This window comes from Gobius niger, assembly GCF_951799975.1.
Source record: "Gobius niger genome assembly, chromosome: 1".
NCBI classification, from domain to species: Eukaryota; Metazoa; Chordata; class Actinopteri; order Gobiiformes; family Gobiidae; genus Gobius; species Gobius niger.
This window is the reverse complement of record NC_136852.1, coordinates 62,511,538-62,572,485: the sequence shown is the minus strand read 5'-3', so window position 1 is coordinate 62,572,485 and position 60,948 is coordinate 62,511,538. Positions and strand designations below refer to the sequence as shown.

Here is a 60,948-nt window from a genome sequence, read left to right as displayed (position 1 = left end):
AATCCTAAACAAAGCCGCTTGGGATTTTGTTGCAATTATTTATCACATGACCAGCACATCCACATGTATATCCCTTCATTGTGCTTGTAAGCCAACACTAGCTATTTCCAACTTCTCCCTCTCTTCCGCCAAGAACACATATGCAGCGCGTGATGGACTCCGTAGCACAAAGTTTCCACTGTTTTTGCCATGAAAGGAGCTCTTGTCCCTGTTCCTGAAGAAGCCAAACCAACAGTGCCTGGTTTCCTCAGGCTCTTTGAAACGCTGCCGTGACCGAACTGCTCTGCAGGGCTTCGCACCGCACATCACAGTCTCAGAGAAGACATAAATATGAATCAGCGTTCTTCTTAATCTCTGAGGAGAATAAACAGCCCAGACATATCCTTTAGTGTTGGTTCAGGCCTGGCCTGAAAGGAAAAGGACATGCTGTGGCCACCCTAGGGAGCCCAGTTACCAATGCAAAGTGATTTCATTCAAAAGCCTTCATTCACTATATTTTATTTTATTCCAAAGAGGTAAATGAAGAGACACCAGTTTAATACACATATAAAAATATAGTTGCAAACCCACAAAATACTACATATTTCATACAGTTGTTTGTTGTTTCAGCTTTCAGGCCCAACACGGGCCAGTCGGACACTGATTAAAACTTGAAGATGAGTTTGTATCCATTTGCTTGGACAGTGGCATTAAAATGTACAATCTTTGGAGTTTTTACAAGACAGAATAACAAACAGGAAGAACAATGAGGTTACACATTCCCTGTGCAGCTAATAATGCCATATAATTCCACTCTGCGTCATGCAGTTAGTGTTGGACAAACAATAACATCAACAGAGGACAATTACAAAGCCCATGTAAACTTACAGGAGAATGCTTGCAATTTGCTTGTACAGACAAAAAAAAGCAAAAACACCATGAAAGCCAGTTCAATGACACAAAATAAAAGGAAAAGAAAGATCACATAAGCACAGCTTACAAACAGAACGACAAAATTACACAATGTACACCGACAGAAAAGAGACAAATCATTGTACCTTGAGACAAAATGGAAAAAATAGTTGGCATTCAAAAATTGGCCTTAGGAGCTACTTTCAAAATAGCTGTTCAAAACAGTCAATTATCCATTCATACAATCCACAAATTTCCAAACCATTTAATTAAACATGACAATAAATCCAAGGCAACGATAGTCTCTTTAACAGAACCCATCCACAGCTGTCTTTTCAAACACTCCAAGCATGGTACCATTAAGTTTTTAAAAGAAACTTGTGTTAAACTGTTGAATGCCACTAAAAGATGTTTGTCAAAGATATAGCTGCTGTGTTTATAGACCACGCTTCATCAAAGCCGGGGGGATAAGGTGATGGGTAAAGTTGAATGTAGTAGCTTTAAATTGATGTTTGCTTTAGTGGTTTCACTGACTGAATAAAGCATACAGTAAAAGTGCATTGTGATGATTTGGTTTTGCGAGAGGTTTTCAATCTCTCCATTTCCTGAAGATCAAAGGGCTTGTTTGGGATCCAGCAAACCATGAATGGCAAGATGAAAAATCCTACAAGCCTATCTTTAACACTGAGAAGCCTCAAAACAAACATGATGCTCTGAGGTGAATTCAGAAGGCTTACAACAACAATTTTGCCACAGAGGTAGCAGAACCAGTCCGCTGTGTCAAATATTTACAAAAAAAAATTTGACTATAAGAAAATATGAAAAGTTAATCTCTATTTGAATGTTTTAGTACCGATAAAAAATGAATCAATCCAAAATATTGCTGGCGAAAGACAAAGACAGGTATAAAACAGCGGTGGTCATACAAACCATAATAAACTCTGAGCTTGATATGCTGCTTGGCTTACAGTCGTGCCGTGTCCATCATGACGTGCAACTGATTATAGGATGGTTCCTGTAACTTGAAACAATTCTACTGAAATACAAGTGTTGTAGAACTTACCAGTACACATTTTTATTGAAAGCATTTTCTTTTTAGACTGAACTAGAAGTCGCCCACACTCCACATAGGCTTAGATTCCTAGTGTGAAAAGTTGTGCCGTTCAGCTTAGTCAAATCTCTGTACAGTCCTTAGCAAACTTGGTTCAGGAACTCACTTCACAATCTGTGGTGGCATAATCGCAGTCTTTTGCTGTGGAGTTTTAGCTTCCGAGGTTTCCAGAGTACCATCTTTGCCCTTCTTCCTGGGAGGTTTTTTTATGGGGGTCTTCTTCGGTGTGGAGTCCGACGCCGAGTCCCCTGCCTTGGAGCCGTTCAAGTCCTGCTTCTCCGGGCTCTTGGGTTCAGGGGCCTCACTGTCGGCTGTGATGGGAGCTACCATCTTCTGCAGGCTACTGGTGGTGGGCAGCAGAGGCTTGGAGCCCTGCTGGCCCGAGCCGGTGGAGGATGTTCTCTTGGCCTTTTGTGGAGGAGTGGGCTTCTCCCGGGTTCCCTTAGGAGTTGACAGCCCATTAGTCTTGTTTAGGCCTGTGCCTTCATTTCTGTTGATGCTCTGTGTTTTCTCTTTGAGTTGAGCAGCCAAGAGCGTTGCTGCCTCAGAGTTCATGTGAGGATGGATGACTTTGGGAGGCTCTTTGGGGGTCTCCTTCTGAATTTCTGCGCTTTTCTTCTCCGATGAGGAAATGTGGAAATAGCTAATTTTCTTAAGTGCGTTCTGGACCACACCATTGATGTGCTCCATGTGGCTGGGGCTGCTGGATTCGTCCCCCGATTTCTTGGCCCGCAAAGGTTTGTGTTTGCTTGGCGAGCCATTTGCATCGACCTCCTTAGTCTCTGCCCTTTTCTGTTCTCTGTTCTTTTCTTTCATCTTCTGCCGCTCCTCGCTTTTACCTGAGCCGTCGCTGGAGCTCCTCCCTTTCTTTTCCTTTGGTACCGAAAGTGATTTAGTCTGCCCCCGCTCTTCTGGCTGAGGAGACCCTGTGGAATTTCCGTGAATCCAGGATACTTTGGGTTTGGTGGATGGGTCCGGGGGGCGGGGTTTGGTTTTCCCGGGGGAAGGGGGTGGTTTTCCGTTGCGCTTGGCCTCGGGTGTGGGAGTGCTCTCTGCGTCTTTGCCACTGCCCTCGTCATCTTTCGACTGCTTGGATCCACGGGCAATGCGGGCGTACAGCACGGCGGCGGTGGACTCAGAGCCACTGGTCGAGCCATCGCTGGACTCACAGGCCTTTAGTGGCTGCTGCTCATACCCCTCTGGCTTGGTGATGCTGATGTCCTTCAGGGAGGTGTACTCGCCTGCATCCTCTTCATTGTCAGCAGTGGACTTCTCTGTCGGGGTACTCGGACTGCACTTTTCCTTGCTGTCATTCACGGAGTCTGTAGATGGATGAAAAGGACAGCTGTTATCCTTAAATTGTAGATTTCGGCATACTTTTATACAATATTAACCACATGCATATTTAACTCAGCAATTGACAAATAAACAAGGCATTTGCTTAACACTGAACATTCTCCAACATAAAATCTAACTGAGTGTTTCTTTCACTAGGAAAATGACAAAAAAGGAACAAAAAAGAAAATGAGTATGGTTGGATAGTTCAATGCTACATCTAATGGAGGAGTTAACACCCAGTTTGAAATAAATCGGTTTATCTCAATGTAATGCTTATACTGGGCTGAAAAAAGTTTTTAAAAAATAACTATAATTTTACTGACATTTTCCCTTCCCTTATTACACATACAACATGTAGTTTGTTCTCAAACACTCTGTAACTCAAAATATTAACATCTAAAAGAGTGTTAGCAGATACTTTTATAGTAATGTTATTGGAAACAGATATCTGGACAGAGTGAGCTGATTAGTAAACACATACTTCTTGAAAACTGGGGCAGATCCAATGGCACAGATGCTATCACAGCATACAGACGTGTTTTAAAGCCTTAAAGTTTACAGTAAGAATGTTGGCAGCAGCTCTTGTATCTTTGTCCTTGATCTATTCAGGCAGATAATACGATGCTAAAGAGAGCATCAACACTCACACAGAAATCCACAGCATCTTAAGAAGATCTGAAGTTTAGTCACAGTTTGGATTTGTCAGATGTTGACAGATGCGTTCATTTCCTGTTTATGCTCAAAGCAATCCTTGATGCCACTTGATAAAACATGACACTGTAAAACTTGATAAGTTAACTCAACTGAAATTAATTTGGTAAAAATGATTTGAAGATTTTTTATTCTATGGATTACTCACATATTTATTTAAGATTGTTAGCTTGCATAAATCTTTGCTGTATATTTTTTGCCATGGCTATGCTATGCCCGAGGGGCCCTGAAGAATATTTGGACAAATATGACGTCACACAACAGATATCCGAAAAAAAAAAAAAAAAAAGAACGGAAATATTGTCCCCCAGTTAAGTCTGTATGCCACAGGCCAAAGCTGACTAAGCCCCAGGCCAAAACTGGTGAAAATAAAATAAAAAATAAAGCCTGCCACCAGGCAGCCACATTATTTTAGAAATACTAAAATTATATTAATTAGCTGTATTTTATTATGTGATTAGATTATGTATACTTTTGGTCAAATTTTATGATAAATAGACAGGTTTATAATTGACTATAGAAAAAGTTAAAATAAAATCTCTGTCCTTACAGAGATTACAAAAAACAAAAAAACATCCTCTATCCTAATTTCATGTTAACTCATTTGAAAGTTCTTTTGAACACTATAACAACACAATTGTGGAGTAGACTCACCATTACCTCTCACACCACATACCTGAATGTCATTTGCAGAAGAGCGTCAGTTAAGACGCTGTTATGCTCCTGTATGCCATGACTCACCTTCATGGGGCACACAGTAGACGGGCCCCTCGTCGCCGCTCTCGAAGGAGGAGAAGGACTCTTGGGACGACCAGGAGGAGGGTGAGTTTTGCTCGGCGGCAGCTGACGAGGGCGGCTCAATGAAGCTGCAGTTGAAGGTGTTCTCTGGGTCGTGGTGGGCTACTGAGAACAGAAAACAAACGCACAGGCCCAGGGGTCAGTCAGAGGCTACTGGACCAGGTTACAAGAACAACAGTCTGCTCCCACTCACCACCGCTGCGGAGCCAGTTGGTTTAAGTGAGTCTGCAGAAATTGTGGTTTTGTTGAGATGCACTGGTTTGAAAAGTGGAGTTTAGTTCATTTTAAAGTTTAATCCTAAGTGAAAGCGTTTTTTCCCCCTCACTTCAAGGAAACTCATCTAATACTGATCATTCATCATGTTGAGTTATAGATGTTTCTTCATCTCCTTGTTTGTATTTATTATAGGAGATGAGTCAGAGTGCTCACTGTATATTAGCAGAGTGAATTATTATTATTTGTTTTATTTGATATGGAGATACAACTGCATTGGCCAAACCAGATACATATACATTGTTCTTTGTGTTATAGCAAAACTGCTAATTTGCAACACTTGTCCATAGGAATGCAATGGAAGTGAAATAGAAATAAATTTACAAATCAGGTACTCTTCAGACTGACGGGCCAGGTTACTTTGAAGACAATCTGAAAGGGAGCTGGGGCACTCTGAATTTGTAATATATATATATATATATATATATATATATATATATATATATATATATATATATATATATATATATATATATATATATATATATATATATACTGTATATATATATATTTTTTTTTACAGTATCCACAACACATTTCGACTAATGGGAGCCTTCATCCGATGAAGGTACATCAGAATAAGTTATTAGTGTCAATATACTGTAGTAAGACTTTCCAGTAACAAGGCTGGTGTACTTTGTACTTTGCTCTCATCTAGATTAATAACAACTGAGTCAAACTACTCCAAGGAAGGTGACGGTGTAGCTTTTCAAGTACCACCTGATCAAAACCATCTAAACTAGGGCCAAACTAACCCAAAAGAAGACAAAAACCTGAAATGAAACTAAATAAATGAAACAGACTAGAACAGCAGAAGCAGGCTGCGTGCCACAGTTTGAAGGACGCTGGTTTAAGGTCAGCTCAGATGCTGGAAAAAAAAGTTTACTGCGCCTTTATGTAAGAAGGTTAAGGGAGCTATGGCTAAATTAACCAAATAAAATTCGCTGGGAAATAATTTGAAGGTTTACTTTTAGCTCAATTCTTATTTTCATAATCAAATAATTAGTCCATGGAGAGAGTTTATAATGATTATACTGTATTTCTGCTGAGGTAATTATAACTAATTAATGATCAAGGTGGAGGCCGAGATACCAAGAAAAGTGACAACAGGCCAGAATACAGAGCAATAATGAGCAGGGGCAGAGAAAAGGAAAGAAAGCCAGCCTTGCTGGAGGAGTGACACATGTTCTTTTACCACAATCTTGATTCAAGCAGAAAATTTGCAAATTTGGTAATCTGTAAGTGCGGACTCCATGTTCATTCATTTCTACAGAAGGTTACAATCCTAATACACAATTTCACAATCAGACACCAATGACACACAGACATGGTTAATTGGTTTTCAAGTAGCCAAAATCCTACGTGTTAACGTTGCTTCTAGACAACAGTTCATGTCTGCAGGATAATCATGCAAAGGGTGAAATTACAGTGAAATGGTTCTAAATGAAGCAGGTCATTACTTGTTTTGAAACCTGATTGAAATGTCTCCATAGTCAAAATTATGCTGATTAGAATACCACTACAGTTAATCTAGTGGAAACTGCAGCAATTGCACTATAGGGCAGCAAAGATATGAGATGCATATGTGGAAATGGGTAATAAAATAAATGCAATAAAACAAAATACAATACTACATAATTTCTCTTTTATCTGACAGACAGGACTTGGTTCTGCTGACCTGAGGCCAGCTGTGGTGAGTGTGGGACCTCTGTGGTTGACCCTTCCCTCCCTGGTTTGGAACAATGCACGTTTGGGCGTTACCTTGACCCAAAGGACTTCATCACATGCTTTTGTTTATACGGTCAAGAAGGAATGTCGTATAGTTTTCAAACACCAATGGGGGGAAAAAAGCTAATTTACTACAGTTTTAACAGTAACTGCGATAGATACAAGACGTAACAGTGTGTTTTTAAAGCTAATGTTTAGTACTGTATGTGTTGCTATTATATGCACACACAAAAAATGTCTGGCCTAATCTAATGTTTAGACTGTTATTTCCTCTAGCCATTCATCTTCCTCGTGCCAAGTCACTTCCTGAATAACCGTTGCTTCTAAATTTACAAGACGATCAAAAATGTAGGTCAAAAAGCTTGTGCAGATGGTTTTAGACATTCTGCGTTTAGTGAATTCAAATTGCGGTATATAGCCAGTAAACGATAAACTGCCCTTGCTGCCCTTTTTTGTATACAACTATCAAAGTAACACAAAAGGTAGTTTATACAGTTTTAAGGCCCACCTTCAACCTATGATGAGAAGTTACTGACTTAAAGAACAGCATATCTTCACAGAGATCTACTGATTTAGGTGTTGATCTTACTTAAAACAAAACTAAAACAAATTCAAATCAAAATAACAAATAAAAACTATATGATTGGGGACAGGTAGTTACTGCAATCAGTTCCGCGACTCACCTTTGGGTCCCGCACTGCTTACTACAACTACAGAGCACTTACATCACTTCCATCCTCAACGTTCCATACAAAATGCAAACATTGTTGACACTCATTTGACTTCTGTTGCCAAGCTGTGACATCATCGTGAATGGACAATTATTTAGACTGTGCATTATCCTTTGAAAACAATAAAATATCATGTCTTACTGGGGTCTTATTTTATACAAACCCTTGTAACCTTGTTGTTTAAAAAGCTCTGAAATGTGTTTATGATTATTATATTAGTTTAGCATTATAAAAATTGCATAATATTAAAATGCAAATTCTGATTAAAAAAGCAAAACAAAACAAAAAGTTGCCGGGTTAATGGCTGACTAACATACACACACACACAGGAATCTTTCTCTCACTAAGCCCAGCCGTACAGCAAAAACACAATCAAGTATTTTAAGCGCTGTTGAGGGGATTTCCAACTAAAGACAACCGAAGATTACAGGGACAACACTTGACTGTTTTTGTGTTATTGTATCTGTAGGCAGGCACTACTCTATATCATGAGGCAATGCAGAAAAGCTTGACCGAACAAAGCATTTTCCTTTGTATTTGAAATTGTGTGTATGTTTTGACCACCACGAAAAAAAAGTTTCCATTCTTTTAAGTAAGAAGCGAGGAATGTGAAATAGCCGACCTATGCGAGGCCTCCGTGCCGAGTATGTCAACAAGCTAACACATGGGCATTTGGTGACATGGCATGTACATAGTGCTGAACAACTGCTGCCCTTGATATCTGCTCCCTGGGCTCTGACTGCGGGGCCTGTTTGGAGGCTCGCGCACAAAAGGGTATTATTTGACACACTCAAGCTGCAAAGCCACCCCAGCACAGTTGCTCAGTTGGGGGGATGCTTTTTACAGACCCACACATGAGCTGATGTATAGAGTATTGGAGCTACTGTGTGTTGAATGGGAAAAAACGTTTTGATCTGCAGGGGAAAAGTATAATTTGCTAGCAATCCCTTTTTTTTTTAAAGAGGAAATGCAACGGAAAAGTGCTTATCAAGTTAAATTTAAAATAGGCACATTCAAAAATATCCATGACGAGAAAATGATCCCATGCCCTGCTTATACACTATGTTAAGAATTATTATGCAAATTGTATTTCAGTGCCATAAAGGTAAAAACAGCAATTTCAGACAGACCTCTGTGATACTAATGAAAAAGGACGTTCACCATTACTAAGCAGACCACTATTTTCAAGCAATATGGGAAAGAAAAAGGATCTCTGCTGCTGAAAAGTGTGAGATGGCACAATGAGGACGGTTTCTGCCAGACAAATACATCAGATTAAGAGAACAGCTGCAACAAAGCATAATAATTCTTAACATAGTGTAATAGCATCGACAGTGACTTAAAACAGACACAAGTTCAGGCCTCATAGAGATACTACCTTCCAAATACAACCATGTTCTTGATTGAGTAAGCACAATCCAAACGCACTGCTTTATTCCTTGTAAATTGAAAAGATTAAGACAACAATCAGTATTAGCAAGTGTGGCCAACTTATTGATCCAAGGACCACATTTCGTATCCACACTTTCCACAGGGGCTGGTTAGGGTTGTCAAACAAATACACACTACATATACGTAGGCTTTATTTGCCTAAACCAGGGGTAAGCAAGTATGTTTGGGAACTTAAACATCGCCAAAACACCGACGGGGTAAAGTAAAGTTTATTTGAGCTGTTTGTGTAAAAATAAATAAACTTGTGCCATATACAATTATTAATCAAGGCACACAGAAAAGCTCAAAAGGAGTAAGCTGAAGAATACCCCATTCTCATTTTTTTTTTTGTTACAGACATTGGCTAAAGCTGTACAAATTAAATACACATCTTGGCAAGGTTATGTCTGCATATACCATAGAACATAAGTTGCATGTACAAAAGGAAAACAGACGACAGAAAATTGACACAAAAGAGAACAAAGCAAAACATAGCTAGCAAAAAAAAAGTCTAGCAGAGCCAAAGAACAAGCATTTTGGTATTCAGTTACAGTTCTTCAACTTCTTCAGCATAGTTTCTAAATACCTTTTCTTTGTGCATTTGTTTAAAGTTATTCAGTGAGCTACAGCAGTTCAAATCCTCCTCGAGTTCATTCCATAGATCAACCTCGCAGCGAGTGATGAACATGTCTTTATGGGCGTTTGTTTTGCACTGAATAATTGACAGTTCTTTAGCAGGTATTGGTCGATGATCAGTGGAATAATATATCTCAAAATCATCTTTGGGGCCAGGCGTTCTGTGCTGGAGGGCCAAATTTGGACCCTTGGGCCTGACTTTGCCTGCCCCTTGCCTAAACCAATGTTTCTCAAACAGTGGTATAGGAACCACTGGTGATCATTGGTCTGCTTCGGTTTCTTTGATTCCTTCAGAGGTTATTTTATTTTTGTCTTTTTATAGACAATGTCGTGTGAGTGTCGTGTGAGTTTGTGATTAATCTCAAAACTGATGTGTTGAAGGTGTTGAAGAACTGAAGGTGTTGAAATGCTTTGCAGGCCAGACTAAAGAGCTAAAAATCTAAACGCATGTGGCAACCGGGCCTTAGCTTAAAGCTTGGAAACTGACATGAATACCTGCTTACTGACTGCAAATGATAGTCATCTTCTAAGACTTACCATCTGGCAAAAAAAAACAAGACAAAAAAAGTTCTTTAAAGTTTACCTATAAACTGCACAAGATGTATGATTATTGTAACTTCCAAAAGGGTCTACATCTCTCATTCTGGCTGTTTTCTCGGTGTTTTAGCAGGCAGAGCACGGCGGCGCAACGCACTGCAGAGTGGAGCAGCAAACACATTAGTAATCCACAATCCAGACAAGCTTTCATTGGATAAATAAAAATGAAAACGCAGGTGTTGCTATTGCACTGATCCACGGGGATGCATTTGGACACAGCGGATGCAAGAAATATCAGACATAAGTGCGCGGGGCGTGTGGTGAATTTGCTGAGAATGGAATGCTAAGTGACTGAAGTGCCAAAAGGGGAATAGCTAGACCTCGGGCACAAACATCGAGTAGATTCGGTCTCCTCTGCATCGCGTCTCTTCAGTCAAAAGCGTTGCCTCTGCCTCATGTAGATAAATCATAGTTCTGACACACGCTGGGGTAAAATTGACCACTTCCTGTTTCCAGCACCACTGGGCCCCCTCAGGAATGCAAGTGAGGAGACCAACTCAGAGACTGTAAATGTTGACAGTACACGCTTCTGTGGCCTACAAACTAAATACAACAAAACCCAGAAGTGGTAAAAGGGTCATACACAATGCGATAATTGAGCCAGATGCTTTTTGATCCTCACGTACGCAATACTTTGTGGTTGATCTTGAAGCCACATACTGTACTGATATGAAAACGAGCACGCTCTCACTTTCTGAAACATTTCTGATGGTACAGCAAAGAAATAAGCAAATTATCGCAAACAAAGGCCACTCTGTGTTGCCTATTTACCATGCCTTTATGGAAACCAGTGCTAGCTTTGACAAAAATCTGTGGGGTAAGTGAGGAAACACATGCTGGTCTGACATAAAAATGAAAGCAAGTCAGCATATTTGAACCTCTTACACAACTGTTTAAGGCCCCCACCCCCCCATGCAGGGCACGTAAAAGTGCAAAGCCCCTTTAACCTCTTAACCCCCAGCTGAACCAAGCGTATTTTCTCCAGCTTGGCTTTATCCAAATCTAATTAAAATAGTGATGAAAACGAGGATGAAGACACAATAAGAAAGTGACAAAAAAGCGTGGCGAAAACACGTCAAAAAAGCACTGAAAAAAGCAACGAAAAAGTGCCAAAACAGCGGGGGGAAAAATGCCAGAAAAGCAGCAAAAATGCAACAAAAACGCAGTGAAAACACGACCAAAAAGCAACGATAAAAGCAATGAAAAAGCAACAAAAAACGACCAAAAAGAGGCTGACGCGACAAAAATGCTTCAAAAACGTGACAATGAAGTTACAATCATTTTTTTTCTTCAAATGAGGCATTACACTGTTGCTCTCATGTCGAGAAACTTTCCGATTTGGATAAAGCCAAACTGGAGAAAAATGCGCTTGGTTCAGGTGGGGGTTGAGAGGTTAAACTGCAAATGCTGGTCTGTTTCAAATCGAAAGGGAATATGAACATTGAGATCACACCTAGAGCAGGATTGGCCAGTTCAGGGGTGTATTATTGACAATGATAACAAAAGAGTCATAAGAAAGAACACAATTGAAAGACCTTTTCCAGTGTCCATGTTTACATTGCCGCTAATAACAAAAGAATAACACATACAAGCTATTGCTGGTAGCTTCAGTGTTCTTTAATTCTCTTGACAAAAAAATGTCCCAAAGTTTTAAGTACTATCCCAGTTTCTAATTTTATCAGACTATGGACCACGAGACCTCCGCATGGACCAGCACGGCTGCTGTGTTCATCCTAACAGTGCACCCTTTGATAAGGCGTCACTCAGCAGCACCCGGCCCCCGACTGCCACTCACTTTCTTTTAATAACACGACCTCCTCCCGCAGCCCCTGAGAAATCTTCGAGGGTAAGAAGAAGCAGAGGATGATGGAAAATTAAAAAAAAAAGAAGAAGATATGGTTGTAATAATATGAACGCATGATATTTTGGGGTGCCAAGAATAACAAGGGACTGCAAAACCAGAACATTCCTTTCAAATGAAACCTCATTTGAGGTTTATACGTGTGTGGCAGCCACCACATAGGACTCAACCCAGTTCACCATCGAAGGTACTCCCACTGTACAATACTTCTACATCGTTTCTGATGTTGTGTTAAGAATACCAGGTATCTACCCTTTGTGGTTGGAAGTAAGGGACTTATCATCCAAGATCACCTTTTTCTGGAGTAGTAATGCCTTCATTCACAGTTTTTTGATATGTAATTGAAAGAATCTAAAGTGTTCTTTAAAAAATAGATGTGTATTTTATATACACTTAAACATGTTTAAATATCAGCTGAAAAGTGTCAGTATCTTTGAAATGCTGTGATAAATATTCAACATACAGTACTTCAAGAAATGTTTGCAAGTAGTACCTGGATAAAAACTAAAACAACAACAAGTGGCCGTGTTAGTAGTAATATGTATATATAGGCTATTCTGTGCACGTGTGTGTGTGTGTGTTTGTTTGTGTGTTCTTGTACTTATGACATTGTGAGGACAAGTTTGAGTTATAACCCAACAGAGTGAGGACATTTTTGTAAAACGAGGACATTTTGGGTGGTCCTCACTGATTTGAAGGACTGTTTGAGGGTCAATATGCGGTTTTAGGGTTAGGGTTAGAATTGAATTAAGATTAGGGTTAGGGTTAGGATTATGGTCAGGGTTAGGGATTTAGGGTTACGGTTTAGGGTGTGGGTAATACATTATGTCTATGAGTGTCCTCACTAGGATTGTGTGTGTGTAAAATATACATTGTCTCTCAGTGACATTTTAATATTACTTTATAATTTATACTTTTACTTTACTACTACTTCTATTATACTATTTTTAAGTGACAGTACTTATTTCACCTCTGGAAAAACAGGTCAATATTATACCACCCAATATAGGATGGTGAGACATCGCATTAGAGCAGTGTACCAATAACAGCTATTGAGGTCGCCTCCTAATGATAGAGCAGAGCCCATTGCCTTGTACAGCGATGATTACACAAAACACAGCCCCCTCTGGCAGCGCTGCAGTGGGATATGAGACAGAGTTTGGAGGCTTACCGACAACTTTGGGCAGTTTCTGTCGCCTCAGTGGAATACGGGGGAGTTTTGTGCTGATGCGGTTGAATCGTCCGCTCAGGATCCGCTTGGCTTTTTTGCTGTTGGTAGAGTTGTCTTGGTTAGCGAAAAGGGATGACGGCATGGAAACACAAATGAATCATTCAACTGGCTCGTTAAAACTGGGCCTAAGCCTCTTTTTTGAGAGCTTACAGGCTCCTGCTACTGTTGTGTCAATATACGTATGAAAGCACTGAAAATACAAATGGGTGCAAATTCTCAGTTGCAGTAGGATTTAACTGTCGTCGACTGTGCTGGGCCTATTGAATTAAGGATGTTTCGCTTTTATGTTCAGAGACTGTCAAAAGTAGCAAAATACCACTTTGGTTTAAAAGAGAAATGAACGTTTAAGCTTAAAATAAGAGTGTTTCAATCTGAATCTGAATTAAGATAAAAAAAAAAAAGGAAAAACAAAATTGCATTAAAAAAAACACTAGTCCTAACCAACAAAAAATCCTCATAAAATCTCTTTATTCAAGGAATTTTGAGTGATTTATCTAATTTGCACTGCTCTCAATCATTGTGTTGTTTTTGAACAGTTCTGTCTCTAATTCTCTTTGCTGCCCATTATACAGAAAGGTACCGCCTTTATGCTCAATTACGTAGATACAGTGCATGCAGATTAAAAAACAAAACAAAAAAAAACATATTTTTTTACTATCAGACTTCAACAAAATAACACTGAAATTAGCAGAGGCGTATGAACATTTTCTGAACCCATATATTTCCCCATTATTTGGGTAACCTCTAGTTGGGAACTATGGAGTCTTCCTCTGTGGGAAGCCTAGCATTTACGCAAGCAGCCATCACTCACTTGTGGTCATCCTTGTGTTGACAGAGGCAACAGCAGCACAGCACCGAGAGGAGCACAATGAGTAAGAAGCCGACCAGCGTGCCCGCAGCGATCACGCCCATGCGCTGGTTAGGTTCTGAAACATTAGACAATGCCCATTATGGATGTGCCAAGTTGGTGAAGAGAAAAAGAAATCTAAGCCATTAGTATGAACACAAGTAATGCATTGTCTTTATAGTAGACCATTGGAATGATATTGCGACAATGGAAAAAATAACTTTAATAACTGTATTGGCTGGCGTGATTATTTCAAAATTGCATTAGTCATCTCATCTGTAAAGCACGTACGCAACTCTTTGCTAACCCAGTATTAATTGCACTGTCACAACTTCTCACCACTTATTTTTTTTTCACTTCTTCAACCACATTTACCCCAAAGTGATTTATACGTTCTCCAGCCACAAACATCAAAGTTACACTCGGCACCACAACTAATAACTGCTTTGTTGCAAACTCTATTCTAAGTGTGGCCAGCATTATTGGAGAGAAACATTTGGACAGTTCTCTTTAAACATGCTTGACTGGCACCTATAATGCAGCAGCACACAACACATTTATAGTATATGCAGTGGTAGTTATTAAACAAATCCCATAGTACTATTGCAGTACACATCACAGTGCAATACGTATTGTGATTCTAACGGGAGGTGTACTAAAACCTGTTGACTGTTGTTGTTCGCTCTGAATAGGAGCAAAGGACCATGGTCTCACTGTGCATTTCCACAAAGCCTGGGATTCAAAATATTGCAGTTCACACTATTATCGTGAGATTGTTGATGTTGTTATTTTTCCTCCCTGAACAAAAACTACACAAGCACAACATGAATACACTTTAGAATGGATTTCTGCATCTGACTTTGCTGCTTTTACCGCCAGCCGTATGAGCTGACCTTACTAACCTTTCAAAACAACAAAATCCTCACTGCAAATTTACTGTTGCCATTCTTCTCAAAGCAATATATATATTTTTTATTCCTCCTGCTTTTTCTTGCCCTTCTGCCATCCTGGTCTGTAATTCCTCTTCCTTCCTCTGACTCTGACTGGACAGGAAGACAGCCAACAAACACAGCCATAAAAAGGACATTGGTTACCGGTATGCATCTGGAAATACTATCAAAGCCTTGTTAACTCCACTGCTTACACACTGAACTGAAACAATATTTGCGTGCTAAGTTCCCAGTAGTGGCAGCTGTCTTTCAGGTACAGTTTAGGCCAGTTTATAGGAGTTAAATGACTTATTTAGTCCAGCGCTAGTTTCTCACGTTACTGCCAGACTTGTAAAAGTTGCCTTTACTTACGGAGATAGCAGGCGCCGGACACTGGATCACAGTTCTTCACATGGCAAGAGCACGTTTGGTTGCAGTTGACTCCGTACTGGCCCGGCTTACACGTCATATTGCAGCTTGCCAAGAGAAGAAATAAGACAAAATTGTGTTACTTATTCCAATTAATGTTTTCTTATTGTTGATTTAAAATGGCTGCAAAGTCAGTTTATTTCATCTTGTTCAGAGCACCAGTATTATTGGTTCTCAAACTGTGATCACTTATGCTTTAGTACTTCATTAACTGTTGAAAAAGTTTACACCTAGTTTAGACAAAATCTGTACTTGGTTGTTAAAGTGTAGACCTTTTGCCTCTCATCCAAAAAGGTTTGTCAACACATAAGTACAAGGGCAAAATGTCCGTAACACTAAAACTACCATGTACAGATGACAGGTTGCCATACCCTCTATAATAAAATGAATTGAAAATAACTAAATTTTGTTGAGGGCATATATTATTGGCTACTATTACACTATCGGTTATTATTATGTCATCAATTCATACAAATATTAAACTGGAACATTTATTAGTGACAAGGTTATATGTAGGGCTGGACAATATAGCAAAAATGAAGCACGTTTTTTTTTCCGTCATGTTGATCGATCTCAATTTTCAATTCGATTTCATTATTTCGTGGTAAACATTAATCAATGTAGCTGATCCATGAACTTAGACAGACCTTTTATACGAACCTCAGCTCAAACAAAAACAAATGCTTTCTTCCAGTATCAGTAAACACACAAAACACATTGTCTCATCCAAGCTCTAAAAACAGGAGAAACAGAAATGATTCTTAAGTTTCGATTCATTGTCAGCCCTAGTTATATGCCTCTCCAAATAAGGCTTGTTGACACTATTAACATTACATTGACCTCCCCTCATCTTATTAAACACTGCAGGACAAGAATGTTATTTCAAAATGAACAACATTCGGTTACTGGACTATGACTAAATACAACATCTGTTTTTTAATTTAACCAGGAAAGTCCCACTGAGATTAAGAATCTAATTTTCAGGGTCTTGGCCCCAGAGGGGAACCTACTGTACATGTTTTTAGTGGTAGGGGAAACCGTACCCGGGGGAAACCTACATAGACACAGGGAGAACATGCAAAACTCCAAACAGGCCCCGTCCAGGTGAGAATCGAAACCCAGGACAGTACCACCGCGCTGCCCATTCTTATGTATCAAACTGGATGTTGTTGGGTGACTTACTATGTTCCATAAAAGCCAGCATCACAGAGGCATTCTCCGGTGACAATATGACACATGCCATTATAGCAGTGACTACAATTGTTCTCGCAGTTTTCGCCATAAGTGCCGTTGGGACAACGCACCTCACACCTATCATAGACAAGTGCAGTCAGTGATTATTGTCATTGTCAGGTCAAGCAGCATGACTCATGGCTATTGTAAACAGCACAGTAGCTACGTACATCTGAAGTGTGGTAAAATTACAGGACACCAAAGACGACAAGTGCACAACAAACATGTCTTTTACATGCCTATTATACTGGGAGCCTGACGTTTGCGTGCCATGGGCTTCTTACCTGTCTCCGATCCAACCCGGGTTACAGTGGGAGCACTTGCCATGTATAGGATCACAGTGATGACCGTCTTTACAGGTGGGGCACACCTCTTGGCAGTTTTCCCCAAAGAAACCTTTAGAGCAGAGCTGATCACAGCGCGTGCCATTCCAGCCTCTGTCACACGTGATGCAGCGGCCTTCTGTCACTTTACACGGCTGCTGCCCTTTGCAGTGCCCACACCTGTTTACAAAAACACATGATCAATGTGGTTCATTCTGAAAAACATGATTAGCTTTTACATTTTTTCCTCTTCTGTACCTGTTCCTGCAGTTCTGGCCATAGAAACCGGCCGGACATGGCTCTCTGCAGAACTTGCCTCTGTATCCTGGTGTGCAGGTACATGAGCCATCGGCCGGGTTGCACTTGCCGTGAATGCATTGGCAGTAGCGTTCACATCTGGGCCCCCACAGTCGATCGCGGCACTGGCAGCGCCCGGTGAACTGGTCACATGGGGAGTTGTTACAGTTGCACTGGGCTGCACAGTTGCGTCCCATCCAGCCGGGGTTACAGAGGCAGCGTCCCGTCATAGAATCACACACTGAGTTGATGCTGCAGTAGCAGTTATTGTTGCACTGTGGGCCCCAGGCACCAGGGTGACATGTGCATTTGCCAGTGTCCTGGTCACACTTGCCCTTTTGGCAGAGGCAGGCATGCTCACAGTTAGGACCCCAGCGGTTGTGATTGCAGGTGCACTCTCCAGTCAAGTCATCGCACTGGCCATTGGGATAGCAGTGACACTTCCCCTTACAGTCAGGACCCCAGAACTGTGCAGGGCACTCTATTTATAAGAGACACAGTTGTTATAGAAAAATAGGCTACTAGTTATTTGAATCGTAACAGATAAAAGATACTTACTAGTATCACAGCTTGCTCCAAAATATCCATGTCGGCAGCGGCATTCATTCGGCCTAACACATATTTCATTTTCCTTGCAGGTGAAGTTTCCCTCACAGAGAGCTGAGGGATCAAAATACACAAAACATTTAAAATCATCTACTATTTGACCATCTATTCTTTGTGTTTGTGATACATACGCGTGGGGCACTCATCCCCAAGCTGCCCCCAACCACTGCAGCACACCACTGATGACCTGCGCACACAGTTTTAGATAAAGCATCACTAAAAAGAACTAACTTTGGAGCATTCGCTAAACCAGCAGCTCTTTGATATCAACATGTTATCAATGTAACTGATAAAGAATGTCTGCAATTTAGCTCAACATTACATTGTCAAGCATGTGCGCAGTTTATCTGATTTAGGATGATGTGTTGTCTGAACGCTCTTAACCTCACTCCCTGAGTGAGAATTTTCTACAGAGCATTGCAGCCAAGTTTTGGCTATGTCAGGAACAGACGAATGTTTCTCTTCTTCCTCCCATGCCTGTGACCTCTGTGGGGCCTCTGCAACACGTCAGCTTCCCCAAAGTGTTTGAAGATGGTGCTGTGCTTCAGGTCAGCCAGCACAGATCAACACTGTGTATCATCCCAGCCAAAAAAGGCACGTGCTACACATTCATATAAACCCGGTACAAATGAACCTTAGAGACAGCTTAAAAATCCTAATTAAAAATAAAGACAATAGTCTATCCGCTATGACTCCCGACTTGTCTCAAGACAAACATGGTTAGAATTATGTGATCTTCTTTTGCAAAAGTATGGCTACAGTTAATCCAGTCATAGGAAAGTTATACAACTTAGTATTGGAGTATTTATAGTATTTATACGGATCACATGTTAAGCCAATCAGTTGCGGTTTTGCTGATAATTTGCTCTCAAGCTAAGGCAGTCTATGAGAATAAAAACGTATTATTACAGTCTTTTCAAATTGAAACATAGGTGAGCATCTGCCTTACCCAAATGCATTATCCATCAGTTAATAACTCTTTTTACAAACCCCGACATGACCCAATTGCGCCCTCTATAGAGTAACGCAAGGATCATGTTCCCATCCAGATGCACACATCTGTAAATCTGGTTATTGCTCTTGGAGACAAAACAGATATTTGACACAGCCCGTCAATATCTATACTACGAACAGACCTAGTGTGAATAATGCAGCACATGCACACAGTAGAAGTTTAGTTTAGTGGTTGTGTAACAGGGGCCCATTCTTAATTCCATCAAAACTGTTACAAGTAGCAGGGCCAGCTCGACAAGAATGTGATCCTCATTCAAGCTCTTATTGCCCTGGCTTTCTACCTAAACAGCCGATAACAAATCATGCTTGTTTGAATGAGACTGTTTATTACTTAGTTCAAATCGTTCTTACCCGAATGTTTTGCATACATTCTTGCCTTTAGGGTTGAGTTCTTGGCTGAATGTGGAGCAAACGTATAGACAAACCACAGCCACAACAGCTAAATAGTTTTTCACATCCATTGTACAAGCAGCAGCATCCTTCTGGTGCCTCGCTTACTCCTCACTTTCCTCGCTCCCAAAGGATGAACTTAATACCAAGGAAGCACTGCGTTTCTTTTGTAATCCTTTTCGCAAAGTAAACAAAGTATCCTACGTCCATAAAATCTTCCAAAAAAAAAAAAAAAACCTGCGTCACCGGTGCGAGAAAGTTTCAACAAAAACTTTCTTGTGAGCCCCTGATAAACGTTGCTCCTCGGCGCCGTCAATCCTCAGCAAAGTAAGAGGTCATCCTGCGAAACTGATGCTCTGCGCATAACGGAACAAAAGAAAATACTTTCCAAATGAAACGTCTTCGCGCTGAGAGAAAAAAAAACGCAAACAGCTGCAAATGTTGTCCAAACGTTAGGGGAACATCTTGCCCTAGTCCTTTCCTCTGTTCAAAGTGAGAACTTGGTTACTCCATAACTTTTGTCCTCTGCTGCGCTCTCAGGAGTGGCAGGAGGGAAATTCCTGATTTGTTACTCTATCTTTGGCTCTGTTCGCCATGCGTGCGCCACCAATTTACACAGGCCTGCGCAACAGGGTCCGCTCAACTGGCTTTGCCTACTTTCTGTGTGGACAAAGCATAAGAGACAGTCAACAAGTTAGCCTATGTCCCATCGACATGCAGCAATTATTTCAGAATTGTATTGCCTGAAATCCCAAAGTAGTCACAAAAATGTTACAGGATTGCAGGTTAAGCATCAACCCAGGCCCACAAATGTTACAACTGTAATTTGAGATTAATATGGCTTTATGTATTCGCATGTAGAGTGTTCCTGCGCGAGTGGGGGGTGGAGAGTGAGCTGCAGAATCACATGACAATGGCTCCCTCATCTGTTAATACGTACGAAGTGAGGATGGCATGACGAAGACGCTTTTTTTTTTTTTTTTTTGTTACACTTTTGACGAGTTACTTTTCTGCTACTATATTTTAATTGTTTGAATTATTGCATGGCTGCTCCACTTTTAAAATCAAACACAACAAAACATTAGCCGATAGCCTATACAAACTCAGTCCACTTGATAGCTATTGCCTCAAAATAACATGGTCAACTATTCCAGTCCAACTTTAGACTATTTTATGGCACATTTTAGTGCTGCGCAAGAAATCGGCATTATTATTGGCATAATGTGATTGACATGCTTTATCGTGACTAAATAGCCTAACTCAAACGAGAACATTAGGCCTACGTACACAGTTAACCAACCGACAAATAGCCTCGAACAAAAATAACAATACGTTTGTGTAATTTCCGCCCGGTCCCGCCCAATTCACATGTAGAGTAGGACGCTGTGGGTGGAACCGCACGGGGCGTAAACACACCTGCGCTCACGGGCATTTGTTATGAGAGTGCGTCACTCACAGCGCGCTCTCAGACAGTCAACGGCGGATGCGACAGTGGCTTTGCATTTTGAACTTCGTTGCTGACAGGCTGTTACCCCAGTGTCATGTTGCTCTATTTTAAGTGTGTTTACTTTGCTTGACAGGGAACTCAACACACGTATGTTTCATGTCCGGGCACTGCCATCCCTGACTCGGACAGGGGTCGCACCGTTTCTCTCTCATGGAAGAGCCCGGTCCACTTCCTCGATCTCGGACGCACGGACAGAACACGCACCAACGGTCAGCGGCCGCAGCAGCACTGAGCATGACCCGGACTGTCCCGGACAGTTGGGTCAAGAAGGCGGCCACAGCTCTCCTTCCAGCCGCGCTAATGAGATCTCCGTAGACTTTGAACAGACCCAGGAGGCTTATAAGAGCAAAGACTCGTTAGAATTGCTCAGAAGTTTGGTGGTTTTCAAACTCTGCTCCTATGACTTCCTGGTCGACAAGAATAAAGAGGTAATGAGCTCCTACTCCAGCCTGCTGTGTGTGTGCATCACATTGAATGTCCACGTTAATAGCAGGTGGAAAAAAACTTATTTTACCTAGCTACGGGTGTTCCTATTATTTAGCATCAAATATTCAAGAACACAAAATCCTGCCAAGATGTTGTGTTGCAGCCTTTCATGAGGTACACTATTACATGAGTTAGAATGCCTCAGGCTCACGTGGAACAGTCACATCTCATGTTACAACCAGTTTTCCAACACGTGGGAGAAGCCTTGAATAACTACACAGAACACTGTACAACATCACAGGGCTAATAGTTCTTTATATCTACATCATTTCATTGTGCATGTATTATGAGAAGCTGGTGATTTTTCTATTTCCCATTTCAAACATTTTCCCCCCATTTTTAGTCCCATCACAATATTTTTGCAGTTACCCCATAGTAGCAACCTCCAAAATATCAAACATGCCCAGACTTCGCCTTGGTGCTTGTTAGGAACATGAAAGTGTAAGTTAACTCTTTATTCACTGGTTATGAACTTGTTTCTCTTCAGCTTTCCGCTCTGGGTCAGAAGGTCTTGGGGCGGACTGTCTTTAACAAGGTGATGAAGATGACCTTCTATGGGCAGTTTGTGGCCGGTGAGGACCATGTGGCCATCAAACCACTCATCCGGAAGAATCAGGCCTATGGTGTGGGCTCAGTTCTGGACTACAGTGTGGAGGAGGACATCAGCGAGGAGGAAACCCAGCAACAAGAGTACGGAAATTGTATATTGCCAACATGTTTATACAAATCACATGAGTAATACATGCCAGCAATGTTGTGCACATGTAACAGTGTTGTTGTTAAACTAATAGTTTGTTGCTTTCACACTCATTTCCCAAATTCAAACACACTTTGAGGTTTAGCAGCTCAAATTACCAGTGGACTGGACTCTGCTCTGACCAGGACACTGGAAAGACTGGAAATAATTTTACCCTTGTGTGGAATCCAGTGACTGGGGGCCCATGGCCAAGGTGATCTGTTATAGAACCACAAACCTTATGTAACATAGTCTCTCGGCAGCAGCACGATTATTACATAAAGACTCATGCTTTTTTGGTTAAATGGTGTTTTTTTCCCGACATTTTAAACCATTAGCCATTTTCTATTACTCACCAGGATGTTTTCAAATGAGGAAGGTAGACAGCGCTTGTTATTGATGTACGACTAAGCAGTAGAAGCAGCAACCCTTACCACACAGTAGCCACTGTAGCTGCTGCTGCTGCACTGGCAGCAGTACTATTTAGTGGATAGTATGTATGGTAGTAGTTGTTGTGGTACCGGGTTTTGTTAAAGCAGTACTAAATAACTCATACCCCTAGAGGTCATGAGTGCCACTGCAGGTGTAGTAGCATGTTGCGTTTTTGTACTCATGAATTGCCCGTGAGAGTAAATACTACGCTGACAAAAAAGACATCCAATTACACAATTGAGATAATTTTGCTCACTCAAACCTGGCTGTAAATACTGTTTAAGTGGCGCTAGCCCACAGTTAGCTTTGCCCGCTAGCCTGCTTCTTCTTCGTGATTCCATTAGTGTGTATTGGTGGCTCTGACACAGAGGCAGTGAAGTTGCAATTGTGGTTTTCTGGCCAGACACCAGGGGGAGACCCCGCAATTATCCCATTAACACTTGTATTACCCCCTTATTAAGGCAAACAAGTTACTTAGTACTGCTTTAAGCGAGAGAAATAACACAGTGGAATTATCTATAGCATTTTGGAATCATATGTATCATTTACATAAGGTCTTACACTTCAATCGGCATATGCAACTTTAGACAACTTTAAACATACACTTTCACATACAAGATATACTTACATTCAGTATGTTTATTGCCACATTCATGCATAATATGTGCAACCTTGTTTGATTTTCATCATCAGATGTACACAAACAATTCAATCCTGTGCAGGTCTGAATCTCTCTGGGTAAACTATTCCAGTGACATATGGCTACAGACGAGAAAGCTCATGTGATGATTGTGGTCCTACATTTGGGACGTTGCATTGTCCATGCTTGTTCTTTTGAACTGTATGTATCTCAAATATATGACTTAAAAGTCAAAATTCTCAGTTGTATGACAATAGCGCTTACCTATTGAAGTAAACATGAAGTAAACAACTATTGCCAGTTTTTCTTAGAGCTAACGCCAGCTGACCTTTCTTATGTCATGCACTTTCCTGGGATTTGCAAAGGTCAAATAGAGAGAATAAACAAAGCCGCTAGTCTTAAGCATCAGTGTTTGAATCTTTCTTACCTGAGAGTGACAGCTGGCTTTAATGCCACCATAGTCAGACAGAACTGTTGGTTCATTGTCTTTATCGCATCCGGCACAGCTATAAAACCGAGTTGATATCTGTACTTTTTGGGGATGTTTTGATAGTTTCGCTTGGTATATGTTTTTATCTGCAGTCATAACAAGATATCGCTGCTGAGCTTTGATATACCTTGTCAGGGCCCCTTGGTTGGAAACATCAAAAGAGCTATCAACCTGGCAAAGCTTTTGTATGGCAAACATATATACACCTTCAAACCATGAGGCAGGAGGACAAGGCACATTAAACTAGCTTGATCTCCGATGGCGGGGCTTGACAGGGACTCCAATGATCTGTCAAGATAGCAACAACACAAGTCAAGTGCTTCGAGCAGAAGGAGATATAAGGACGAGCAAAGGCTTGATGCTGATAGTGTTTGGCCAGTTTTGCGACTTCACAAACTCCCTTTGTCATAGGGCTGCACAATACACTGTCAAATTATAGTTATTACAATACTATGATGCAATATCCATCACGGCAAGCCTATCGCAGGGGGACACATGAGAAGCACATGGCAATTGAGCAAAAAGCTCAGTTTTAGTCATACAAAGCTGTCTTTTAGCCTTGTTTTAATGGCTGGGCTTATGTTTTTCAAAGCATGAACAGGCTATTCTAGAATATGAATATTCTTTAGTGTTTTGTATTTGTTAACAAAACTCTTAGCTAAGTGACTGCAGTATAACAACTTCTGCCGGCAGGTCTGCAAGTGCAAAAAAGACCTTTGGTTCTCGAACTTGCTTGTGCACTGAATTCCGACAATACATACTCATTAAATAGTACCTTCTAATTAACTTTATGTATATTATTTGCCTTCTTTCTCTTTCAGACCATGCGTATCTGCCGCATACCCGAGCAGTCTAGGTAAGCCGCCTTATTTTGTTCTCATTCTTTTAGGTGGAATGATGTAATTAGTAGTAATCACAATGCAAAATGTGTGTGTACCCCTAGGCACTGATCACGGAGAGAAACAATATAAAGTGGACAGTGGATTCACTGGCGAAGTGACCACAGCACCAACTTACTTCCATGCAGATGAGGCCAAATGTGACCACCACATGGAGACATTCATCAAGTGTATTAAGGCATCTGGTAGGTAAAGTCAGTGTGGAAATAGGGCAAAAGGCTTTTGAATAATTTAAACATGTCTGACTGCCCAGGCCGAAGTAGAGTCTTCTGTTTACAACACGCAGCATGTTTTTCTTCAGTTTAGATATTGAATTTTTAATGCTAAGTGTGTCTGCACTTGAGGTGGAACGTCCATGGATGGATTTTCAGCAATCAAAATGACCGCGCTAGGGAGACCTCAGTTTCTGGTAGGCACTCTGAACTGATTTGGACTTTCTTATGAAGAGTGTGGACTTGGCTGACTGTGATGTTGTTGTTTTTTTACTCGTTCTAAAGCTGGAGCTGTCAGAGGTTTTAGTAAAGTGGCGCAGATTCTTTGATTTCCTGGCCTTGCAGCAGGGGAAAGTTGTTGGACAGGTGTCAGAGCAGAGGGTAGAGCTAACACAACTGCAGGTAAGTACAAGAAATGGAGCTCAGCAGTTCCACCCACTGCAAAAGAGGTCCATTTGCATTCTTTTTTTCCCATAGACTTGAAAAACATGATACCGCACAAGGCGAAGAAAAGTCAAAATGTGGTGTAATGTTATCAACTTTACAGATACAGTCGTTTGTGTTTAGTATTCATCATTATTGGACAACCATAATTTTACATAGAGATCGAGGAGGATTGTTGATAGTGGAAAGGATCACTGAGCTCCATACAGCCATTTGCTTTTGAACAGAAAGCATTTACAGTTGGACATTGTACATCGACAGGAATCCCTGACCAAACTAGGTGCAACCGGGGACTATCTCGGCTGGTTTACAGAAAATAACAAGGGATCCTCCGGGTGAGAAAATTCCGGCTATGCCGCACAACCACCGTATTTTCCTTAAGCTCAGAAAGGAATGCCGTATCACCTCTTTCTCTTGACAGAAGCATTGATGTACTGGACTGGAACAGCCTTTTAGATGATAAAGACAAGTGTGCTGACTTGCTGGTGGTGCCGAACGTTGAGGTAAGTGCACATTTATCAAGGAGTCATTATTCAAATATGCACAATTTGGTCAGAACGTCTAGGAAACTAGAGGTTAAAGATTTGTCATTCCAGCCTCACACTAACCAGTTGCTCATGTTGCAAGCGTTTTGAGGCAAAAACGAATATCCATACTTTGAGAAGCATTAACATCTGAGAGAAGAGTCTGAGAGAATGTGAACGGCTAAATTAATATCAATGTATTATAGGACACAGTACCTGTAGTAATCTAAGCCAGGGAAAGCCAGGCACTGATCTAGGGGTTCTCAAGATGATTTTCAGATGTAAAATCCAAGTAAACACTGTGGGGTCAAATAGCCTAACATCTAATAATAAAAAAAATAAAAAAAAAAAGTTCATTTGGTTTTCTAGTGTCTTCTTTTAAATCAGACTAGTATGTTTTTAGTACTTGAAAAAAGGAACATAAACCAGACTGGGAGAAGGAAACTGCGAAGGAGTGCACAAGAGCAACAAAACAAAAAGCTGAGCAAGAACAAATCAAATCCGATATATTCGATCATTGCACTTTATGGACTGGGATAGAGCTGAAATCATCGGGACAAAGGGCAACAAACACCAGCTCTGGATTGATATTGGGAAACGTGCACCCAGGATAGTAAACCGGGATGAGGGGGATTTTTTTTGCTTTCGCACCTGGGGCACTGTATTGAAGTCGGACTGCAGACACCGCTGTCATCCTACCTCCACTGATAATGAAACAGCGCCAAACCTTGTGTAAATTAGCTGACAAAGACGTGTCACAGCAACACCATGTGACCAACTCTGGGGAAGACTGCAGCAAGTGAGCAGTCGAAACTGTCAGGTACGGGGGGAAAAACACACTGGTCTGGTTTAAAAGGATATTGTAAATGTAGGTCAACTGACAAAATAAACAATTGAAGTAACTAAACTAAAATGTCAATGTTTGGCTGCTTGGGGAGTCCTTGTGTGCTCGCATGACATATGTTTGGGAACCACTAATTTAAACTATAAACTATAGTCTATAGACCAAGGGTGCCCAAACTTTTTCCCTCCGCGGGCCAAAATGAAAAAGTGCCAGTGGGTCAAATACGCCGCGTGAAACACATATAACTGCAAATAATAATAGCTACTTTTTTTTTTAGGTACATATTTGAATTTGAGTCTATCTACGCAAATACCATGCTACATTAAAACAAATGTTAACTATGGCAAAAATCCTAGTTTTAGTGGAACAAAATCAACAATTGTAGCAATATAGTGAAAAACGTAAACAACACCTACTCATTCATTTAACTCAAAAAAATGCCACATTTGATCATTTTTAAAGTGTCAGTTCTGCATACATTCTTTTATAAGCACATTTTTAACATGTACCTTTGTTGATGTCAACAACCTATACAATAAAAGTTGGAAAACTGGGAAAGTTGGTGCTACAACGCTCTGTGATTGATAAACACCAAGACACCACAACAGTGTTTCCTTAACTTTGCGAAAAGGGGTGAAACAGCGCCCCCAATTTAACGCTGGTGGCCCAAAAGTGTACTGCTTCCATATTTACCATTGAGAATGAATGGGAGAGAGTTGGTATTAACCAGATGCAATGCAAAAGTAGGTCACCCTCTGGCGGGCCAACGAAATTGTGGGCCACATTTTGGGCACCCCTGCTATAGACCAAATATCACCTTGCAAATATGCCCAGGGCAGGCAAATCAATCAGAAATGCTAGTCCAGTTTAGGTCTGAAATGATCTATATTGCAGTGTACTAGGTGTAAAACATGTTTAAACCAGAGCAAACACACCCAACCTAAATGCATTACTAAAGCATAGATCAAAACATCTCTGCTTAAAATGAATAATGTCTAGAATTGTAGATGAGCCTGAGCACCACCTAAAGAAGCCTATGTTTGAGAACTGTTGATAAAATATCTTGTACTCTTTGCAATGTGCTTACCAGTTCCAGCCACTTTCCACCCCTCATACGTACATATATTTCCTCCTATAAAATATGCATAACCATCAGTGTTTCATTGTGCAGCTGGGTAAGCTGGAGCCTCTACTGAAGGACTTCTCAGATGAAGATGAAAAACAAATGCAGCGGATATTGCAGCGTATGGATGTACTAGCCAAGGTTTGCAATTTATTTAAACTGATAGCCCTGCTACAAACACATGATTTAGCCCCCTCTGCATTTGTTGCTTATCTCCTTGGAACAAACACTAATAGTTAATGTTTTGCATCATTTACGATACAAAATGTTTTTGTTTTTTTTGCTGTTGCTGCATTTTCAATGAAGCTAATTGCAATCTGTCTTCATTACACTCATCCCTTATGCAGTCCACATAAGTATAAAAAGATATGTCTCCCAGAGAATAGACATGCTGAAATATAAAAAGACTGCTGGCTGTGCTGCTAATGACGTTCATAATTAGCACCGTGACACATGCTCCACATTGTTAAAAGTCTCATGACACATGCTATATGGAAGTAATTCTGTACTTTTATTGGATTGTGTTCAGTTCATCCGTTCCCTTGACTCTCGTCTTTGCAGCATGCTGTGGAGAACAGGGTGCGCTTGATGGTGGATGCAGAGCAGACCTACTTACAGCCTGCTATCAGCCAACTTGCGCTGGAAATGCAACGAGTCTATAACAAAGAGAAGCCTGTCATCTTCAACACTTACCAATGCTACCTCAAGGTCAGAATTTACAGCACATCTGCAGCATCAAGTATGAAAATTATATATGATTTTTAATTGAAAGCTTACTATGTAGCATTTTGAAATTAACATTACCGTGGCTAGTGGTTTTCTGATTTGAACTGATTTCACTAGCCAAAACTAAAATGTATATTTAAAAGTGAGTATGTGTGGGCCTATTTCAACATCACTCTGCGTATGCCTAATGTTAACATCATGGATTAACATAGAAAATCTGATAAGAAATCAACCAAAAAATAGAATCCTAGAAGCTTGGGCCTGCTTGAATTAAAACAGTATTAAGTAACTTGTTTACTTTAATAAATCCTTTCCGTAGTCCCACTGGGGGTAATACAAGTGTTGATGGGATGATTGGGGGGGTCTTTCATCTCCCCCTGGTGTCTCTGGCCAGAAAACCACACTTGCAGCTTTCCTGCACCGGGTCGGAGCACCAATGCACACTAATGGAATCACAAAGAAGAAGCTAACAGGCTAACAGCAAAGCTAACGGCAAAGCTAGCTGCGGGCTAGCGCCACTTAAACAGTATTTACAGCAGAGTTTGAGTGAAAAAAAAATTCTCCATTGTGTCATTGTACAATATACCTCTCTCCTTTTGTCTTTTCTGTCAGCGTAGTAAATTTTACTCTCACAGACAATTAAAGAGTAAAAAAACATAATATGCTACGACACCTGCAGTGGCGCTTATGTCCTCTTGGGTCATGAGTTTCTTAGTACTGCTTTAAATGCATTGTACATATGCAGCATGCTGTGGTAGGGCTATAGTAAGTTTATTGGTTATAAGATGATCAGGAACAGTGTAACATAGAATTGAGGAGTGCTGCCTGAAGAGCTTTAGTCTGTGTGTTACATGATGTCAGAAAGTCAAAAATCCTGAATAAATATCCAGAGCTTTTGATATTTTACTGAAGTTATAAAATAGCTAATAAAAAAGTCTTCTGATCTAAATACTTAGTTAAGCTTCATATTTAGTTAAGTTTCTGCGTTGTGGGGGGTACACAAATCCAATGGCCACTAAACATCATCTTATATTGATGATAGAGAAACCACAGAAATTATATGAAACCCATGAAATGGACAGGTCATACCGTGCTATACTTTAATATAAAGGCATGGCTTTGTCATTCATTTGCATGGGGATAAACACAAGTACGCATCTATAGGAACAGGCTCAGATAGCTTACGACTTTTCCGTGATTTTTTTATGATCCAAATGCTTTATTGCATATTGTTGGTGTCTGGTTTGTTATTGCTGCCATATTTGTTTATTTGAGTTTTAGCAGCTGGTCTTGACAAAGCAACCTGAATGAATCTCAACTGTTTGCAGTGTGGCTTTAGTGGTGTACTATTCAAGTTGCATTCAAGATCGGCCGTTGTTACCAGTGCTCCCTGTATGTTCGCTGCAGGAAGCCTTTGACAATGTGAGCATGGATGTAGCGCTATCATGTCGGGAGGGCTGGCATTTTGCTGCAAAGCTGGTGCGTGGAGCCTACATGTATCAGGAGAGAGAGAGGGCAGAGGAGCTGGGATATGAGGATCCAATTAACCCTGACTATGAGTCTACCAACAGCATGTACCACAGGTAAGAGAATGTACGCTTTGATGCACAGGGTTTGGACATTAAAGGACATGAAAGATTTGCATAGTGAATCTCAAAAAGGCACATGCAGTACCCTCATTAAACCAAAAAAAGAGAGAATTGGATTAAAAAGAAACTGACCTTTCCGTCTAAGCACTTAATCCAGTGCGTACCGCTGCCCACATGTCATTGTCCAAGTACAAGTGGTCTAATTTCAGGGGTGCACAGTGCTACAATATTTCGACCTTATTCAAAGCAGCATGCAGAATTGTCCCTGCAGAGAACAAGATTGTAGGTGAGGCACAGGATAAAAGCAGGGGCCACTTTCACAAGGCTTTCAATGTGTTTTCGAGGTAAACAGTACAAGGCTTGGATGTTTAATGTGCCGCATGAGCCCAGATTGTGTGGTAAGGTACAGGGCATTATTATTTAAAGCCCACACTTTCCGTGTCACACTGTGGCACACAACACCATGCATTTTATATGACACATTCTGTTTAGTTACATCACGTTATATAATGCAGTACACACTCTATAATGCAATATACCCTAGATATGGTTGAGATGGATATCCAAGACTAAAGATTATGTTTGTCATAATCCTAATACAGTACAGCAAACAAACCATAGCTCATATAGTAAATCAAGTGAATATATTTCTCAATATTTATGATGATTTATAATTTAAGTATCAATGATAAACGCCTCCAATTAAGAATAATCCTGACGTTCTTGAGCCAGTGTAGTCTACCATTGTCAAACTTTGAAGAACAGTGGTGTCAGAATGTTAATGTTGACGTTATTAGTGAAATAGGTACTAACCATGTGTTAGCAATACTGCAGCCCTAAGTAGAACTGTGTAACTTCTAATAAAGCGAGACAAAGTAGGCCAAAATATCGTTGAGCTTTTTCGCTAGTGTCAGTGAAGTAAAAAATCGACCAAACTCACCCTTTGCGATGCTCATTTTATAATTGCCTCGTCCTTCACACGTGTATTCATTCACAAAAAAATGTACATGTTTGGTGTAGCACAAAAGACAGTGATGGTCATTTCCACTCTGTGGCTAAAGATCGGAGAAACAATACCTCCACTCAAGTCAACAGACTCCAAACTTTCTAGTCTTGTATTTTTCAGAAGGATTTACAAATATCCAATTCTTAGTCTGATTTATTGCTTTGAACCACAAGAAACAAGGTGACATTTTTACATATTCTTTTTAAGATACCCAAAATCCCGTCTGATTTTTTTGTGTAACTAAGTGTCACTGACAGTGGCTCGCCTTAAATAAATCTGGAACCAAATACCCAAAATGTAATTTTCCATTCACTCTCAATACCTGTTGTGATCTGAGACAGCGTTAATAGGTAGTATACTACACACACAAATACATTATTGAAAATGCTGGTTTTATTAAGTGCATCCACATTAAAACAACATTTTATGGTTGTAGATACTGTATGCATGTTAATGTAAATGCTGAACAAGAAAACAAAACATAAAAAGTTAACGTTAAGTACTGATACTAGAAAAATAAACTGCACTGTACCGAGCCCTGCAGCCCACACTGAAGACCCGCATATTCCCAGATAATAACATTTGGATTGCTCTTGTGTGTTTGTCTAAGGTGCCTGGACTTTGTGCTGGATGAGATTGCTCTCAATGGGAACGCAAACGTGATGGTGGCTTCACATAATGAGGACACAGTGAAACACACCTTGAGGCGGTATGAAGTCTGCGCCGTTAAAAACCCTGCTTAGTATCGATTAGTGTCTTCATATAGTGATTTGTTTCGGTGCCTCTTTCTTTCTCAGGATGAACGAGCTCGGTCTCATGCCCAGGGAGAACAAGGTGTACTTTGGACAGCTTCTGGGAATGTGTGATCAGATCAGCTTTCCACTAGGTGAGGAAACACATTTTACACCTTGCATATGGATAGACGAGTCAACATGGGCATTCAAAAGCTACAAAAAAAGTTATGCTTGGAAAAATTAAATGATTTATATTTGATTGGATTCAAGAATATTGTACTACTGGTATTTCTCATTCAAGACAAATATTTACCATTAATGGAACAGTACTTTCAAGAAGACCTCTAGAAAGAAACATGCAAGTAGTGCTGGGAATTTCCAACAACTTCACGAACCGACGTATTCAATACAGTGCCCATAATACAATACATATCCCAATATAACTTATGAAAAGGGCAGTTTTACGTGATTAAATGGATGTTTTCATCCTGCTGAAATATGTTCACATATGGGCCATTTCAAGCGTATCCTTGTGTATTTCCTTTGAAAACACACTACATTTGGGCAGCTCATGCACAAACTGTTCTATTATTATTATTATTATTATTATTATTATTATTATTATTATTATTATTATTATTATTATTATTATTATTATTATTATTATTATTATTATTTTTATTATTATTATTATTATTATTAACTATTATTAGATAGTGTAGGAGACATTAAAGCATATGTGCATTCAACAGGAGCATGTGAGTAAAATGTACACTACCAGTAAGTGCATGAAGTGCAGGTAAATACATACTTTTGGGCGAACATGCATTTTTTGACATTGCAAGTTAAAACACAACCGACACATATGTTGAATAAATCTCCGGAGAGTGAAGCTGTTCAATATGGCCGTGCTACACTTAATACTTTTTATTTTAATTATTTGTTAAAGGGACTATACAGAGTTTAAAAATGTTGGAATTATGTATTTTCCTCTACCTACATGTTCCAGTAATATCCTGAGGTGTAGAATGAGCCCAGACTTATTCACCACAACTGCCTCTAAATTTCTGCACCATCACTCAAAAAGACCCGAGGTGGCAGTAGTGACTATAAAATGACCAACTTGCATCTAGCCCCTTTAAAGTTGTCAAAGATCTGGCCGTAATGTTCACAACTCCTCCCGACTGGCTCTAATACAGACCAATGACTGGTGCAGTAAACCAAGTGGGCAACACCGACAATGTGAACATGTCCTTTGATTAATTTAAATGACCTGAAGGCTAAAGTCTTTACATGTAATCATGTCAGGCGTGTTATTACAAGATCACATTTGATGCCTTTTCTCCATTGAAGCTGTCAGCGCAGTCTCCAGCAGATGTTTCAATTCTGTTTATTCGTAAGCTCTGAGCAGAGAGCACATGTTCCCAGCCCATAACATGACATATGAACTGACGCGCACTTGTATTGACAAGCTGTCCAAGGCCCTCACCACTAACTGCTTTGTTTGTCAAGAAGACAGACAGCAGCGGTAGGCAGTTGTCTGTCAATGTGAAGCTTGGGTTTAAGTAGATCAGGTCCATTTGAAAATAAAAGACACAGGAAAGGATGTGTGGTTTCACTTAACACTGGACTGCAAAAGCATCAACAAAGTCTTGTTAAGTATATTTGTTAAAGATGGCTGATTCTTTGGGGGGTTTTTTTGTTGGTGACGGTCTTTCTCAAATATATATTACTGCATATACCATTTTGTTTTGCCCCAAAATGATGTGTTAAAAAGGCCAGATGTGGATCTGAATCCAAAATTAATGGAAACTCAAGGGTTTCCATGTATGCTTGTGCTTTACATCTATGAGTCTCATTTGTGTTCATTAACAAGCAGCTCCCACCAAATAAACAAACAAAGTAACAAGAGTGTTCAACTGGTAAGGCATTGGGACCCACCATTACCATGGGATGACAAACTGCAATCCAAATAAGAATATTTATTTCAACCCATAAGACACTGGAGTTTATTTATCTGATCTAAAATACTAGCTAGTCTTTTTCTATAAGTATGGAAAGAAATGTTCCCAGTACCACTGCTCTAAAGAAGATGCATTAGGAGGACTGTGTAGTCATATTTTGCAAAGACAAGTTCAGAGGCAACAGCTGTGGCACAACTATGATCTAAACTAAATAACCAAATGTGTGTATCCTTAACTTCATGTACTTCAAAATGTAAATGAATGTCTTTTATCCATTTGCCTCCAGCCCAGGCCGGCTTCCCCGTCTACAAGTATGTCCCCTATGGGCCGGTCGACGAAGTGATGCCCTACCTGTCGCGCCGGGCCCAGGAGAACCGGGGCTTCATGCAGGGAGCGCAGAAGGAGCGCGGGCTCCTGTGGAAGGAGCTGAGACGTAGAGCGGCCTCCGGCGAGCTCTTGCACCGACCGGCATATTGAGGGCACACTGAGGCGGAGAAAGAGAATGGAGTCAGCGAGTCAAGTGCTTTATTTTTGATCTTCTCAGGGTGAGGGGTGCTGCTCTGGTGTTAGCACTGCAAAGGAGTGGCTCACCGAAGATCACCTAAAGCTGCCCTTGTGATGAACTCAGCTGAGTGTCAAAGAGTTTTCCCATTTTGCTTCATCTTTGCTCTGTTATGTGTCATGAATAGCCTCTCCTCAGACATTCTCATTCTCTTATCGATTTGAGGTAGTTACTGTGAGGATGCACATTAGCGTTTTCCCCAGTTCTACCTCAATCCAATATAGTTGAACATGCCCAGTCCGTATCTGATTAAACACCCGTGTATCCTTCGACACTAATGATGTAGTAGCGCCCAGTGCAAACTTGAACTTCTTTATTTTTTCGTGCAGCACATTTGAAAAGTGATTTTCACAAAATAACACAATCAATACAAGGCCAATAAAAGAGTAAATAAAACATTGTTGAAAAAGCTATAAAGACAAGTTTAAATGGCATAATAAAACTAAACCAAGGTCCCCTGCTCAGCCGGAGTCAAATGCTTGGTAATATATGTAAAAAAATAAATAAATACAGGCTTAACTTAAAACTCTAAATGCTTCAGCCATTGATTTATAAACCTTTATGATTTACTGCCTTTAAGTAAACAGAGTTAGTCTTTTTCTCGGCCTTATTCATTTTTCACCTTGTACACAATAGGCATTTTGTCGGGAAAATCCAGCAAGATTAATAAATAAAGCAGTGGCAGGCAGAGAATCTTTTTGCTGTAGTATAAGGCCAGATTATTTAGAGGCCGGAGCAGCAGAACGCACTGTCTGAAATATAGATATAAAGCTTGTAAATTTCACTTTACAAGCTCAGAGCCATAAGATGCAAGCTCTAGATTAGGTGCAACTACTGTTTATATGCCCACTATGACTTTACTTTATCTAATGCAATACCGGGGAATGCACTGAAACGCTGTTACCTCCATCCCTATCTCTCGCTATGTGCGTGTGACCTGCCTTTGCATCTTTAAGCATCCCTCATTCAGTCTCCCACTTGTCTATAAAGCTCCCATATCCATCAAGTGGGCACGTTTACTACTCCAAGAGGACTCCCTTTAAATGTCAAGCGGAGCAGGCTAGTGTCGCTTTTTATCGCCCTATTTATTTTGCATTGGAACAACAATAATAATAAAAAAAAAAATAACAGGCCTGATTTAAATGGTAGTAAAAGAGACATCAATATTCTCCTTCTGCGTCGGGTTTTTTGGCGGGGCTCTTGGACAGCCAGACACCCCCTGGAGATAGGTCCTTTGTAAATTTGTGTGCTGTATAGTGAGCTGTGAAAACAGTGTCAGTTAATGGGGAAATAAGTAAAGCTTTTCATATGAATACCTCTGGTTAAGATGCTAGGTGTGCATTCTTGATCACTGGAGTGTCGCAGAGGAACTCAGTATTCAATGAGTGTGTCTCTTTTTAACGTGGGTGCCGGGAATGGTCTTTTGTGTTTTTGTTTTTCGAGGATATGGGATAATATGCAATGGAAGATTGAGCTGGAGCTTTGCCTGTTGCTTCTTTTTTCCCCCTGTGATTGATGAATACTGTGCAAGTTGTGAACACTGTGAATATTAAAATACAAACTTGTTAGCCATGCGTGGCATGGCAAATATGCAGTTTTTATTGGGGTTCCTCTTAAAGAAATATAACTATTCTGTGCACTTAAACGTCATAATTAAACATATTTTACTACTTTTTCTGTTGTTACTTTTATGTGTTAGTTGAATAAATCATTGAAGTAGAAGCATTTACAGTGCTCATGTACTGTAAATGCCCAAGATCTGGAGATGGGTCTCCCAGAGACGATGTCAATGTTGCTCTGTGCATGGAATGTTGCATAGCAAAATAAGGCCAACTTCCTGACTGTTTCCTGCTTTTGTTTTATAGGTGTGTCTTGCAGAAAACAAGCAGCTGTTGAAGTATCACTTACAACTGTTAAAAAACGTTACTCAGGATGTAAAGTAGTCACCGGAGGAGACGTCTGTGTTTCCAACTGTAAGTGTTTTAGCCTTGAAGCTAACGTTATTAGCGGTAATGAATGGTAAAATCCCCATCTCAACTAATTTTTGAGAAATACATTTGGCTTGTAAATTTTTTACATTTACTTCCATCTTTTAAATCTAATGTGTACAGGAAATAGTCTTTAGCCCACACTGGCCAATAGGAAGTTAGCCAAAGCCATTTCTGTGCACAGAGCATTAATGAGTGGATAGTAAAACATTTATTAATGGAAAAATAAACAAGGGGGAGGGGTAAAGGTACATAAAAGGTACAAACTTACATAAAGTACTAACACTCAGTTGGGTAAGCTGATAATAATGAGGCAGGAGCTCTGGCTTTGTTTGTCGGAAAGCGCTGCAGAAGAAGCACACAAACGTCACTGTCTGTCATGGTGTCATCCTGTGGTTACTGTTTCAGCCCATGTGACATGCGCTACACTTTATTGACACTCAATTAGTATTTGGCTAACCAAGCTTGATAATAATTACAGCCTTGTCATTCCTACAAGAGCTCCGTAGACCATCATTTAATTACCCATGATGCTCTACTCAATACAGATCACAGAAATTGGACGCATTAATCATTGGTCTCGAAGAAACTTTATTGGCTGCTGGGTTTTACTAAGGCAGAGCGCCACAGAGCTGTCACGTCCGCTGTGTTGTATCGGTTTAATTAAGAATCAAGCTGCTTTTGATGTAAGACGTGCCTCTGGGTATACATTTGCCAATAAAAGTTTTTTTTTCCCCTTCTTTTTTAACTTGAAGCTTGCGTATTGGTGGTTATAGCTTTCATTACAGAGACGATTTAGAGGACATATTAGTGCTGTGCTTGGAATATGTTTTCCGACTTATCAAGACTCCCACACAGCCTTAGAGTCAACAAGGGCTAATTTGCTTTCTGTAATGAATGTTGACTTTGGCTTGTTTTATATGAGAGGGATGACTCTGGTCTCTTGCATGGCTGTGCATTGACTGTTTGCAGTGTCCTTGTGGTTCCATTTGTACTGCATGCTGGACTAGAGCAGAGCATTTACTGATATTTAATGATTTAGTGATTTCCATCTATTCATTCATTCAATCTTTATTAAGGACACACGTGTGGACACATGATCCATGGCTAAGTTATTACTTTCTGTAGTTTATTGCCACTATAGGCACAAGAGAATGAATTGATTAAAGCACATACTTTCTCTTGATCTGTTCTTCCTAATTGCTTGTCTCCTTTATGTGTGTGGACATTGCAGGGAAAACTGTCAGGAGCATGTGGAGGCGACTTGTGACCCATCTTCAGTCAAGATCCTGGTAAGTGAGTAGCTAGATGGAGGATTAGCCTGCGATTTTAGGTTCATGGGGTAAACCAGAGTACCCAGAGGAAACTCAACCAAACACAGCAAGCTCCTCAGGCCCCTCCGTGTCCGTTAAATCCGCACCGGAACCATCTTGCTGTGATGCGATATTGCAGTCACTTACTTCAGGGTGAAATGAAGTCTGGGTATTTTACACAGAATGCTGGAAATGTCCATATGCTTGAGTGCTATGCTGCTGAGACAAGGCACGCCGAATTGTGAGATTAATCACTGATTTATCTTTCTTTCAGCTCAGTCAGGTTTTAAAATTTGACATAAACCTAGGATTACAACCTCACAAAGGCAAATTATGTCGGTATTATGTCTGCTGTCTGCAGATGGACCGCCAGTAATGAGGTGCTAAGACTTATGCTCTTCTATTGCTGACAGGAGATACAGAGACACTGCTAAAGCCTAATTAAAAGAAATCACAGCTATTCTAACTTTCCTTTTTCCTATATTTCTGAGCCTTTGCTGATTCATAATGAGATTTACCAGGAAGTGTAGCAACACAGAAGTTGTTGATATATGGGCTATTAACCATTTTTGTTCAATTATCGCACATCCACAACTTCTAAGCCAGTGTGCTGGATCAAAAAGCAAGCATAGTGAAAATATAGGGATGATCCACACAACTGTAATTTACGGTTTTCTATTTTTTCATTATACTTTCATACCAAGTGATACATTGCTCGACCTGAGTTACAGTGTTTATTCGAGTTTTGCAACGTGATGGTGGAAAATGCCGACAAACATGTCTAACATACAATGAATTGGGATTGAAAGGCCCTTTGTTAGGTTAGGTTAGGTTAGGTTAATTTATTTGTACCCGTGGGTAAATTCGTTTTGCAATTCTGAGAACTAGTTGACACATTAAAACACATTATACAAAGATAAACATCACACATATAAAATATAAAACGTGTAAGTGCTCCACATACTAACAGGATGTGCCTTTGGTACAAAAACAACTGAAGTTTAAGCCACTTGATAAAAAACCCGTGTCAGGGGCAATTTGATCCCGACTTGTTCATAAAGGAAAGGGCAACGGGAACAAAGCTTTTCTTAAAACGGTTTGTGTGGCTCATTGGCTCATTGTTTATGTTTAAATTCCTTAGTAACCTGTCTGAAGCATAGCACAGTGTCCAAGAAACCAGATCTAAACCACGGTCTCTTGATTGTTTGTACCTGGCTGGAGAATTACCCATTGGTCACAGAAAATTCAAGCTTCATGAAGAAAGGTTTCAGAATTGTAAAAAGACATAAATTACACCAATGAATTGCTAATCAGACAGCTTTGCAGTGATAATTGCCACTTTGGCAGTGGAATAACATTACGGCGGAGCACTTTGGGTTTGGATCCAGGTGCATCTGCGTAATCAGGTGCACAGCATCAGCATAATGTCTGACATGCTAACCTTCCTCACATCCACACCTGCTCTGTCAAACCATGCACAAGTTGCTCCTTAATCTCTGTCAACAAGTAAACGGCACGACTTGCTGCAGCTCTTGTTGAGGCTTCGAGAGTGCGGCAACAAATTGCAAATTGCCTCATGTAGAGTGCTCCTTCTGCTGCCTCCGCCCAGCACCCAGTACACCTCACGTCAAGGAACCATTCAAGCATTCGCACTCACTTTTACATTCACTCACCAGTGCACAAGGGCAATGTGGATGTGGAAGTTGTTGTTTTTTTCCCATCGACACAACAGTATTCTGGCAGGATCTGGGATAAATTCACAGATGGATTAGGATTAGTAACTGAAAGCTTTACCGACTGCCAACAGTTATTGCAAGGAAAGCAATAAAAATAAACTAGAAATGCAATGGCTGCGCCATTGCGATTGACTGCGGAATTGCGGGAAGCGAATGCAGAAATTGCATAAACTGTTCAAATTGCATAAATTGCCTAATTTGCATAATCTTTTTGCATAAACTGGTAAAATGCATAAAATGTCATGTTGCATAAACTGCATAAAGTGGTAAAATGCATGAATGGGTTAATTTGCATAAATTATGTAAATTGCATAAACTCTTTAAAATTCAAAAGTCCTAAATGGCATAAACTCTTAAGTTGCATAAACGGTTTAAAATGCATAAAGTGGTTAATTTGCATAAATTGTTAATATTGCATAAACTTTTATATTCCATAAACTGGTCAAACTGTTGAAAGTGCTTGATTGGCAGAAGCTGCACAAATGGCTGAAAGTCCTGGAGTCTCCCCATTGGCTGGATTCCCCCCATACACACTAATGCAAAAAATGTAAACTCTCGTATAAAAAAAAATGGAAAACTGCAGAAGGCCAATTTTTTCTCAAAACCCACAAGTTGCATAAGCTGAACATGCACAAAGTGCAGAAATTGCATAAAATGCAAAAAAGCATGGATTTGCGGCAGCCCCATTATAAGTCAATGGGAAAAATCTCCGACATTTTGGCCGATTGCGGAAAAACCGTAAGTTGCAGAAGTCCCAAAAGTAATAGCACCCTTCTCCTCAACATGCGGAACATTTTGATGCATAACTTGCATAAATTGCACAAAGCATGAAGGTGCTGAAAGCTCTAGAAAATCGGGAAAAAGATGGAAGAGGAATAATAATAAAGAACATGAAAACCAATAATTGACTGCGGAAGAATTCCGCAGTCAATCAATAAATCATGCAATATGTTTTACTCGGTCAAGCTCCAAATGAATGCCAAAAGAATATTGTGAACATACTTGTATTTTTTGTTCAGAGTGATAGAGTGCAGTAGTCCAGGCTCTCGACCCAAAGATTGATTCTGATAAGGCACACTTCTCATGCTTGACCTCTTTTGGGTTTGTGGAATTGCTGCCTTGCACAGCTATATTGTTCTATTTCTTTCTACTAGCTTGCATACGTTCAAACTTCATAGAAATGTATCAAACACTCATCGATCCCGTGAGTAAGTAATATTGACATTTTAAACTCCTGTTTTACACAGACTGCACTTCTATCAATGGCATCCTTTCTGAGCAAATGAAAGTAAAACGTGGAACAGATTCTCTCTCCGCTCTGGGCTTTGGTGTGTGAAATCAAAAATGCCCTCCGTCGGTATTGAGAAAGCTTCGTCTCTGCCTGTGAGCTTTTTGATGCCTCCGCGCCCAGGCTGATGAGCTCGTCCCATCTGCCTGGTTCACGACTCATTTGTTTACCCTGGTTCTTCAGACAGCAGCGCGGACCGTGGAATTCCTTCATTTCTCCCCGGTGGTCAATGACGCAGTATCACTCACCTAGGATATGCCAAGATTCACAAGGGAGGGGTTCACACAAGGTAACGGAGAGGGCAGACGATGTTTGCTCAGGTCAGTCGTTTGCCCATTGGCATTCAGTGGTTTATGCTTCCAATTAAAGAGCCCACTGTGTTGAGATAAAGGTGACTTCTTGATAATTTAGACATTTAATAACAAACCTGGCATATGGGTCAATACGAAGGAAGAACTTTTCACCTCTGAAAATGTACCTTGAAACGTTTGCTACGGTTCAGTTTGCATCATCTCCCTTGCCCCAAATAGATCTTTCTCTGTAACAGTTTCCTCAACGGTAGCTGTTTATATAAGTCCATTTTCTCTGAATCGGATGACAGTTTTTTTGGATAATAACATCTAAACATGTCCATCTGACACGTGTTGAAAGAAAAGAGACAAACAAACATAAACTTGATCATTCTTGTCCTGGATTAAGAGAAAGACTTCACCAGGCCTGGATCAAAATTAAATCAAGACTAAACCAAGTCCAAGAAGGCTCTATAATAGACCCAAATTGGACAAAATCATGTCTAAACTGTGTGAAAACCATGTCTGTATGTGTCTAGTGGGAAAGTCTGAAAACGGCTTGGATAACACTTTATGGAATGTAAGGAGTTGGCAACCATACTTTATGTTAAAGGGACTATACAGAGTTTAAACATTTTAAAACTAAGTATTTTCCTCCCTCTACATGTTCCAGCCATGTCCTAATGTGTAGAATAAGCCCAGACCTATTCACCACAAGTACCTCTAAAATCTAGCACTGTCACTCGCTGTCATGCGTGAGCTAAATATAGAAGGTGCAGTTACACGTATGACCTGAGGTGGCAGTAGTGAGTATAAAATGGCCAACTTGCATCTAGCCCCTTTAATATAACATGCAATATATCTGCAATATAATACACGATTTTTCTCATGACATTTGCACTGTATTATGTGTAGCTTTATAGCACACTGCGTAACATTTCAGACTACACTCCTATAATGACCAGCCGCTCAGCAAAGACACATGTTTGTTCAACTATATAACAATATCTGCAATAAAATAAGTGCCCGTATCTGTGGCTTTAAACACATTGACAATAGATTATCTCGAATGAAAATGACGTCTAGAATTGTAGCACCAGTGGTTCATGTACTGCAGTCTAGACTATGTTATCTGTTGACAGGGGAAACGGCAGCACTCGGATGAAAACACACCCAGCTGCCATGTCACCATCACTTCTGCCTTTGTGAATAAGCCCTTTGTAAGTGCACTGTTGTTTAGTGTAATTAACATTTTAAACTAATTACACAGCCCACAGTTGTGACCACTTTACAGCTTGTGAGTGCTTGAGAACTGCCGTCTCCTCTGGCGCACTCAAAATTTGACAAACGAGTCCTCTCACCTCAATGTCAAGTAACTGATTTCTGCAATATCCATATCGTTAACCTCGGACTGTGATGGAAACTTTTAATACTTCAATGCCTCCCGAAGATATGACAACTGTGTCTACCCACCTGAATCACAGCAGTGGCCTCTGTGCTGCATGCTCGATTCTGTCGCCATCACTCCGCTCATGACATTGAGCGTTGACAAAATGCAAATGGCATGTCAAGTGCATTACATATCCATGAAATTAATTATTTCTCTTTTGCAATCACTATTAATTTGATCTGTGGCTTTAAGCATCTGTCACAATAGCCTTGACTGTGGCCTCCCAGCACGTTTACCTCAGCAATAAAGATGGATGGAATCTTGCCTCGATTTCTTACCTTCTGCCATTTTCCCTCCAACACGTAAACCTTTTGTTCTCTGCCCACTGAATGGCACCCATGTATTATAGATCATTAAAGCGCTTTCATCTCAGCCTCTTTGAGATGCGTGCCGTTTCCCTTTGAAAGGGATAAGCCTGGCACGCAGGGAATGTGGCACAACGGCACTATAAAGAAGGCAGATGAGGGTGTTGGGTGGCAGTGTGTTCAAGAGTGAAGTGGTACCGCTGAAGAATAAGTCTACCCCTGACATGCAGGGTAATCAAGCAGTTTGGGATGTTTCCCGACAGAACGTTTACATGACTGTAAGTAAAAACGCTCAATCTGATCTACACAATTTTGTTGTACAATTGTATGATGACAAATAAAGCACTTCACCTCACACATGGCCTATTATAGACCTATAGGCTAATTGACTCTGTGCATAACTTCAAATCATAACAACGATAACCAAGATGTGACTTCCTGTTTCGATCCAGCACACCAAAATAAAAGCACACAGCTCGTCTCATTGATTAGTTCAACAGGTACTTGCAACTTAGGATATAATTAAATACACACATTTGTTTTGTCTGTTAATAGTTAGGCAGAAAGAAAGTGGAATTAATAAACTGCTGAACTAATGAACAAGATGGTGCTTTTATTTTGGTGTGCTGGATTGAAACAGGAAGTCACTTAATATGATTTGAAGCTGTGAGCGAGTCAGTTGGGTTGAAGCAGGCTGGGCTGCTGCATTTAATAGTTGGGACATGAGAGTGTGAATGGGTGACTGGTTCCTAAAGCAGGTAGAAAGGAACTATATAAATGTGACCATTTATTTACATCAGTACATTTTTTGTACATCTCCAAACTAGATAACCTGTTACCTGCCGTCCCCCTGATCAGAGGGCTAGGGTTAGGGACTAGGGTTATGATTAGGTTTAGGCAGGGCAAATGTGACGTAAGTTGTGTTCCACAAGGATCTCACACATATTTTTAGAACCTAGAAGGTCTTTCAAATGAGGGATCACACTGGCAATATAGGCTATAAGCTCTCCCGTCTATATGCTTGGAGTTTTAGATATGCATAATTCCAAACCCTAAAGTGGCAGGTAACAGGTTAATGTTTCTGGTGTCCAAAGCAGTTTCCATGTGAGTAAAAAGTGGATCGATCCCCGACATCAATAAAGGCCGGTTTGCCAAACTGAAGTTCCAATATGCTACTGCCTTGTATTGACCCAAGCACACATGGATTTTCCTGCACTGTAACATCAACTTTAGAAATTGCACTTCTCTGCTTCTGTCTCATGACAAGACATTTCTTCCACTTCAGTCAGAAGCTGACAGTTTGAAGAAAGCCAAGGATAAGGCTGCACTTTGAGATTGAGTCCTGGCTTTGACAATTTGGCCAATGTCTCGACCTGCTTCTAACTCCTTTTCACACATACTGTGCAGTTCAGTAAAGCCTGGGTATGGCCATGTTCCCATATTTGATTTTTCTTTGTGATTTACTATGGGGGAAAATGTATTGGACTTCTTGTTAACCCCCAACAAGAGGGTTCCACACACCCCTGCACAGAGCATCAGGCTTATTCAAAAGCGGGTCCTTCCAAAATAATAACTTCTGTACTCACACACTGCCTACACCATAATAACGGCAAAAATTCCTCTACTACATGCATATCCACTTTTCCCCCATCACATATTGGAGAGTCACTAAATTGGTGCCAAATCGCCAACTGATGCCACCGGCCAAAAATATGGTTACATTTTTTGTTCTTTTACCTGGATCTGTAAAGAAAACTCTTCATATAATTTTTGGAGCAAAGTTTTAGGTCTTTGAGTCCGAGCAGAGATCTCATAGGGCACAGTTTGATCATTAGTTTGGATTGGTGGAGTGCAGTGACAAATGAGACCAGCAGCCCATGGTCACCTGTTCCTTTAATAAGAAATAGAACCATTCTTCATCACAGAATGGACTGGCTCTACAGGGCTGAGGGGAGACTGTGTACTCCTGTGAGCAATGACAATGACTTTTTATTTATTGTTTCATTGAGCGTGTTCCAGGATCGTCCCTGCCAAATTTCGTCTGGCATTGAGGCTGTTTTTTTTTGGGATGGACTTTACGAGGAAAGCCTGAGGCGGGAAAAGTGGCAATAAGGCAACGAGAAATGAGTAAATTAATAAAAAGTGATATGAGTGTGTGTAATAAAATACAATACAATGAGCAGGAATGAGGGGGAAAAAAAGTTACTCAGGTGGAAGAGCGCTTGTCCTTTCACATTTCCAACCACCCTTTGTTAAAATATATATATATATATATATATATATATATATATACAATTAACATGCAACAAAATGTGTAACAATAATGAATAAATAGAGAAAGAAAACAAGGATGACAATGGCAAAAAGCAACAAAAAGAGAAGAAAACTACAAAACAATTGACAAAAATGCAGCAAAACGTTGTCTATGTGGAAACAAAGACAGCACGGCAATGACGCAAGGAAAAGATCTGTTAACATACGTTTTTCTAGGCCTTAGCTTTCAAATGAGAATGAGACTCTCTTAGATTTGGGTAAAGCTGAACTGGAGAAAATGTGCCCGGTGGTAAGAGGTTTATAAAAAGGATGCAAACTCACACACTTTGCCAACCCCAAAATGGCCATTTGTTTTAAAGCCCACTCTAATGTTTGTTTGAAAATAAAGCAACAAAAAAAAAAACAAGTTTGGTTTAGGGAGCAATAAAGCAAGGCCGATTGTGATTCCTTTAAATGCACAAAATAGCACTAAAGTATGTTGCAAATTATTGTGCAAATGATATTTCAGTGTCATAAAGGGAAAAAAGAAGGGAAAAAAATGTATTCATGGATGGTATTGTGTCTCAGGGCTCTTTGAATCACTGACATCAATCTCAGACACCAGGGATGAGTAAAGAAAATCTACTGAAGAAGCACGTTCCACATTATTAAGCAGACCACCATTTTAAATTTTGTGGCTGATTCAGAGCACACACGGGTTTGTGCAGATAAAGGCACAATGAGGACGGTTTCTGCCAGACAAATACATCAGATTAAAAGAACAGCTGCTACAAAGCAGCAAACGGGTATTTGAAGCTGCTGGTGCCTCTGGAGTCTCCCGAACATCAAGGTGTAGGACCCTCCAGATGCTGCAGTTGTGTATAAACCTTCTATCCGGCCTCCCCTAAACTGTTAATTGAAGCGCATGTACAGAAACGGCTGCAGTGGCTCAGAAATATACGAGGACTCATTTTCAAACAGTCTTGTTCACTGATGAGTGCCGTGTAACCCTGGATGGTCAGATGGATGGAGTAGTGGATGGTTGGTGAATGACCACACTGTCCCAACAAGGCTGTGACATCTGCAAGGAGGGGGCGGAGTCATGTTTTGGCCTGATATCATGGGGAGAGAGCTGGTCGGCCCCTTTAGGGTCCGTGAAGGTGTGAAAATGACCTGACTGACAAAAAGAAGAACCGTGCTTTCCCTAACAAAATCATCTTCATGCATGGCAACGCACCATGTCATGCTGTAAAGAATCCCTCTGCATCATTGGCTGCTATGGGCATAAAAGGAGAGAAAACTCATGATGTGGACCCCATCCTCCCCTGACCCCCAAAACAATACTGTTATCACTGGGAGGTTTTTTCAATCACATTCAAATGATCCTCTAACATTTAAAGACTGGAACATTTTGCTGACTGTCATTTGAGTTGACAATTTAGAAAATCTGAGAAAAAAGTTATTTGCATGACAACTTGTAACATACAGGCCCAGTACATACAGGCCCAGTACCCCCTTCTTTCTTTCTTGTTTTCAAAGGTATGATGCAGAAGGCACTCATCTTATTTGTTTCCCCCACAATATATTCTATGGGGTATAATGGATTTTACCCAATGAAAAGAAGAAGAGGGGGAAAAATGGTATATCTATATTCATATTAAACCTGAGCTTTGTAATAAATAATTAGACCACAAGAAATTAAAAGCCGTCTTTCCATTGCTCACTGTGGAGAACTTTCTAAAATATTAACAACGCTGATTAAATGTTTGATGATTATCACAGCCTCGGCACAAGACAGGAAACACATTTGTCTTATGAATTTATCATGGCGTAAGACTTTTTAATAACGGAATTAAAATGCTCCCATCATGCTAATGTCTATACCTCCGCTGTGCGTGCATTCTTTATTCCATGTTCGCTCCATATGTGTCATTGGATTTTCTACCTGGCGAAGGCGCTGTGCCGATCCTTGGTGCAAGTGATCCAATTGTCATGGCAGAACAGTTGGATGCGCATTAGCCAGGCAGTGATGCTGAGATGAAAGCGGAGGCGACCTGGTTTTGTAGCTGCTCAGGCGCTGAGCTGACAAACAGGCCCACTACCAGATTGCAGTTTGGATTTGTCGGAGATAATTCGCAGGTGTTGACGACTAGCCGCGCCAAGGAAGAGCGTCTAAAACCTGGGTGAATGGGATCTTCTTGGGAGCTGGGAAAAGTTCCATGACTACAGCATTGTCTGAGCTGGGAGTTACAGTACTGAAACACATTTTGAATTTCAAGCTTGTCCATCGTGCACAGCATTAGGCGATGTTTACTCTCAATTATTTGTTTGCCTCATAGCATGTTCTTAAGTAAGTTTTTAAAGATTCTCTGAAAGGAACAGGTGAACATACGGCACGCGGATTTCATAAGGATTTAGAACTTTAAAAGGATGTGTGACAGATTCGTGGAGCCGTTTGATGGACGCCACTGTGAACTGCAGTCCAACGATGGAGAGCCAAGAGGAAAAATGTCGCAGGTGGATTGTATTTCTTTTATTTTCTTTAACCCCGCACGCCATCAAAACACAATTACTATTTCTAACGGATCTTGTGTTGTGAATGTCGTTTTCTCTCAATGGCACTATTCAGAAATGAAATCAATCCGGACCAAAACTGATTCTATTCTTTGCTTCGACACCTAATAACGTAGAAGGAGGTCAATGTATTTTTGTGACGCTGAGTATTATAGTAAAGGAAGCGAGTGGAATGGCATTGGTGCATTCTATCTGTGTGTCCCTGCAAAAGGCACGTAGCCAACACTGCCTTTTTCTGGTCTGCAGTGCATGGCTTTATGTAACTGTACTCAATGATTGAAAAAGAGTTATGTTTTTGTGTTTACCATTGTAAAAAGTTGGGGCTTTGGGGTGCAATCAGATCTGTCTGCCTGTATCTTAGGCATTATGGATTTGTAATAATCTCCACCTCTCCTGTGGATTCTTGCTGTTTAGAAAAATGGTTTATTCTAATCGTGGGCGCTTACATTTTTGTACATTTTGCCACCGATTTCTCTTAACAATTTAACTAAGAACTCTAAAGCTCCTTTCCGGCTCTCTCTCTTCTCGCCTCTCATCTCAATAGAGCTATTAAACTTTAATAGCATTTTCTGTGTTCAGTGAGCATTACAAATATATGGCCAGACCAGCTTCAAGGCATATCCTGGTACTGAAGCATGGATGAACCCCACCATCCCAACAAGCACACCCCTGTTATTTAAACCTTTAGAGGCTGTCAGTGATGATGTCAGTGGTTCTCAACTCGAGGGTTGGGTCCCAAATGTGTGAAAAATGAGAACTACCTGAACATCACGAATGACCAGGTTATTCCATCAATGGATTTCTTCTTCCCTGGTGGCATGGGCATATTCCAAGATGACAATGCTGTGCTGGAGAAGGCTTTGCGCAGAGGTCACACTCCCTCATTATCAAAACAAGATCCTGGTGAAAATGTGTGCAATACTGGATCTTCGGATATTGCAGGAGCTCATTGAAACAATGCTACAGGGAATGCGTTCTAAAGGCGGTCCAAAGAAGTATTAGTATTGAGCATAGATACAAGAGATAACCGGTGTTCCATTCAGCCCCATTCTTTCTTCACTGTGTGTTGCTGCACTGGACTGGTCCATTGGCGTCAATCCATTTTGAATCAACCATTGTTTTCCCTATCCATTATACTTATATTTATCGGTTTGTTTGGGATGCTATTTCGACACAATAGTACATCATGTAAAGCCTGGTAATCTCAGGAAAAAAATGGCCCACACAAAAGACAAAATTCCCAGTTAAACAGCCACACAGTAATTTCATCAGTATACACATAATTCGGAGTTTATTTATTCAGTTATAATTTCCACAATAAATGCATTCCATATTTGCATAACTTCCATGCATTTCAGTCTAATATATTCAGCCATTATTTGTTCTAGCTGAGCACATTAAACACATGGCTTACTCTGAATAACAATGAAATGTGAGGGAAAATATTTTCAAATCATTCAAAATGAAGGTATTAAGGTAACAGGCTGCCATTAGCAAAACAAACATGAACACAACAGCATGTAGCACTCACCGCCATGCTGCTTATCAGGGAAGTGCAAACACTGAACACTTTTCTCCATATGCTGTACCACATCTTCTTTTTTTGCTCTTCTATCAGCATTAGACAAGGTGGGAAGAGCCTGAGTGGTGTCATGTGTGAATGAGTGGTTGGTGGTGGTCCGTGGGGAAGCAACTCAGACACAGCAACTCAGGCCGCTTTGCTTACGCCAGTCCACCAGTGAAAAATGTACTGTGTCTTTGAGGAAAACTTGAATGCCTATGTCAGATGGTCTTCAGTCCACCCTCATATGTGCTGGGACCACATTACAACTGATTTTCGACAATAAATGAATGCTGTATACATTTTCCAACCTAGTCACCACTTTTGGGTAATTCCTCAAACTGAAAATCTCTCACCTGTGAGACAATACATATAAAATGAAATATATTCTTGGATGGGAAAGCCATACAGTACACACAGTAAATGAAGAAAAGGACATGCTGATGAAACAAGGTTTACTATAGCATTAAACCGATTATATCCCCCACCAACTAGAAGAAGCATTAATGCTGGTTGGTTATATTTGGGGCTGATGAGTCACAAAAACACGTTTTTCTCCCTTGTGTTACACAACCTCAGGCGTTCGGTGAAGGCTGCTGCCTCGAAGAGCACAGATTGTGTGGATAAAAGGATCCCCAGTCTGGCACATCGTCATTGATTTTTGCTGTTTGTGTAGGCTTCCCAGCGCTGCCTGACATTATAAGATGGCAAGATGGCGTTGAAATAATAGTGGCATGGAACACAGAATGGACAAGCCATATGCTTTAGAGCCAGTGGGGTCAAAACACACACACACACTCCCAACATGTGGAAATTGATCCGATGTTTTTGTCTCTTTTTTTTGTCTCTCATGCTTTACCAAAATACTCTGAGGCTATTGAACAAAAGAAGAATGTGGTTCCTATGGCAAACACCAGAGGGCAGTAAGAGTCTATATAGCCCCTGCGTGAACGATGCCAGCTATGCGTGTGTGTGTGTGTGTGTGTGTGTGTGTGTGTGTGTGTGTGTGAGTGTGAGTGTGAGTGCAAGATCCTTTCTGCAACATCTTCCACTGCACAATCCCCTTGCCTCAAAAAGCCCAGTTAAAAGGCTGTATGGAAATGGATGGCGCTTTCATTCTGACCTATTTTGGGAGATCAGATGCTTGGCTACCCTGAAAGATTTCTTTTTTTGTGTGTGTTTTTTCCCCTCTGTCCATTCATTTTTAGTTTTTATCTTCATTAGGATTTGGGGAGGACCGAGGACGTCTTGGCAAACTCCTGGTGCAGATTTATGCACATGGCATGACTGGAGATGGATCAGTGCTAAAAATAGAGCGGTAATTCTCAATGTGTGCTTACTTCACAGACATTTCTTGAAAACAGCTTTGTAGACATGAACCAAAACTCCTTGTTTGAAAGGTAGTTAATACAAAATGTAAAGATATTGCGTGCCTGGTGTTGCTTATACACCACACAAAAGCGTTTTCTTCACTCCCAGAAGAAGGCTGCTTTGTTGGCTGCTACCTTAGTCAACCCTCCGCCATGTTTTACAGATTAATGTCATCTTTATTCATAAGCGCACGGTGTAAACTTTCACAATCACAAATCCCTGTTACCTTTATCGAATTGAATTAAAAGCCACCCATAAACTTGACACACGCTGAACCAAACTTGTTTGTCACGTGCCTTATTTGTCGGGAGCAGATTGATTTGTCCCGGCGCGAATGGGAAAACAATCTGATCAAAGAGAAAGCGAAAGTATGAGAATGAGGAAGAGGCGGGGTAGCGGGGGGGTTGGCGGGGAGCTTTCATTTTGACTTGATGGATTTAACTCTCATTGGGACGGACAGACTTTTGACACATGGGAGCCACACGCTGTTTCCCTTCCTTTTATCTGTGGAAGCGCCAGTGTCTCTTCAACAAAGACTTTGAAAAACACACCGTTGTCCCCCGCGCGTGCAGGGAAGGGCAAGGAAGGCAGGCGAGTACATGCCTCTGCAGTGGAGGCATTGACAGACGTGTGATGGCATTGTTAAACCCAACTGTGTGTCAATAATGAGGGAAATGAGCTGAAGAAGATGAGAGCGGGACAAATGGAGGCTTAGCTGATGATGAATAATGGTTAAGGACCAATGGCTGTTTTGTGAATAGGGGTTCTCTTGCCATGTGGATAAGTGGTTTAGCGGTCAAACAATTTGATAGATAAGATCGACTCACTTACTTATTAAGGTTCATGCTATTACTTCTTTGCTTGAGGACATTTCATCCCCTATATATGTTTGAATTTGAGAATATAGTAACATAAATTGCTGTAGTGTAAACACACATTTAACATGTTGTTGCAAGGAGCTGAAGGCACAATATATTGTTAGAGGCCAAACTGTTTCTGACTTAAAGCAGAACTAAGTAACTTTTGCCCCTAGAGGCCACAAGCGCCACTGCAGCTGTCTGTTTTCGTTTTACTCATTAATTGTCCATGAGAGTAAATACTACTCGGAGAAAAGACAAAGGGAGAGAGGGATATTTGCCTGCTCAAACTTGGCTGTAAATACTGCTTAAGTGGCGCAAGCCCACAGTTAGCTTTACCCGTTAGCCGACTAGCTTCTTCTGATCGTGATAAACCAAATAACAATGATTTGCCAAATGTTCATCAACAAACCGAAGGCTGTGTAGACAGGCAGGACTTACCTGTCCGCCATGTCATAAACCTCAGACATGCAAGCCAAAAGTGATTTTTGGAGACAACCGAGAGCAACGAGGGAGCTGTTCTCCATTAGTGTGTCTTGTGGGGCTGCCGGGTCGGAGGCAGGGAAAGTTGTAAGTGTGGTTTTCTGGCCAGAGACACCAGGGGGAGATGAAAGACCCCCCCCAATCATCCCATTGACACTCATAATACTTTCAGAGGGACTACAAAAAGGATTTATTAAGGTAAAAAAGTTACTTAGTTCTGCATTAAAGCTGCCTTAAATTATCTCTTTTAATTTTTTTCATCAGTGGGTGGGGTTGTGAACTCTGCTCTGCTCCACAAACACCAACCCCCTCCTCTCACCTGACTTTCCCCCGTCACTGACGCCCCCTCACTCCTCTCCACACAATAGACCACACGCTGCTGTGATTGCATTCAATGAGATACTGAAGTCTCATTAATCATTATCAGCATAAATAAGATATGGAACAAAGAACATTTTGAGACTTACAATTATTTGCTAAACTGCAACTTTCATTGAAGTATCTCTTTTTTTGGCATTTAGAACACAATATTTCCATTTAGAACTAAGTTTACAATGCAGAACTTTTTTTCCCGCAACCCTTGAACGCCTCATCCTCAGTGCTGCATTGCTTTGTGATCATAAGGAGGAAAAAGACCTGACAGCTCCTTGTAGATATTGGATTATTGAACAATCAGACATTTCACAAGGATTTCAGCTGCATCAGAGCAGATGGGTCAAATGTTTGTCTGTTCACAATCTTTTTGGCGCATCGAGTTGCCTTGTGTATGAAATGTGCAGTCTTGCTGTGTAAAGTTTTATTATAATGCTAAACTGTTAGCCGTGATTTTAAAAGACAGTTAATTTCAGACCAGTTAAAGATGCATTACGGAACTTTTTAGGAGGAAAATGAATCTTGAAATTAAAACATTTGTCATTTTAGTGACCCAGCGGCTGTTTGGCGCCTTTCACAGTAGCCATGACGCTCCGGGATCAGTTGTTCTTCAGGTTTCTGGTAGGTTTTCACCAGTCATTTCCAAGGTCAAATATGCACTAATATCAAGTTTTTTCCCCCCCTATGATGCTCCAAAAAATAGTGATATACATTCCTTATCAAAACGCAATACTCATTTTTTATAACAATTGGATCAATATCAGCCCCTATACAGTGAAACATATTGTATCTTGATATCTTGCATATTGTCCCAGCCCTAGTAGCTTCTTGCTGTGACTAAATATTCAAGGATCAAGTGAGTCTTCGGAATTCAATACAGACAGGACATTTAAATTATGGTACTGTGCTATGACTAAATTTCCATTTGTGAGAATGTGGGCAACACTTAACTCCTCTAGCTTGCCACCACTGCCCTTATCTTTTCTCCTTGTCTTTCACCAAATGGCTGTTGCAAGTGTCCTGGGGCTGGCAAAGTTGCATGCCTCATCTTTAGCCAGAGCTACCCCAGTCATTGAGCTGTCGGAGGGAGTTTCAGAGCACCCGCTATCACTCCGATAGACGGCACGATAAAAAGAATAAGCCGTTAAGAGATGCAGAAGAGGCAAGTGGGTGGGTATCATCATAACAACCTTTGGGCAAGTGGGACAGGCACAAGTTTGCTCCAGGGGCAGAGATTGCGAGCTTCCGATTTCGTGTAGCTGGGCTGATAAGACACTAGGAAAGTGAGGGAGGCTTCGGGATGTCGTGTGCGTCGGCTGTGTGTCACGGCGGGATTTTGTTCACAGCCGTATGTGTTTTCACCCAGGATGCATTTCTGTTTGCAGAGTCCCAGGCGAGGATTATCTTAGCAGTCATTATCAGTCGTGTTGAAGATCATCATTATAGGCCAGTCTGTCCCACATGACTCTGCCTCGAGTAAGTCGCCACTAATGCTCACACACAACTCTCAGGCGCACAAGCAGCAAAGGTTGGATATCATACTAATGCAAAATCAGACACCACACTTGAGTTGAAGATGCAAATATGCGGGCAACTGTTAATGGAGGGGCTTCATGCAAAATCGACTTTTTTGTTTTGTTTTATACCATGCAATGTTCACACTCACACGAGCCACACTGCCTATTTTCCCCACTGTTTTTCCTCTTTATTGAAACAGCTGTGAAGCGTAGGAGAGCAAGAGGATGGAGGTGGAGGGGCTTATGGTGAGTTTGTGTGAAAATCAGCAAGTGTAACTCCTGGATATTTTGTTCTACCTGTTTTAGATCAACATTACATTTTGATCTAAAGCAGTGTAATATAGTGATAAAGACGGGTTTGACATTACTAAGCCTGTAAAAGGCTAAATACCCTCTCTTTACGGGAAACATGTAAAAATAAGGAGAAGGGAATGTAACTTGTATAGCTATTTTTCACAAGCCTTTTGTCTGCATTGTCTCTTTTACAAAGATGTACACATGCACTTGCACTTTGACTTCTATTTTGATTTCCTCTGTATTAAGACTGCAGTTCAAGTAAAGCAACTGAATAAATAATAGGTGAAAGGTATATTCTGAGTGCAAGAGCTAGTGTAAATGCAAGACAAAAGAGTAAATGCAAAATGTCTAAAACTGAGCAAATCAGTAGCCTAAACAGGTGTTTCACAGGCGCCATTTTAGAAGCTGGAGAAATGTTTCTGAAGCGTTTGTTTTGTCTAAGTAAAAGCTTCTTACAATCCACACTGCAGCATTGTACAAATCCTTCTCTAGAAAACAATTTCACTCTCACAGACCCCCCTCTGCCCATTGTTCTCCATGTCCCTTGTGGGCTTGAGTCAGCTTGTGCTGTGCTTGATCTTGCATTCTCCATAGCCTATACTGTTGGTCCATAGCTGCAACAAAGATGTAGGCATGCTTTGTTCTAGGACAAAAGGATGAATGTATATGATAAACGTACAATATAAAGAGAACAGTCATGTACTGTATATTATGAAATGAGGATTACAGATGGACTGTGTTAATTAGCCTGTGGGCTGTATGTTAGTTCTGTCTGAGCATAGGCCAGCCAAAGCACATCAAACATTCATGGACATCTGGGTTTCCGGGCATTTGGTTCAAGTCCCTGGAGAGACATATTAGAAGTTTGAAAGTGTCGCAATACTGTTGAGAGTCAAATTTATGATAAAGACCTTTGATGGCAACTGTCTGTTAAGGGGAGACACATACAGGTAAAACTCAGTTTAGGCAATTTTCAAGTTTTGGGCCAAATTGGTCCTTTACCATTATTCATAATCAGCTATTGGCTCTGAACATTTTCACCTGGAAACAAAAATGTACCTAATCATCACAATAACACACCGATTCAACGTTTCTCCATAGATTTCTATTGGAAATTGTCATTTTAAGGGCCATTTTCTCAAAATGCATTTTTCTCACATTGTGGTGACAGGTGACATTAGCAGCTTCTACAGACTTCAAATCTTCCAGCCTTGGACTGACCAATAATTTGAAGATTTTTTTTGGAGGGATTTTTTTTAATATATCTGGTGCCTCGTCTGATTTTTTGAGTTTCGACTGTCAAAAAACAAAGATTACAGATTTTTCCACTAAAAAACAGAGACTGTCCTCCAACAGAAAACGACACAAGTGGTCGTTTGTCTTATCCCTGAATTACGACCATATAAGACGTCTACTAAAACAGCGCCCCCAAGCTCCCATTGAGGGTATGTCCATTACATTTAACCCGATTCAGAAACAACTTTATTTTACGTAGTGTTTTTGACCACTTGCGGTGACGCTTCCAAAACTCAAACGGAAACACAAACTCAAACACAAACTTGCAAACTTAGCCCCACATGCAATAAGGAAAACAGTCCTTGATCTTCACCCCCGCCACACTTGTGGAGGAACTGAACGTCCAGCTGTGCCATTGGCTCTCCAAGCGCGCTCTGCGCTATTACGCATCACACCTCCCCAACCGCAGCAGCGGCTAACATTCACCACTCTCATAATTTATTATATTATATGTGTGGGCTATAGGTTATCGCCATTTTACTCACAAAAACAGCGACACCAAAGCACAACTCACCATTGATGTCTTCGTGAGTCTTTCTTCTCCTCCATATGCGACACTGCCAACTCCATATCTCTCCTGTCACTTCCATCTCTTTCCTCAAACGGCCTCGTGTTGTCAAACTGCGTGTCTCCCGTACGTCCGGTTGTCCGGTGACCGCGGCGAGCCTCGGATCCGCGCCGGGTTCCAGTGCACATGATGCGGGGAAAAACCTCTCGTCACCCCGACAAAGTCGGGCCTCGGCTTCGCTGCTGTTCTCCACAAAGTCCTGCGTCTCTTTCAGAGTTCCTCTTGAGAACGTGCTGCCAAATGTCCGAGATGAAACTGACATACTGTAGGTTCATTTCTCCGCAGTTTCGTCATTTAAGGAAAAAACATATAAAACATTACAGCTGTGTGTAGCTCGCGGGTTTTTGAACTAGATTTGACGGAAACTCGCTCCGTCCAATGAAAACACATGTATCAGCTCGACGGCGTTTGGGCAGGTGAGCCTGCGCCTCTGATTGGCTGAAGGGTCAGCTACGTCATATCCAGTAGTATTTGTTAATAATTATCATCATTATACGTATTATAAACAATCTGACTGACGAGAGTTTTTTCCCCGCATCATGTGCACTGGAACCCGGTGCGGATCCGAGGCTCGCCGCGGTCACCGGACAACCGGACGTACGGGAGACACGGAGTCTGACAACACGAGGCCGTTTGAGGACAGAGATGGAAGTGACAGGAGAGATATGGAGTTGGCAGTGACGCATATGGAGGAGAAGAAGGACTCATGAAGACATCAATGGTAAGTTGTGCTTTGGTGTCGCTGTTGTTGTGAGTAAAATGGCGATAACCTAGCCTACCCATATAATATAATAAATGATGAGAGTGGTGAATGGTAGCCGCTGCTGCGGTTGGGGAGGTGTGATGCGTAATAGCGCAGAGCGCGCTTGGAGAGCCTATGGCACAGCTGGACGTTCAGTTCCTCCACAGGCGTGGCGGGGGTGAAGATCTGTGACTGCTTTCCTTATTGCATGTGAGCTTGAGGGCGCTGTTTTAGTAGACGTCTTATATGGTCGTAATTCAGAGATAAGACAAACGACCACTTGTGTCGTATGGATTTGGAGGACTTGTTGGAGGAGAAAAAAACAGATTATTTTAGAACTAAACAAGATATCCAAAATCCCCTCTGTGTAGTCTTTGTAACTAATATGTCAACAAAATAAAAATATACATTTAAATTTGGCTCTATCCATTATTCAAATAGTTTAAAATGTATATCTTTAAAGGGACTATACAGAGTTGAAAAAGGTAAAAAATTCTGTGTTTTCCTCCCCCTACATGTTCCAACAATGTCCTAATGTGTAGAATGAGCTAAGACCTATTCACCACAACTGCCTCTAAAATCCTGCACTGTTACTGTTACTTCGGGTCCGAATTGCAGTCATGCACGAGCTTAATATAGAAGGTGCAGTTACACGTTCCCCATTCACCTAGTGTCTCGCCTTAATTACCTGTAATTATTGTAGATTTTTTTTGGTGTCACCTGGAACTATACGCCTGCTTCAATGTTGAGATGTGAAATTAAGATTGTCAAATAGTCAGTGACAAATCTACTGCTATCCTTCAACCTTATTCCCTGGCCTCATGGTTCCAACCGGCTGTACATCATCAGAACTCATCAGTCACACAGCAGGGAGCATGTTCCTTCTTAAAATCAATACAGTCTCACATTTGGCCGGGTAAGTTACACATAAGATCCACTGAAAGCATCTGCACAGCAGTGCACCAACTCTATTGTCACCTTAGAAAAAGTGAGCCTTTTTCCTTGCTTGTCCTGTATTTGTCAAAAATAATAACACAATGCCAAAATATGCCATCAAGCTTGTAGTGGAGTGAAATGCAAGCGCTAAAAAGCAAAAAAAATCATTCCTCAGGAAGAAAGGCTGTGGGTTGCAACAATACTACAGTAAGTGAGGTTCTGATTGTCTTGAATAATATTGAATAATATTAAGATCACCTGCCCACATGGAAGAAATGTCAGCTTTCATGTGTTTTCAACACACTGTAATGAATGCATTGTTTTCACATTTACTGTGTCCCACAGCCAGTCAAACCTTTACACACTCCTCCTTATGATGAGCTGAGGAATGCAAATGTGTAAACGAAACAAAGTGAACTCTCACGAACTATCACTTCAGAAAACATACTCATGGATTCAGACTTGGAGTCAAGTCTACTGTGCTTGAAATCACTAAAATAGTACATTTGTAATTTAAAGGGCATATATACTGTATATAAGAGACAGAAGAAAAATAAATAATTTACTTCACTAAACTATAACTGCAATGTAAAGTTGACTTTACTTCTGCTGCTTGTACTATGGTACACACATAACTGCTATAGCAGCCCATGCACTTCACTTCCATTTTATTTATACAGTGCAGTGATGGTGAGGTGTGTTTCTGAGCTTTGTGCCAACCACAGACCATTCCGCTCTGGTTAAAGGAAGCATCAGTTGGAGCTGGGCCTTGACAGGATTGCACTACGAGCTTTGCTCTTACTGTTGCTATAAGAATGGTGAAGACGAGTGACTTCAGGCTTCAGTCCACTGGGACGAGGGAATGAGGTGTATCAGAAGAGTTCAGGACGATTTCAGAGTGTTAACAGACACTTTTCAGCTGCACTGACTCGCATCTGTCTCCGTCTGCTGATCTGCTCTGCACACACTTTGTCCAAAAATTCACTGACCCGCTCGCTCACGCATAAATTCTTGATCCCATCATTTCAATTCACGCTCCCTTTCAGTTGCTTAATCACTGTGGGGGGATTGCGGGACACCCAGCCTTGTGTAAAGTCAATCAAATATCACTGCTGGTGGATGCAGATTTGGTCTCCATGGCTTTGACCTCATTTGACATTAAAGTGTTAGGAATGAAAAATACGCTACAATCTGTGTCTGCCCCAGTCAACAACTCAGAAATCATATTATTATTTGCACTTATGTATCTGATCTGGAGCAATGCAACTTTAGTCTGATCAGCCAGGTCGCATTATCCGACCTACCTGTTGTTACAAATGTCAATGTCAACAACACAACTTCTTGTTATGAATGTGTTCTGTGTCAGTCATTGTGGTTACATGACTGAGGGGAAAGTCAAATCTCGCGCCTTGTCTGACTAGACAGGGTTTCCAAAACTCATGTAAACCCAGGAGGTTCTAAAGCAGCAGGTAACAGCCTCGCCGAATCAAAGAGCATTCAATGGGCTTAAAGTTTCTGCGCATTCTGTCCCTGCCCCAGGAACTACGAGTCAGGCTGCTGAAAGGAACATCGACAAAACATTGTGTTAGCTATTTCGGAGACTAGTCCAATGAGGATGTCAGGAGAGCTAACTTTAGTAGTTGGATCAGTGCCTTGAGTGTGTCTGGGGCCATGAGACAGACAGAATATTCTCACCGGCACTCCAGCTAGGTCTTGTCGATCTTATGAAAACAAGAAATAAGCACCAATAAAGTTTGATAGAGACAGTGCATGTTAATGAACACGCCACACCGGTTTGTGCTCATTTACATCCGTTGTCCCACACTTGGACTTTCAAACACACTCTCAAGTAAATTAAACCACCAGCCTCAAAATTGACTGTACACAAGGGTACCAGGGGGCCCAAGCAAGAATGTAAGAATGTCAGTAGGGCCCCCTCTAAAGTAACATTACTTTATAATGATTTGTATTATTATGATTAATATCATACACAAGGCCTACTTAACTTCATGAATGAATACTTAAAATAAAATCTTTACATAGGCCTTGCACTACTTACTTGTACAGCATATTAAGCATATCATATTATCTTTGTTGCTTGGTCATTTTGAACACTCACTTAATAATAATAATTATATATATATATATATATATATATATATATATATATATATATATATATATATATATATATATATATATATATATATATAATGTATTTTTATTTTACCCTAGAATGCTAGCTTGTTGTGATATTTGCATGAAAAACTATCAAGTCAGCTGAAAGAGGCCACTTTAGAGGCAGCCAGATGGACATACAACTGCAGTCACATATAACACTCACTGCTGTCTTGCTCTCCTTCTTTTCTTTCGTTTTTTTTGTCAGAAGCATAACTTCTCCACATTTTGTCGGAGCTATGTCTGTGTTTACTTCCAACACGTTATTAGCATGGTCTCACTCTCTCCTTCTCTGAGAAGCAGGTGAGGGAGGGGCGAGTTTGGCCATCTCATATTCCCTGAAAGGGAATATGAGATGGCCAAACTCGCCAATTGTCATTGCACCTTGTCACTGCTGCTGTTCAGTGACTTTCTTTTAAATTTGTTGGCCCCAGGAAGCTGCCTACCTTGCTTCTGAGTTTTGCTTGTTGAAATTATACTTTATTCCACACTTTCACACTCATCAACAGCCGTAGCCTAGTGTAGCCTATAGCAGCATAGTATCATATAATGTTAGCCTTTAGCCTCTAGCGCTGAAACACAAATAATCGGCCTCTGTGTTTGAGATGGATTTGAGCTTAAGCACTGGGGAAGACCCTGGCATAGACCGTGTGTATTCTTAAAGATAGCCGTAAGGCAAGGTCCCTAACCACTCAGCCACCGTGCCACCCATAAGACTTTGCAGTCAGCCCCAAAATAGCGGCTCGGTCTGAACACACCTCAGGCTAATCAGGGCTAACTGTCGCAACACACGGAGCTAGCAAAGGTGTGTTGGAAATTGGACGTATAGTCATCAACCCTCTGCCAGCCCGGAGTCCCAAAGTAAATATGGATCGACTGAGACACGACTGGTTCAATTGGTTCTATTGATAAAGCAGGTGGGAGTGGACTCATGTAAACAAGTGAAGATGCTCTTCACATTATAAAAAACTCAACTCTACAACCACAGTACTTCTCAGTTCAGATATTGCTCCACAAAAGGCCAATGCGCTAAGAAGCTGGCTCTAAAACAGTTATATTGTAAATGTGTTGGCTCCGATGGGTGTGCATGACTTCAGTTAACGTTTGCAGATACAGTGCAGCATGCTAGGTTGTGTCCTCTACTGTTTGGACATGCATTTTGTTCAGACAGTTATCCAATTCATGTTTACGAGGGTTCAGAATTGCTGTTGGTGGTGTTTTTTCATGTTTCTGAAAACTTTAAAATAAGT

General features: G+C 40.8%; 2 protein-coding genes across 3 annotated transcripts; one reads left to right on the top strand and one right to left on the bottom strand.

The window, feature by feature from the left end:
* Positions 1-520: 520 nt before the first annotated feature.
* scarf2 (scavenger receptor class F, member 2) lies at positions 521-20,128 on the bottom strand. The gene is made up of 11 exons (XM_079556786.1): positions 19,367-20,128; positions 18,133-18,188; positions 17,954-18,055; positions 17,357-17,876; positions 17,060-17,278; positions 16,725-16,853; positions 15,486-15,589; positions 14,149-14,263; positions 13,278-13,375; positions 4,793-4,954; positions 521-3,324 (listed from the first exon to the last, which is right to left on the bottom strand). Exons 1-11 carry the CDS (start codon positions 19,474-19,476, stop codon positions 2,105-2,107), a joined length of 2,835 nt encoding a protein of 944 aa, XP_079412912.1. The 5' UTR covers positions 19,477-20,128; the 3' UTR covers positions 521-2,104.
* Positions 20,129-20,887: 759 nt separating this feature from the next.
* prodhb (proline dehydrogenase (oxidase) 1b) lies at positions 20,888-35,899 on the top strand. 2 transcript variants are annotated; one of them, XM_079554215.1, is made up of 14 exons: positions 20,888-21,340; positions 21,886-22,088; positions 24,518-24,552; positions 24,640-24,780; positions 24,940-25,004; positions 25,093-25,209; positions 25,513-25,586; positions 25,676-25,754; positions 27,791-27,883; positions 28,304-28,450; positions 29,876-30,051; positions 31,674-31,772; positions 31,861-31,949; positions 34,048-35,899. In XM_079554215.1, the coding sequence occupies exons 1-14, from the start codon at positions 21,002-21,004 to the stop codon at positions 34,236-34,238; spliced, it is 1,848 nt and encodes a 615-aa protein (XP_079410341.1). In that variant the 5' UTR covers positions 20,888-21,001; the 3' UTR covers positions 34,239-35,899. The 2 variants fall into 2 exon arrangements, with proteins under 2 accessions (XP_079410341.1, XP_079410340.1); XM_079554214.1 differs by having other exon boundaries at positions 25,673-25,754.
* Positions 35,900-60,948: the final 25,049 nt, after the last annotated feature.

Coding starts and splice junctions, on each gene's coding strand:
- scarf2 (XM_079556786.1), bottom strand. CDS start 19,476: ATGGATGTGAAAAACTATTTAGCTGTTGTGGCTGTGGTTTGTCTATAC. Junction 18,189..19,366: donor AATGTATGCAAAACATTCGG/GTAAGAACGATT, acceptor CTGTGTGCGCAG/GTCATCAGTGGTGTGCTGCA. Junction 18,056..18,132: donor TGGGGATGAGTGCCCCACGC/GTATGTATCACA, acceptor TTGATCCCTCAG/CTCTCTGTGAGGGAAACTTC.
- prodhb (XM_079554214.1), top strand. CDS start 21,002: ATGTTTCATGTCCGGGCACTGCCATCCCTGACTCGGACAGGGGTCGCA. Junction 25,210..25,512: donor TAGAGCTAACACAACTGCAG/GTAAGTACAAGA, acceptor GTACATCGACAG/GAATCCCTGACCAAACTAGG. Junction 25,755..27,790: donor TGGTGGTGCCGAACGTTGAG/GTAAGTGCACAT, acceptor TTCATTGTGCAG/CTGGGTAAGCTGGAGCCTCT.